At 38.0% G+C, this 72089-nt stretch overlaps 1 protein-coding gene across 1 annotated transcript; it reads left to right on the forward strand.

Moving 5' to 3' along the window:
* Positions 1 to 1969: 1969 nt before the first annotated feature.
* Positions 1970 to 21013, forward strand: FBXO15 (F-box protein 15). The gene is made up of 8 exons (XM_032182722.1): positions 1970 to 2073; positions 5089 to 5331; positions 5611 to 5820; positions 7652 to 7781; positions 10034 to 10116; positions 11041 to 11186; positions 17237 to 17361; positions 20728 to 21013. The coding sequence occupies exons 1-8, from the start codon at positions 1970 to 1972 to the stop codon at positions 21010 to 21012; spliced, it is 1326 nt and encodes a 441-aa protein (XP_032038613.1). The 3' UTR covers position 21013.
* Positions 21014 to 72089: the final 51076 nt, after the last annotated feature.

The raw sequence follows: 72089 nt of genomic DNA on the forward strand, positions 1-72089 counted from the left end.
ACAGTTTTTGCTTTCTAGAAATTCATCGAGGAGCTTTGCTGCCAGGCCTGGGGAATATTCTGAAACTGTAAATACTAAAATTAAAAGTCTATATTGGAGACCTCCCATAAAACCAAAAGCTAATATGTGCATCGAGAGGTGAGTATGTCTTCAATATAAGACTGTAAGAGCCCTTGCAGAGTACAAGCAATTTTTTCACTGTGTACAGTTATTAAGTTAATGCATTGGGCGTTTTCTTGTCAGATGTTCTGAGTTGAAAAGGAGATTTGCTTTCCTGACCTACTTTGGGATCCTGAGTTGACCTCAGGACCCAAGTCATACGCAGCCTTCAGCAACTCCTTTGCAAGTCATGGGATGTGATGATCCTTAAAAATAAAAATTCTTATTGTATTATGTAAAGAAAAGCCAGTTTGGAATTAAACTCCTGATGTTTCTCTTGATGATTCTTGGTTTTTATAGGTAGTCTTAGAATGGTGGAGTGAGATAAGGGAGAGGGAAGTGGCTGCTGCAAACATGCTGCAGAGGGAATGTTTCTCTCTCAGTTTGACATTGAAAGGGCACTTTTTAAAATAGTCGTGAGTTGTTTTCTTTTTAAAGATATTTTACATTTCTACAAAAAGCACCTAAGTATTTTGTAGGGAAGATTAATTCCTTTGTTTCACACATTTGTAGCTTTCTGTGTTAGTCATTTTTCTGTTTCCCATTGTATAGCCTGTGCCATCCCTTATGTTGTTAGGTTTGTGTGAAAGATGAGAAAAAAGTTTCCATCAAAAGAAAAATAATGTGGGTGTGAAAACTACTGCTGAGAATTTGAGATCAAGCATATTATTTTAACCAATTTGTAGCTTTTAAAGGGATCATTGCTAAATTTTCTGTGGCATAAATGCAGTAACTGCTTGGGGCTTACGCTGTTTGAATCCTTTCACGTAAATAACTATGCAAGTTTTGGCATGCTTGCCTCTCTGATAGTGCAACTGAATTACTGAGTTTTAATACAAACCCTGGAGTATCGACATTATTATCATTCTATGTTTGAAATCTATATAGTTCTGGAATAAAGTATTATAAATCAGCAAGTGTTCTAAATGATACTGTTGGAAAAAAGAGGCATGGCTGAGGCGTTGACTTTCACAGCAGTTTATATTTTCAGTGGTGATTTTGATTTTATTGTATTACCATGCTCTAAAAAGTTAGAGTATAAAATACTTTTATTCTTTTTTAAATTCTGTGCTGTTACCAGGTACTACTCAAAGGGTTTGTCAGTTAATACAAAAAATGATGGTGTCTTCTCTGAAGGCTCTGTTGCAATTCTACTTAGCCTGCAAAGAAACATCACAAGTGGGATTTTGTGGCTGGCACCTGCAGTTCATCAGGCAGCCTGGGAGACACACAGAAGCATTAATGTTTTTAAGATGTCACACAACTCTTAGTTTGAAGTTCACATCTTCCTGTTGACATAAATTAGAGCTGTGTGAGACCTCTGAACACACGTGGCTTGAAGATTTTGATGAGGTATAGCACGATCCCACTGTTTGACTGGGACATTTCAGTGCTGATGCATCCTGTGAGCTGACAGCACAGTCAGGGGGCGAGTGAGTATCTGCAGTTCTGGGAAATGCTCACGGACTGCGTGGTGAAATCATGGTACAAGCAGCAAGAGGCTGGAGTTGAATGAGGTAGTTTCATGTCAGGCTGGGTTGAAGTTTAATGAAAATGCAGACCCATAACTTTTCATGTAATGTCCTGTGCCACTTGAATAGGTTGTGATGAATTGTTTCAAGCACGTTTTAGATCAGAGAGACAAATTAGAACCCAAACGTTGTGAATTAACTCTTGAGGTTGAGGTTTGATCTGGGAACTGGTAGTTTTAATCTCTTTTTCTTTTTGCTCAGTTTCGGGGTTAAAATTCTTTGCCATTGTCATTTCTGGAATTTGCAGGCGAGTCTAACAGCATTTCTTGTTTTCCAGCATGCCATCAGAAATGCTGGTGAAGATATTTTCCTATCTGGATGCTGTATCCCTGCTGTGCGTCTCTTGCGTGAACAAGCGCTTCTATCATCTGGCCAATGACAAGTAAGGGAAGCGCGTTAGTCTTTCTTGCACAGCAGCTGAGTTTACCTGAGCTACGAGTCTTTCTAATTTAGTTCTGCTGATGCCAGAGCACTGGTGCATGTACCTACTGGCAATTACTCTGCTGAAAATGTACTGCGTAGCTCACAGTACAATGTGCTGCATGGAATTCTAGCTGTGCAAGCCCTATTAACTTTAATGGGAGTTATGAGGCGAAAACTAAATACAGTGCTTTGAAATGTTGCTATTAGCATTTATGTTGTTATAAAATTTGCATATATTTCTGTTTGTATTCATGTGCACCTGTGCTGGGTCATTGATTCAGGCAGCCCTTAGAGGTGTGTAGCCAGTAGCTTTGTAGAATTACAGCTTTCATAACTTCTGAAGTCCAACTTCTTCAGCTCTTTATCATTTTTTTTTTTCTTTCCAGAGGATTTGACATAGTCAAGTGATTGATTAATGGGTTTTATCTGTTGCTCTCTCTGTCAGATTTTGGCGACTTCTAAATGAAAACAAAAAGGGCAAAAGTAAATATTGACAACCATCTTGTAAGTGATTGTTTATGCAGAGCTCAAAAAGAGCCAGTATCACCATTGGTTTGTGAAACAATCAAGAAGACAGCTTAGTTTGTGTGAAGTAACTAGCATTCCTGGGTATCGTTTTTTTTTTTTTTTTTTTTTTTTTTTTCTTTTTTTTTCCCAGTATTCTGCTGCATCCGTGTTGTTTAAATGAGAAAATCTCTTCCTAAATAGTAAGTTGCTGCAACTGTATCTCACTTATTTGCTAAAATTGGAACAGTGAGTTAGTTAACATTGTCACCTTTAGGACTGATGAATTTCAAGGAAAGTTCATAATCCAGATTTTTTTTTAAGCTGTCAGAACATCCATTTAGGTAAAAATGGTATAGTTGATGCAAATTATATATCTTAATATGCTTTTTCAACTTCGGGGTAGTAAGGTAAGGTAAAATCGTTGTAGCTATCAAGGGGAACTGTTTCCATCTCAACACTGTCCATTTCCATTTTTTAATCTCAACAGAGATTATTGTGTAGGCAAAAATGTGATTCAAGAAGAAGATGCTTTCCCTTATCTAGGAGACTGGCTGGTTCTGTAAGATCAGGTCACGTCTTCCTGTTGGATTTCTATGGACCTTCCTGAGTCCCTGAATCTTCTGGTGAATTAACATTAACAGAAGTTTTAATTGAAGTCCCTGCACATCTCTGTGACAAATCTGCCCTTGTTTGTAGACAGAGTGTCTTTCTGAGGATAGTTCTGCTGTCCTGGAGGTACTTACTGTCAAGCCGGTTCAATGGCTCTTGATGCAACAGGACTGTGAGTCTTTCAGCATGGTGCATCTGTGATACCTAATGCTGTGCTTTGTCTTTGGGTACTTTGAGTACTTCTGCATCAGTAACAAAGTCTGGTTATGGGCATGTGGAGGCTTATTCTCAGTAGCTGATGAAATTGGAATGGTTTTCCTGGACAGGAGGTAGTGGGATGGATGCATTTAGTCCTTGAATGCGTTAATGCTGTAAGGAGGGAGAAGAAATGCATTACAAAGCACATTAACGTAAGTTTGCCTGGGGATAAGTGAGGACTGGTAAAGGTAATCTTGCTGATAAATTGCAGAGAATTTCTCTTGAGAATTTGATTTCTTTTGCTGTTAGTTTCCTTTAGCACAGTTTTGTTGACTGTGTGACTTCAGAAATAGAAATCTAATTGGAAACTGTTAAATGCACATTATTGTTTGGATTCTTTTAATGTCTTGTACTCAATACCTCTGTGCTGTCCTAGAGATCATTGTGGGTTAGGAGAGAAATGTGACCCCTCTTTTTTCCTAACAGTAAAGAGATGAAACCGTCATTCCTGTTGGATGTTTCTTTGATCATTTTATCCAGAACTCTTCAAAAGAGTGCGGAAGGGGTTGGCATGACAATGATACCTCTGTCAAACATCAGTGATTCTAACTGTCCTTCTCCACCCTCTTTTGTCTGGGTCTGTGTGAGAGACGTGAGGGGTCCAGATTGCTTTTGTTGAGTAAGAGCTATTAAAACACGGGTTTCACAAGTTCATTTTCTATGATGAGGATGCATCGTTATTTTGGGATGGAATTTTTGAAAGCAACTGCTTAAGCTTAATCAGTTTTCATTCAAGTCACAGTATGTCTGTGTTGTCTCTGAGCTTCATCCTGCACTTTACATTTTCAGGAAGACAGACAAGACTTACCTTTGCTTTTTTTCCTGTTGATAGCTTTCTTTCAAATCTGTACCTTTTTTTTTTTTTTTTTTTTTTTTTAAATCAGTGAGTCTAAGGGAGAGTCTATGAAGGAAGTAGCAGCATAAATTTAGGGAAAGTTTTTTTAAAAACACGTGATCTGGTATGCTATTGAGAAGCACAAAAGAGTGGGAAGTTCGCCAGATAAAATGATCCTACTTTCTACAGCACTAGCCAAACATTTTCTTTGTATGTAATTGTGATATTTACCAACCGTGCTGGCATATTGTAAGAATTAATTGGGTAACTTACCCCCTCCATTTTTTTTTTTTTTTTTTTTTGCTTTGGTGGAACAGAAAGTCACAAGTGGATCTCACTTGGTATGTATACTTCAGAAGAAGAAATGTGTTCAGAGTCTGTGTCCTCTGAGATAGCCTCGTAAGCTCATGAGACATGCTGACATCTAGCATCTTTTGTTTCCTGAGCTTTCAGGTTTGCACCAGGGGAGCTGACCTGATATGAGCTGTTTGAAGATCACCATAGGCAAAACTGCACAAGCTGTGCCTTTGCATTTTCTGGACTAGTACCTAGGAGGCTACACATTCTGGTCCTCTATAAATTCAGATTTAGATTAAGCCCAGTTTGCTGATAAACTAGGACTTTATATTTTTCTGACAACATTATGCTTAGTGGTATCTGCGAGCTGCGTATAAGATGTATTGCTGAAGTGACTTGATGGTTTGTCCTTATAATTAAGTAACTCTTGACATTTATGTTATTTTCCCTTGTATTATGTTTTATCAGTGGAATCTGGCTGAAAATCTATTCTGGTTGTTTTCCACCAAAACGGACAATTTGGAAAGTGAAGTCTGTGCAGACAGAAACTGGTCCCTTGAGCTGTGCTCCTATACAGGATAGAAAGCCTGGATACTGGAAGAAAGAATACATCTTGAAACAAACAGCTGCTGTCACAACTAGAGTAATGCAACTTGTTAAACCTGCAGATCTGTATACAGGTCTTCCAAATAGAATCAAAAAAGCTATAAAGTAAGCAATGGCTTGTCACCAAAGACATTTACTCAAGAACAATGTACACAACATTAATGCATTTGGAAAGCCGGGGGGACTGGGAAATAGAGCTATAAATTGTATATCATGAGGTGAAGATAGAACTACAGCTGACTAATGACCTAAATAAGTAACAGTTAATAGAAATTTAAAAACCTTGTTAGAAGCATAATTTAAGCATAGTCGTTTTGAGAATCTTTTACAATATTAATATTTTTTTCTAAACACCTCCATTCCCTCTCTATTCCTGAATATCAGAGCCTCTGGCTTGAGCTGGATGATTGTTCTGAAGGACAGAAATGGAAAGGAACATGTAATGGAGCAGGCAGACCTGTTTTTTAAGGACACATCTGTTACTATATTTTGGTATAGCGCAAGTTGGCCATGCTTAGACATCCTGTTGAGCCTAAAACTATTTGGAGTGACTCCATTGCTTCTTGACCAAAGCAAAGCTCCTAGCAAGAATGGGTGAGTTTTTAAATAAGATTATTTTTTTTTATTGGTTGATAAAGTGTCTATAGGAGCTATCTAAACTTGTTTTGACTTAACAAGTTAATTTTTTGTGAGAAAGCCTCTCTGATAGATCTGCCAAAGCCCGTGTCCTGCTTGTCCACAGTTACAGCTTTTTAGCAAGGAATAGATATAATCCAGTACTCGGTGACATTAATTCATGGGTTAATGCAGCTACTGCCAACACAAGCTACTGCCATACAAACTAGTAAACAGGTCTTGCCTTGGGAAGCTAAGTCTGAAGCAGAGATACAAATGAAGCAGAGATACACAATGCAGGATAGGTGTTAGAAACGCTAAGTATAGAAAAGGAAGGATTTGGCTGTTATTTTTATAACTTAAGTGTGTATGAGACTCTTCTGGTGTTATTTCATGAGAAAAGATGACTACATTTAAAATGTGTATCTGAAGTATCTATCTGGTTGCTGGAAAGGAATTTTCCAGGTCTGTGTCTTATGTGGGTTTTAGTATATGCAGTATCAGCTACACACTTCTTACACAGTAGATCTCAGATGAAAAGCAACCAAACCAATCAGGCAACAAACCAAAATAATAATAATAATAATAAACCATATCCCTAGCAGTAGATCTGTGAAAAGAGTTTTGTTGATCACCTGAAAAAAAAAACAAAAAAAAAAAAGAAAGAAAAAAAAAACACAAAGCCAGGTTTCCATTGGAAGAAGCAGAGTACTTGCCTAAAAAGGTGAGAAAGGTAGAAGTGTACCAGTCAAATTATCTGAAGAATGTACTTGTTTCTACCAAGATGATGATTCATACTTAGAAAGTAGTAAAAGAAACCTTTCAGTCAATTGGTGTATTTCCAGAATCATGGGTTGTTAGAGATTGTGCATATGCATGAAGATGATGATTTCCCAAATATTATTAGAATGGTATTCAGAATGTTAAAACAAAGGAACTCATGCAAAGATTTTGGGAAAGTATTTGCCACCAGCCTGATTGACTTAAAGATAGAAAGGGTTAGTGTCCCTCCCTGCTGCAAATCCTACAGTTCCAGCCAATGTAAGGAAGTTGCTGTCTGTTTCTGTCTTCCTGGCAGTGTGCAGTGAAACTACTGGGAAATCTAGGAACGTTTTTGAATCCATTAGGAGCTTAAGTCTGTGAAGAGTTGTAAAAAGAGTTTTTTCCCCATTCTGAGTATGTGACACAGACTCTGCTTGTTGTGCCTCATTAGCCAATAAGAATGCCTGCAAAAGTATGAACTTCAATAAAATGCTGTTAAGGAGCAAAATTGCTTTAATTACAATGAAAAATCTATAAATAATTTTCTCAAAGGAAAATTTCCTGTGTTAGAAGCTCATGATTTATTAGATAGGCAGTTTGATCTTTCCTTGGAATTTTGCTTCTGTGGGGGGACTTAAATTTGCCTTCCAAGTAGCTAGCTTCATACTTTGAAATATTTCATGACTCCATCTGGTACCAGCGTACTATTATAACCAAACGATAAAGATTTCTGTGGATATATTGAAAAAATGGGCAAGCATATTTGTTTATCCTCTCTTTTTTTATATATGTTTTTAAAGTAGTGTATTAAGCAATCTTGTGGTGGCATTATTTCTCTTCCTCTTAGCTGTTGAGATCCTGCCAGTAGGATCTGTTTACTTCTTGTTTAGAAGTAAAGTTTATTGCTGTGTATGCTGAGTACTTTGAAAATAGTTTTCCTCAAGTGCTGTTAGTCAGAACTTCAGATTTAAAAATGAAGTTTAACTCAACTTTTACATAAAGAAAGAGCCATAAACTTGTTGCTATTTGCTGAATGTTCTTTTCAAAGACCCCGTCGACGCTCCCTAATTGCTGAATATGATTTTTCTAACCTGACTGAAAGTAATGTAACACTTGGGGCCGATAAGCTTGTCCAGCTCTTCAGTCTGGATCCCGGACTCTTAGTAGGACTTTGGAAGGTAGAGTAACATTTTTATTTCTGTACTTTATTGTGACTTGATTATTTTTTTTTTGTCGTCCCTCCCTCCCCCCTTTCATCTTTCTTTTCTCTTTGGATTTAAAAGATCTTGTCTAAATTAAAAGCAGGAAAATACAGGTAGGGGTAGCAAATTGATGATTGATTGTATTTTAAAGAGATGTCACAGGTATATCTGTACTTTCCAAACAAAAAATCCTCTAAGTGAAAAAACAGTTATGTATCAGTATATTAGATACTGTAATGATTTTATTTCTGTGTTCAGTTGTATTTATTTTGCAGTCTTCACATGTCAAAGTTTGATATCCCAAAGACGTTCTAAATAGAATAGTTTGAGGAGGGTGATGCTTCTTACCCCCCATTCTCACTCCTAGCCTTGTCCCTTTTACTCAAAGTGATAAATTCCCACAAAGCAAGGTGGAAGCTAGTTGCTTCCTTCAGTCTACATCACCAGGTAATCGTATCCTCTGCCAGCAGAAGGAATGCTGTAAATAGTGCCCTTGGGGAGATACTCAGTTCTTGGTAGTAAGTGCCTAACTGAAGTGTCTGTGTTCAGGGGTCAGTCTGTGAGCTGTATGGTAAGATGGGCATCTTTAGAGAGCAGTCTTCATCTAGAGCAGAATTCAGCTCTGAAGGAATCTGCATCTGTGCGCTGGATACTGTCTCAAACTTTCTGTTCCTGGGTTGAATTCAGGGGTGGCAGCCCTTCCTTGCTGTCCCAGCCGTGGCAATGAGGTAGGTTTAATGATGTTATTTGCCACTGGCCAGGAACTTCTCTCAGGGAGCCTATGAAAGTTTCTGGAAACTGTTCTTATTTTCAACTGGATACTCTTGCTACCTCAAATGTACACAGTTACCAGAGGGATTGTTTAAAACCACAGAAGGAATATATGCTTCACCCTTACTTGAAGGTGTCCATTTCCTAGGAATTTTGGAATTGCTTGACCTGTGCAAGCCTATTGTTGACTGTCTCAATCTCTGAAGGGCTCCAATAACTGAACAACCATTTCCTTTGGATATTCAGATATTTAGTAGACCGGTGTCCCTGTGTTGCTGTCCCTGTCATTTTATTAGTGTGTTACCTCTTCCTGTGCTTGGAAAAAGAACTCTTTCAGCACCTGGAAATGGTTCAGACAAAAGTTCCACTAAATTGTTAACCACCGAGTGTCTCGCTCTAGTATATTTTTCCTGCTTAATTTTCTGAACAGCTGCTCTTACTCTCCATGTGGGCAGAGTAACATTAGGCACTTAACTGTAGATGGGTGTAATAATCATAAATGCCAGACATCTTGGTTTTTACACAGAGCTTAGCAGTGTAACAGAAATGGTTGATGCTGGCAGGTTTGACAACCACAGACAGGTTATGTGGGCTTTCTGTTAGTTGGATGGAGAAAGGCTGAGAGACGCTGTGAGTAATAAACCTATTTCATATCTTTTATAGCATTAATATTGCATTACAAAAGTATGGGACTAGCTAAAAATAATATATGGAGTGGGGGTAACCCAGAGAGATGGAAACAATAGTCACCTGCTTTTCAGGAGTCTGGCAACAGTAAACACTTTTACCATTGGTCTACATGTTCGCAAATGTAGGACTTACAAATGCATTTTTCTTTAAAAAAATAAGGGCTGAAATCAACATTCTGTGATCTTGAAGTAAATAGATACCTTTGGCTCTGTTTAGTTCTCACAATGAGCTTTCAAGTTTTCTTTAAGCCATGTAGCCCAATGGAAGGCACGTCTTACCCTTATCCCAGGAGTACATAATCTGGTGAAGACATCTAGGGTTTTACTTTGAAATTCAGTATTTCTATTAAATAACTCTGTATTCCTCACTGTTAGCCCTCTTTGCAAATAGTTCCTTACGTTTGCTGCTCAGGTATTTAGCAGCTGGGAGTAAGGTCTGTTTGATTATTCTTAGTTATCCCATTTGAGGTGATAAGTGGAAGCCGGAGAAGTAAGACTCATTGATTGTTGCTGATAACTTTTGCTTTGGCGTTTCCCTGCTGTTCCCCAGAATGCAGAAATGTGGTGATTTTTTACCTACATTCTGTACTTCCATGAAAAGAGTTGCAGTTATAGGAGTATTTGCCCACGTGTTAAATCATCCTGCCATTATTACAATAACTAGCAGAGTAATAAGCAGCATTTATCTATGAATTTTAATGCTCAGGAAGACCTTGTGAAAAAGAGTATTTCTGGATGAAAATACATCTACTTTAATTAACTTTTCAGGGAAAAAATGAAATTGCTTTTGTTATGGCAAGTCTTCATTATCATCAACTTCTTGAGAGAAGCACTTTGGGTTCTGCTACTGTGTAAGTTGTTTTTTTTTCCTCCTCTGTGGGTAATAAAGATAACCTTTTGAGTAAAACTTTGGGTTTTAAAATGAAAATTGGTTGCTGATAAGAGGTTTGTATTTAGGCAGTAATTGACCATTCTTCTTCAATATTAACAAGTTACGGTAACTATATACAAAGGTGTAGGACTATTTTTATACTAAAATGTTGCCATTGTTATGCTATTAGGCATTGTTATGGTATCTGTTTTCCAGTGTATTGTGTGTGTTTACACACTATAAATGGTTTGAAAATATGGGAATTATTTTTTTTTAGCTATAGAGAATGATTTGGGGGTTTTATTTACCTCTCATCCTACCCACTCAACTTTCTGCTCAGTTGTATGTGCTAGTGGTAGTTTTATGTTCCTCCTATAACTTAGTATGACTCTTTTCACGCAGAAGGTAAGACTTAATGCAGTCTCAGTAACAAAAAGGATGAGTTTTGTTGCTCAGTTGCCTCTGGGCTTTGGGCTCTTCTGATCATCTGTGTGCAGTAGTTTATTAGGCTAGGTACAGGCAAGCTTATTGAATAACTGATGTTCTAGAGAAGCCTATAGCTAGTTGGCTTTTAGATTTGTAGATAAGATGATGCATTTTTTAAAATTTGTGTAAACAAGTCCATATTTTGGAGTTTTACAGATCTGCCTTTAAAATTTGACTGTCATATTTACTGCCTTTGGCTAGACTGTGGAGCTTATTAGTAAACTATTAAAAAAGTATGGTGAACTAGAAATGTATGACTTTCAAAAGCATTGGCAAAGATGAAAATTTGTATTTTGTAATGTTTTTTTCCCCCTCCTATAATCTCTCAGTGCGGGTTATATACTGTATCTCTTTTAAGTCATTCCCTGTTTCTTAATTCCATTTTTTTTTTTTTTTTTTTTTTTTTTTTTACTTAAAGTCAATATGTCCTTCCATCTAACAAACCTATGCTGGATGATATTGACCCAGAATATGGACTGCATGACTACGACCTACATCTCGATATGCACAGTGGAAGCTGTACTTACCTGTGTGGAACATTCAAGAGCCTCTTTTGCAGAAAAGGTAGAGCTGACAGAACAGTAATGCCTGTTTTTAAAACGATCCCTGCTACTATGTTTCCCCTCTCAGATTCAGTTTCTCTCTTCTAAGGGAAGAAACTGAAACGGATTTTTAGAGTAAGCTATGTTTTGTTGTTGTTGTTGTTTCATTATTTCTTTATATCTGCATGGCGTGTGGTGAGGTGTTGTAAGCTTGCTCTGTATGAAGTCTGTCCAGTATTACATTAACATAATGTCAGGCCTGAGCTATAACATCTGCGAATTTTAAGGGTATTTTAGTTTGGTTCAGTGTTGAGGTAATAATGCAGCGGCACAGCTTTTCATGCAGGCAGGTGTTCGTACCTACTTATTTACTGTAAGGGAAAGTGAGTTTGTCTTTATACATTCCTTGGTCATGTTTTTGTAGAATTTTTCTCAAGTATACTTTAGGTACATTGACAGGTTGAATATTTCAATATGTTTGTGGGAGATTGTGTGGACTTTAAGATTTAAGGCTTTTATTTAGTTCAAGTTTAAGGCTGCCCTTTCTGACAATTTTCAGTTCTTCTTTGTTTTAATAAGATACTCTTAGCCATCCCTATTGTTCATGCACAACCCAACTTAATAATTCACTAGGGTTTTGCCAAAAATATGGATGATCTTTCTTTGACTTGACTTTAACACAGCCCTGCCTGCAGCTACATTACAGCTGTCTTACGATCAGCAGAGTCCCAGGGTACAAGTGTTGCTCTAAGAATAAAAGTCCTCCTGGGGTAGCTGTTACAATCCTGAATAAGCTTTATCAGCAAAGATCTCTTCTGCTGGTGTCTTACATTTGCAGCAGAGCTTCATGTGATGACAGAGGGCTTTCTGCTTATTTCTTCATCCTGTAGCTTATGCAGATACAGCTATGCCAACAAATTCTGCAAAGTTGGCTAGGGATGCGTTTTTCTTGGTGGCAATTAATGCAAAGTCTTTATGTGTGCTCATACGTAAATACTGTAGCTTGTTAAAGCTGAGCTTTAATGATATAATATGCCTGCTGAACAACTGAGCGCCCCAATGACAACTATGTGAATGGCAAAACTGTAGAAAACATAAATCTTGCTCGTTTATTGCATAAGATTCAGTTTTTCAGTGATTTTTTTTTTTAAATAGTAGGTCCCATCAAATCTGGTCCTATATCCCAGATAGTGAAAGTACTGATACAGAATACAGAAAATAATTACTTACTCAAGCATAAATATTTTTTCACAACTCTTAGATCTTAAACAATGAAACACTGTAAATTAATTATTGCTTCCCACTGTTCTTCTAATAACAGTACAAATGAGCCTTCCTTTTTCAGAAAATACTGCTTTTAAAGAAGACAGTAGAGGGCACTGCTACCAGGCTTGACTGCTTCACAGTGCTGTAACAAATAGAACTGTCACTGGGACCGTAGGCTGGTATGCAGCATTGTAGTCCTTTGGATTTGAAACATGCATGTTCTCAGATTCCCTGAAGCTCCAAGCTTGAAATACGGGAACACTTATAAGGATAAAACTTCAGTGAATTTCTAGCCATGAAGCAACAGAAATCTCTCCTGAGACGTTGTTATTACAGGAGTCCTCTTTATGCCCTCCGAAAAAGAATAATTTCTTCTGTAAACTGGCCAGGGGGTGTGGGTGGATTTTTGTTTGTTTCTTTCTTTGTTGGTTTTTTGTTTTTTTTTTTTTTTTGAGGTGAAAGCTACATTTTGTTCTATAAAAATGAAAATTTTAGGCTCCTAGCAGTACAGCTGCACAAGAGAGCAAGATGTGAGACACCTGCTTTTTTGGTGTCAGTTTATTTTATTTTCCCCACTTAGGAGTTACTTCTGTTAAAGATTAAGCTGATCTTTAGGCAAGTTTTTGTAGCAAATGTCCAGGACCTGAGGTTGTGATGCCATCTCACTTTGATAGTTAGAAAATCTGTTTTACGATCAGTATTTTTTTCTGGGCTGTTTTGATTTTGTGTCCTTAAACTCTGTGAAGCAGGCCTTGCATTCTGCTCTCAGAGGGCATCAGCCAGCTGAGGCCATGGTTCTGCAGGCAACAAGCTCATCTGTTGTCTTTTTTCCTCCATATACTTGTACATTAATAACCATCTTCTTGTATTTGATGGTTTGCACTTTGCTTTTAGGCTCCATCTAATGACACTCCTTGTCTCATTCTGTTGGATGACGCTGGAACGTGGAGGTTTCTCACATAGTGAGAAGTCTTGCTGTTTCTTAAAATTCTCTACCCAATCCACAGTTACTTTAAATTATGAATATGACGTGCCAATGGCAGTTTTCACAGTCTAAGACACAGATCAACTGTGAGTTATTATACTGAGGTTTTACTTATTTATTTGTTTACATTCTGAAGCTACAGACACATCTAGGTTACCAGGGAAAGCCCATTTGTTATTCCAGAGAGCTACTGATTTATTTGTTCAAGTTCAGTTTTAGTTTTGTCTGCTTTTCATTAGTGCCCATTACTGCTGTGTTCATTCTTCTTGCTCTGTTTTCAATTCTTTCTGCAAGATTCCGAGCATTAAATTAAAAAAGTTATATCACACTTCATTGAACCAAGTGGATGGACTGTGTATGACTTCAGATCTTTTTTTTTGTTCTTAATACTTGCACTGCAGTAGCTGGCTGTTTTGGCACCCTGTTTTGGCTGTTTGTTAGCATTTTATTTTATGCTTCCTTCCATTTAAACTGAATTGCTAATATGGTCTTGTTGACAGATACTGTAGGGTGAATATGCTAAAAGCTTTCAAACTGAATGTATTAGAAAACTTTTCTTGTTTTCAGGAAGCCGTGACAAGCTTTTCATATAACTCATCCAGAAATCAGGAATACTATCTAGGTTTTTAATAAACATCCTTGCAATGTATTTACCTAGTTCTTCATCTGTTTAAGTATAGCTTTGTAGCAGTATGGTACTTTAAGCTTTGGCTTCTCAGTGTTATTCCTGTTTGATGTCAGTTTTGCTGTGCTCGCAAAACAAATGTAAGGGGGTGATCTTTGTGTGTTTGGAGCGCTTGTAAGATTAGTTTGCAAAATATCCCATCCTGTGTTTGGAAAGTTTTTGCTCGACCTTGAAGATTGATTTACAAATTTAAATGACCGTTTCAGCATGGTAAGGCTTGTTGTTACCACCAGAATTAGCATCAAGCACAGCCTGACCTGTGAAAATAACAATCAAATTATAACTCACAACAAGGCTTGGTTAGCAAATCAAAATCGCATGCTTTTAGCAAAAATAAGTGCCTGTGAACTCTTGGGTTATTATTTCTTTCCCTGAGGTTCGACTACATGTTGTATGTTCTCCATGTTGGTATTCCCTTTATTTGAAAGTGCCTGTTCCCTTTAAGCTGTGTTGACTGAAGGGCCAATTTACTGCTCTACCTGTCTTACATAAACTCTGAACTGTACCAATGAAACAAATTACAGATCAGGTTGAAGGGAAACCTGTCTAATTTGCCTCATCCATGTTTAACAGAGCTTTATTTGCCCTTTAATTTCATTTTCTTTCTTATCTGACTGGGATGAGGAAGGGGACATGTAAGTAATTAGCACTTTGATTCTTGTAGTAGTACTTCTAGTAGTATGTTTTCTTTCTTATGCATACCAGGACTAGCTTTAATATATATATAAAAGTAATAAATGGTTATAAGGATTGGGTTAACTAACCCATGTGTAATTAGCTATCTGCCTGCTGTTCTGCAGTGCTTCTTTCTATTCTCGCTTGAAGTTGAGAAGTATTTGCAACAGGCAATTTCCAACGTGCATCTTAGCCAGGTGGCCCATCTAGCAGTGCAGTAGTTGGTGTTACTAATATTGTGCAATAACACTGTTGTGCTGGGCTACATTAATTTATTAGTGTGCTTTTTTTTCTTTTTTTTTTTTTTCAATCTGTCCTTATTCCATTAAAACTTTAATTTGTTTTGAGTAAGTGAGAAGAATAGCTGCATCCATTCAAATCTGAATTGCAGAAAGCTGCATAGCTCTTTGGAAAAAAATGCTTGTTGCCTGATGTCATTTAAAATCTCTTGTGTAAAAGCTCATCTTTAAGCTCAGGCTGTTAACGTTCTTTTTGTAAAGCTTGAATATTCATCTTGAATGAAATATTGTCATTGGATTTGATTTACTGAAGTTTGGAACTGAACCATATGGGTAGGCATCACCCATACTTAACACCTCTTTTTTGCACGCTGACCTGGATCCTGGAAGTGAATTCTGCTTGTTCTTTCCTCCCCTTCTGCTGGTGAGGCCACACCCAGAGTGCTGTGGCCCCTGTGTACTGGGCTCCTCAGTGCAAGAGAGTCATGGAGCTACTAGAGAGTGTCTGACACAGATAATGATGGGAATGGAGCATCTCCAGTATGGGGAAAGGCCAAGAGAGATGGGACTGTTCAGCCAGTGGGAGAAAAGGCTCCAGGGAGAGGCTTTTGGTCTTCATAAGTACCCAAAGGGGTGCAAAGAGGATATGGCCAGGTTCTTTTCAACGGTGCAGGGGGGTTGTACGAGATGACTTCCAGAGGTCCCTTCTAACCTCAACGATTCAGTGGTTTTCCTTCAACCATACCAAATACATTCTGGTCATAGTCAAGATGGTTCGACTGCATTCACACTCCTGTTCTAGACAGTGTCTGTACTGAGCAATCATCTGCTTCCGCATCCTCTCATGCGTTGAGCTGCTTTCTCCACACATTGCTCTTTGGACTCCCTACTTGACTGATGTCTTTCCAGCATCTCATGGGTGTTGCTTGGTCCCATGGTACCAATTCAGAGACGTTTCTGGCTTTTGTGGTAAACTATGGGCTCAGTCTTTTTCTGTCACTTTGCCTCTAGCAGTCTGCTTTCAGCAGCCACCAGGCAAAGGCTTTTTGCCTTTTTGATGTTGCTTCTGTCTTCAGCTTCTTGCTGCTACTGGGCTTTATTGATGGAGAACCATGGGCAAGCAACTTCTCTTTTTCTTCTCTTATTTATTTATTTATTTATTTATTTATTTATTTGTGTGTGTGTGTGTGCATGTATGAGTTCCTTCTTTCTCTTCTACCTGCCTCATGCGACTATTAGCTACTTTCTACTTTTTGGTTCTGTTCCCTGACCCCCCCCCCCCCATTTTTTTCCCCTTTCGCATCTCCAGTGCCTTCCTTCTTTATTTGAAGAGAGATAGTATCTCTTGTTCAAATAAGATTGTTGAAGTGAAATCCTGTTAAGAAACTTTATTCTGTCATGATGGGGTGCATTTTTTGTGATCAGAGATCTTGCTTGTTTTGTTATAACCCAAACTATAAACAGACCATTGGATTGCCTGTTTAATTTTCTTCCAATAGCAGGAGAAAAAAGGAAAAAAAAAAGCTAAAAAGGCAGTCTCTCTCTGGGAGGAGAGGAGGACATAGCAAAGAAATAGTTATGTTTAATAATAATAAAGTGATTTTAATAATTCTGTGAAAGAAGAGAAAGGAAGCTTTAAAAACGCATCATAATTTAAAAACTTGATCCAAATCAGGGTTTAGTGCTTGTCAGTTTAAATGACCCAGTATGCTTTCCAGGAAGGGCTGATTGTTGTCCTTGTTTCCTGTTTTGTAGGGTTATTTGAAGAACTAGACAGAGCAGAAAAATTAAAAAATAAAGGGGGGAGGGGGGAAGGAGAGGTAGGAGGAAGGTATTTCAGCATTTATTTCATGTTTTATACATTAAGTTTGACTTTTTGGGGGCAGGCAGCAATGGAGGCGCTGGTGGCATGTGACTGAAGTATTAAATACGGAATGTAGTCCTTGCATCCTTGTGTAAGGCCTTTGGTGGCCTTCAGATTTTTATACAGAAATCAGAATTATTTTAGCTGCTGCTTCTACTGAGGATCACAAAAGCAAAGCCCCAAATTGTGACTTAAGTTCTCCATAATGTGCTGGATAGCTAGCTGTTGGTGTATGTCGGAGTTCCTTACAGGTGAGCAGGTGGCAAGTAAGGAGAGAAGAAGAGAGAGAATATAAATAGCATATTTGACTGGGCTTGATTTGCAGATGTATAATGTTATATATTATTAATATTTTCAGGTGACATTGAAAATGGATATTTAAGGCTCACAGTTGTAAGCTTAAAGGATAATACGAAGCACGTGCCTCTTATTGGGACAGTTGGCTTATCCTGGGAAACAGATGCCTTTAAAGGCAATGTAAAGGTCAGTCAGAAATACTTTTTGTTTCTGGAAATGTTCATCTCAAAACAGAATGATGTTTAAGCATCCTGAATGTGCTACTTTTTAAAATGTTTTTATTTGTGGAAGGTATGTCTCCTAGAAAAAAATAAAAAGGAATTTAAGTATTGTAAAAATCATGTGAATGTTGAGAAAAATAGTTCAATTCTTTGTGTTCTGGAGGATTTGTTGCATGATAGACCAATTGTGCATATATGATGATGACTGCAGTGCTTTCAGCTTGCTGAAAATGTTGTTTGACCAGCATTGCTTGGAAGCACTGGACAAAAAATATACTGCAGATGTGCCTTTTCTTTTTTCATTGCAGGCAATACACCTTGACCCCCAAGGGAAACGCTGTGCAGTTCTGTTGTAGTGTGTGTGTGCAATGGAAGTTAGAAACTATTGAAGAATATTAAAATGGCAGTGGGCACAGGCAGAGACTGAACCTAGCTATTGCCTCATACATGGGGTTGCCTGGGTTAAAAGTTTGTGTTATAGTGGACTTCTTACTTGTTCTCCTTTATAAAATTCCTAAAGAATGATTTCTAAGAAGATTAAGAGTATTCTGTAGATCTTGCAACAGTGAAGGCACATATTTTTAAATGTACTTCAGCTGCATGGATATTTCAGAAGTACCAAAAATACTAATACAAGTAATTTAAGCACTACTGAAAAAATAATAAGATTTTGTTCAACAGTTGATTCTGGCATTACTTGAAAAGAGTAAAACAATTAAGAAAATTATCCTCCTTCTCATCCTGCATTAGGGCGAAATGAAATACTGTCTGATAATATTTTGCTCATAGGCATTAACATACTTGTTTTGTAGTTTACAGCGTCAACCAGCTGTCCTGTGCAACAAAAAATATAAAATTTATCATTAAAACTTAGTAACCTACGTGTATCTGTTGGGAGCATCAACTGCAGTTGAGCTTGAATTAGTTTCCATTCAGTTTGCCCTCTCTAATTACTCATAGCATTTTTTTCTTCACATTCCTTGTTGACAAGCTAATTCACTTGCATTTTTCCCCTCTCAGTTTGTACCAGGCGGTTTTGAGGTAGGTGTTTGTTTTCAAAGAACAGCAAATCCTTTCTCTGTGTATGTTAAGACTGTTGTATGTTGGCAAGTAGAAGGAATTCAAGCTAACAAGAAAATGCTTTTAAAAGTAATTGTTTGCCATCTTTCTTTAATGCCTATGTTTTGTGTAATTTGTGTGCCCATGTAATGCCTATGTAAAGTTAGTGGGATCTTGGCATACAGTGTGCTTCATTTCCCTGAAAAGTGTGTGATGAGAGGTAGGAACTCTTGTTGCTGTGCTGGGCAGATATCAGGAAATCAGGTGATTTACAGCTGCTTGGCAGGATTTTTTTTTTTCTTCCACAAAAATAATCGTAAGTATCATATAACAGTCTGGGAAATTAACTGTCAGAGGAAACAGAGAGCTAAGCCTGTAGTCTAGTTTAGTTCTGTCCTACGTGTTTGCAGCATAAGTTCTACTGAATATTTGCTTTTAGGAAAAAAAATAAATCATATCAATCTTTGTTAAACCCCTTGTTTTATGGTGAGCGCTTGCACATGTCAACACAGCTGTGGGTAGAATTCAATTTAGCTTTTGACATAAATCTCTATAACTCTTAAAACACGTGAAGGCCAAATAAAATCAGTGACAGGAGCAGAATATGACACTATTTTGAATTTATTTGAATTTTCTCTGGTACTTCCAGTAAAAAACACTTTGTCTGGCACTTCTGGGTATTTTATGAAAATTGAAGTACCGATACTTTGGAATGTATGGAGGAAAAAAAGATCCACCAAATGCTTAGGGCCACCCTGCTTTACTTTTCACAATTGGCCTTTGAAATGCAAGATATCAGACCACAAAATAGTAGCTGTTAGAATTATAGAATTACAGAACCATCTAAGTGGGAAAAGACCTTCAAGATAATGAGGTCCAACCATCAACCTGACCTACCCAGTCCCATCCCTAAAGGATATCCCCAGAAGACACTGTATCTTCTGAGCCTCTTGAACTCAGTAACTATTGTAAACATGGACCCACTGTGTAAGATACCCACCCAATTTTACAGAGTTAGGAACAAGGACTTTGCCCACCGGCAGTGACTAGAACACAGGCAACACCATCCCAGTAGGGCGATGGATCCTTTACAGTACAAATTTTTCCATAGAATTCACTTAAGACTACTTTGTTTCAAGTATATTTATAGGTCATATAAATTATTAAATGATCATCAGATTTGGTTTGAACTGTATATTTGCAGCATAGTCTATAATAACAAGCTTAGGAAAATTTTATAGGTCACGTCACTTCTTAAGGTTTTGCCATCTGCTTGGTATTGTTTGATTAAACTTCAGTAGTAGTGAAATAACCGTTAAAGCTACAGAAACACAGCTATATAATACTCCAAAGCAAAGCATTCCAAATTTATTTCTTGGCATAGAGTGGGTGATGTTGCATTGTTTAATTTTGGAACAAATTATACTTCTTGAAGTAATGCATATACATGTGTATATATGTATATATATATATATACAAATATATATATAATTAAGATTGTCTGATTGACTATTGATTCAGAACAGGTGAGAATAGGTAATAACTGCTATTAGCAGTGATATACAGCCTGTATGCTTTTAAGGCATATATGTGAAAACTTCACTTTGTAAGTGGCCAAGAATTGCCATCCTGATTTTAGCCTTAGAAAGCGATGTAGTTGTGTAGTGTTGAAAATGTTTATTTGCAAGTTTTTTATTTAAACAAGAAGAATTATTTGGAGGAGAAGACAATGTAATAATAATACCTTTTTGGGAGCTGATGCTTGCAGCCATTCAGAGAGTGGCCTTTCATTTATAGCTGGCGTATAAGAGTAATTGCGTTTTTTTGGCTGCTTTAGGGCTTGTCTCTTTGAATGTTTTTTGCAAACATTGCTGCATTCATAGAAGTTTAGTACCTTGGTTTAAACTCAAGTTTCTCATATTGAAAGGACTATTATTATTTGAATGGGAAGGTAACTAATTATTTTGAACCACAGATTTTAAAGGCTTAAAAAATCTGCAAGAAAAAATGATTTAGGCTGGCAGTGCAACTTTCTGTTTGGCAAGGCAGTTTTTAATGCCTGTAGGATGTACTTTTGATTTCTGTAAGAAACCTCTAAGTATCTGTTGCTTTGCAGTAGTCAGTAGAACACTGTCAATTATATTTTGAATTTTCAGCCTTCATACCAAAATTTGCTGTGTATTGAACCTTTAGTATTTCTCCCTAAAGTCAGGGACAGAACTGCTTACTGTGCCATGGCATAGGAAAATAATCTCCTCTGTTTGTGTTTTAGGACTGTTTTGTGATGGATGTTACTCTCTTGGATGAAGCCCGAAAGCCCTTCTGGTGTTTCAGTGCCCCAGTCTGCATGGAACTGTCTTCCAAGGGGCTGTCTTCCAAGGAGTCCAGCCTTTATGACTACATGGGTTGTGTCTATACCACAGATTATGCAGATGCAGAGGGTAAAGTCTGTGTTGAGTTGGTATGGCTGGAAGAAACCAAAGAGTATTTCATAGTCAGTCTGGTGCTTTACGTAAGCACTGAAAAGGTTAATAACTGGTACGGAACAAACTACTGATGTAATTGGGGTGTTAATTTCCTCGCATTAACAAAGAAAAAAATTAATTTTTTCATGTTTAAGATTTGATGTGAATGAGTAAATAGTGTTCCTGCAAGTTTTGTATCTTTCAGTTTTTCAGTAACAAATGCAATTGCATTTTTTTAATTGGCATAGATGAAATTGAAGAGAGATGTTGATATAAATTAATATATTTTTTTTCTCTGTTGAACATCACATGGTTAGTCTGTTCCTGGTACTGAACATATTGAAATTATTTTTAGTAATGATTTTATTGGCACATTTTAATATGGTTAATAAATTTCTTCTTGTGAGAGCCATACTGTGAAGAAGCTTTTGTAAGAGCATTCATGTTTCTGTCTGTGTGGTGGTTTCCCACTGATGGCTACCTAAGCTCCGCCACAACTGTTCTCTTACTCCCCTTCCTCATCAGAACAGGGTGAGAAAATATGATGAAAAAAAACTCACGGGTTGAGATAAGGTCAGGGAGATCGCTCATACATGTATGTTACCCTCATGGGCAAAACAAACTCAACATAGGGAGATAAATATAATTTATTCCCTATCACTAGCAGACTAGAGTAGTGAGTAACTAAAAGCAAACTACAAACACCTTCCTCCCATCCACCCTCTTCCACCTCCTCCCCCTGAGTGGTGTAAGGGAGGGGGGAATGGAGGCTGTGGTCAGTCCCTAATGGTTTTTCTCCGCAGATCCTTCACGGTCATTCTCTGCCCCAGCTCCATGTGGAGTTCCTTCCATGGGAAGTGATCCTGTGGGGTCTGCCCACAGGCAGCAGCTCTTCAGGAACTGCTCCCACACGGCTCCGTGCCACGGGGTCCATCCCCCAGGAGCAAACTGCTCCAGCACGGGTCCCCCACAGGTGGCAGCAGCTCCCCCCAGACCCCCTGCTCCTGCGTGGGCTCCTCTCCACGGGCTGCAGCTCCGGCCCAGGGCCTGCTCCTGTGGGGGCTCTCCATGGGCTGCAGCCTCCTCCAGGCCACATCCCTCTGCTCCACCGGGGGCTCCTCCACCCACGGGGGGGCTGCAGCGTGGAGATCTGCTCCATGGGGGACCCATGGGCTGCAGGGGGACAGCCTGCTCCACCAGGGGCCTCTCCACAGGCTGCAGGGGAACTGCTGCTGCCTGCCTGGAGCACCTCCTGCCCTCCTGCTGCACTGACCTTGGGGCATGCAGGGCTGTTGTCACTCCTCACTCTTCCAGCTGCTGTTGCACAGCAATTTTTTTTCCTCTGCTCTCTCAGAGGCCCAACCGGTGTTGCTCACTAGTTGGGCTCTGGCCAATGGTAGGTCCCTTTTGGAGCTGGCTAAAGCTGGTGCTGATCTGACATGGAGGGCAGTTGCTGGGTTCTTCACAGGGGTCATCACTGCAGCTCCTCTGCTACCAAAACCCTGCTACATAAACCCTATACAACCTACTAGTAAAACAGCGTGTATGCCGTTTCCTTCCGATTCATTAGGGTTATTGGTAAATAACATATTCTGACAGCTTTCGTTAATTATTTTTTTTTGTCAGAAAAAATAATACTTTAATATGTTCTAGTAGAGGATTTAAAAGGTAGACAGGAAGTCATGGATATGAACAATGTGCCAGTAATGCATTTGTCAATAAAATCACTTCTCTAATATTTTAGGAGATCTCCTTAAATTCCCGTTTGTTCTGTTTCTTTTTGTGTGTTCTGACCTTCTGTCTGATTTAAACCTAGCCACTTGCCTCTCTTGTTGGCCTGTGAATTAGAGTCCCAATCATCAGAACAGCTGAGCTGACAGCCGCTCTTACTGAGCATAGGTGGCACTCAGTTGCTTGGGAATCAATGCATATCTGATGTAGTTTATCTCACAGGAACTATTCATGAAAAATTGGAGTTATGTGCATGACCTTTTGGGTTCCTTGAAGTAACTTTAGGACAAAATCTTCTACTCCCTCTATTTATTAAAAAAAAAAAAAAAAAAAAAAAAAAAAGACAATATTGGGACTCTGATGCAATTACATAGCATGTTACAAACCACAACATATTTGTGTAGTTTAGAAGTGCTCTGTTAAGGAAAAAAACACTACTATGTTGTTGGTTTCTGTAACTTTATCATAATAGTGATTTCCTTCAAAATAATTCCTCCTTTTTCTCTGTAGTTTAAGCAGATTAATCAGTTCATGCAAGCAATGTTTATGTGTAAGCCCTTGTAATCTGTACCACAGAGACTATAGGGAATCTGTACTACAGCGATAGTGTTGTTTCTTAATAGAACTTTCAAAGGTAATGAAGTTAGGGCTGATTCAGTTCTACTCTGACTTCTATCACCTTGCCTAATGAAAAAGGGAAACATTTGTGATTGGTGGTTAGTTGATGTAAAACGCATGACTAGCTGCTTTCCATCTCATTTCTTATTGACTGCTGACAGTGACTGGCATTTCTTGAAGTAATGTAAATGTTTTAACAAGTGTACTGGGTGTAATGAATGCCAGAACAACACGTGCTGAAATCCTTGCTGCACAGAAAAGCAACCGGTCAAGATTTTCTTTTGACTGGAGTGAAACTTTGAGGCACCATCTTTAGCAAGGAAACCGTACTTCAGTCCTGACGTACTCTCAATCTTTGGCTTCCCTACGAAGATGTAGAATTACTCTAGTTGCATTGACTTTGTCAAATGTGCAGTTATGTTCTCTGACCTGCTGCAAAACCACTGAAGTCAACAGGTAATCAACATCCATAAGACAGTAAATTTTCTGTTACTGCTCATTCCAGCTGAATTTTGGTTATATTTCCAAATTTTTCTTACAGCAAAGTACCTCATTTTCTTTAAGAAACAAACCACCACCACCACCAATCCTTCTAATCATACGAAGATTAAAATACATTTTCATCTCTTCAGATAAACCAGAGATTGAACTAAACCTGCTGTAGCACTAAATTTTGTTTTAATTTCATCTGATGGTTGCTTATAAATTTCACAACAGAAACAAGTTCAGTAGTACCATCCACGTAACCAGAAACATGGACAGTTGCACGTGGCTTCACTCAAAACTTCCATTTCTTCAACTCCTATCTACCTTTCTTTGTATATTACCTTCCACAAAGAAAAGGGATGATACTAGTTAACTGCACTGGTTCTTTTCATAAAAGAAAATATCAATTCAAAAAAAAAAATCCATGTTTTGATAAAATCTCTTTACTAGCTAATCCTCAGCTGTCTGAGTCCCTTTTTATATATGGTGCAAGAGAAGGCAGAATAGACTGCATATCCCACTCTGATAAAACAGTCTTGCTTATAAAAGATAAGTTTTTGGACAACCAGGAGAAGTAATAGGCACCAGTTGAAATCTGATCATGAAAATACCCATCTGATTGTGATGCTATGCCATAGGTCACAGTTTGGTCACATATTCCAGGATTTACTGCAGCTGCTTTTAATGATTTTGTTAGTGTCCCATGCTGAAAACAGGATAACATCTTTGTTGTTTTGTGTCATTTATCCAAGTATTAAGACATGTTTTTTTTGAGAGAAAGTATAAGGACTTATAAGTGGGGAAAAAAAAATAGAGTTAAAGACTTTTGTTTGTGTTTCAGAGACCAACTCATCCAAGTAAAAAGAAAGTAACCAGCATCAACTTTTAAATGTGTCTGTTTAACTACTCTGCAACAGATAGAACTATAATATCGTTAAAGGGGTGATTTACCTGGTAGGGAAGCATAAAAACAGTACTTATGTTTATTTTATTGCACATGTAATAGTGCTCGTTTAAGGTAATGAGCTTAAATAGCATTGAAAAGGAATCGGTTAGTATGAAAGAGTGATTTAATGAAAGGGTTTTTATGAGATTATTCCAAGAGTGGAGGAGTTGTCTTTTTAATAGAACTACATCAAAATGTTATTCCTGCCATTTGTCATTGTTTTGTCGTATGTCTGCTGTGTACCTAAATGCTTCTGTGTTCCGCGTTCTTTAAAAAAAGCAACAACTAATCATTGAAGGAGTTACTTGTAATAGAAATTGTTTTCAGTGAACAATTCATTAATATTCTTGGGCACTCTGTATGATCTTCCACTGATACAAGCTGAAGCTGTGTTGGTTTATATTATCTGAAGAATTGTTCTGAACTGTAACACTGTCACTCTGGAGTCGTCGCTCTTTACTGCAGTCATTTTCTTTTAGTTGGGAACTAATAGGAGCTATATATTTCTGAAGTCTTTGTAATGTAGGGTAGTAATCACAGTATTCTTCTTCAAACTGGCCTTGCAGCTGTTTTGCTTTTTCTTCCTATTTTTTTGCAATTGCTTTTAGAGAACCAGCTCTGCTTTCATAGTGCATACGTGGAGCAATTGTATGTTGGATGGCCTCCAGATTTCTTTTTCTCTCTCTTCTTGTTTAGCAGTCAGATTTTGATTTATGGTCACAGAATCACAGAATGGTTTGGGGTGGAAGGGACTTTAAAACCCATCTAGTTCCAGCCCTCTGCCATGGGCAGGGACACCTCCCACCAGACCAGGTTGCCCAAGGCCCCATCCAGCCTGGCCTTGACCACCTCCAGGGATGGGGCATCCACAGCTTTTCTGGGCAGCCTGTGCCAGGGCCTCACCACCCTCTGAGTGAAGAAAGTATTCCTCACATTTAGTCTCAATCTACCCTCTTTTGGTTTAAAGCAGTTACTTTTCCTATCCCAACACTCCCTGACAAAAAGTCCCTCCCCAGCTTTCCTCTAGGCCCCCTTTAGGTACTATAAGGTCTCCCCAGAGCCTTCTCTTCTGCAGGCTGACCAGCCCCATCTCCCTCAGCCTGTCTTGGTAGGAGAGGTGCTCCATCCCCTTTGATCATCCCCATGGCCCTTCTCTGGACTCATTCTAATATCTCCTTGTCCTTCTTGTGCTGGGGCCCCAGAGCTGAACGCAGTACTGCAGGTGGGGTCTCAAGAATTTATCCATTAGATATTTAGGTATGGTCTTGATTTCATTGAAACTGTTCCCACTGTCATATGCTTGCTTTTTGAGACAAGGACTCTTTTCTTTGTATGCAGTTACATGGCTGTCTGGTGCTATAATCGAATACTTAGCAAAAAACAACAACAAAACAACAACAGAGAATAGTATAATGAGTATGAGCTGAACTGGATTAATATTTTAAATTAGGAATTTAGACACATAATCAAGCAGCTACTATATGTTATTGAGTTACACTCAGCAAGCCATGCAGTAGTTCAGATTGTATATACCAGATATTCCAACACATCCAAACACTTAGATTTAGGTGAAAACATTTAGTCCTCTGGCTGCCTGGCATATTGGTACAGCTCAGTTGACATGTAGTGACTCTCAGAGATGTGGCAACTGAATCTGAGCTTGAATATACCTGTATTAGGAACTGAACAGATTAAAGTATTTCTACAAATTATAATCAAAACAAACAGTGGGTTTTAAGCTCTTGTACGTAGTGCATTGGAAACACATCACTGTGAAAAGTTAAATTCCATCATTTCCTGTCTTTTTTATCTACCGTAAATCAAAATGGTGGCAATGAGGATAACTGGTGATTTATGTGGCGAGGACAGATTTATTGCACTGAATGACAAGACATCGCTTATTCCGTTCTTACTTTCAAACTTTGTTTAAACCACTCAGGAGTCTTTTGCATGCTGTACTTCTTTTGAAGTGCCCGTGAAAAAGGAGCAATGTCACTCTATTAACACTACTTAGGTTGTAGAAGTGTTTATTATAAAGTAGAAAACTGTAAGGCTTTTAAATGCACGACAGAAAACTGAAATGGGAAAGCTATTTGTAGGCTTAAGTTGTTTATCTCCTAAGAGCATGAGCCAGACCTCTGAACCTTTGGAATGGAGATGCACTTATGAGTCAGATATTGATCACATATTAGTGCGTGGGATTACTTTTGTTCTGCATACAGACCGCTTATAATGCAGGTTAATAATTTTTCCTATCCTGAATCAGTCAGGCACAAAGTTAGATTCAGCTGTTTTGATGAAATCTTGTAGGGAAAAAAAAAAAAAAAAAAAAAAAAAAAAAAAGCAAGGTAGGGAAGAATGTGCTATAGCTAGCTAATGTTCTGTTTATTCACCAAAATACAATAAATCAGCTAAGTCCTCAGGGACTGGAAAGTATTTAACTATTAATTACAAACCCCACTGCTGCTAAACCCCTCAAGCTCTAAGGCAAAGGCTTAACTTACAGAGGTTGATATCATCAATATTTCTTCCCTACCAAGATTAAAAACAAAACAACAAACAAACAAACAACAAAAAAGATCTTTTTAGAAACATGTTTCCAAACATCTTGATTCTCAGAAAAATCTGGAAATAGTGAGTGAAGTCAGTATGGCGTTTCATGATTATCAGTGGTTCTTTGTTCATCGTTACCTCATTTGAGTTACTGCTTTTCCTTACTTTACCTTCTTTTAAAAATGTGCAAATAGAGAAGCGTTTGCATGTACATAGTAAAAATGTTTAACAAAGAACTTAAAGGTAGGTAAGGTACTCTGAAACCAAATTATTTTATTCTAAATTTGCTGTTGGTATGATGTGGTAAATAAAAGAATGAAAATTATGGCAATTATACCATATATCCACCATGTTTAGGTCTACTTTCCTGCACGTGTATAAGGATCTTAAAAATCCTGTTAAGTTACTGAACATGATCTATGTTTTGCTTTAGGACCAACAGATTTATGTCTGAATCTTACTTCCTGCTGCATCTTAAGCAAGTGAAAATCTATGTTAACAATCCATTTTCTGTATCACCTCTCCCTTCATGTTATCTTGAAGAAACTGGTTATACACATACTTTTGAAGGCTGATTAAAGATTTGGAACACTTTGTGAAATAAGGATTCGTCTGATGTGAAATAATTGGTTCGGCTAATTGGAAATAACACGTTACCAGTCTGGGACTTCTGGAAGTGAGGCTTGAGATTAAGATGGTATAAGAAAATGTAATAAGGTATGGGAAAGGGAGGGAAGTGACATAACAGTAGTTAGTTTCCCACAGGTAAATTTATGTAAACAGACTTTGATATGTATAAAGCATGAGCTGAAGGCAGTTATTTTGGATTTTAGTTTTCACTAATTTTTTGTATCTCTGTAGGAATTTGTGGAGGGACTCCAGCCCAGTTTACTTGATATTTCTGAGGACCAAAGCTCAAGTATTGAACTCCAGTTTTATGCAGCTGGAGACTTCTACAATACTCTTTGGGATTGTAGAGAGGTGTTTACCTTTTCTTGTTACACTGTATGTGAAAAAAATTGCCTTGTTTATGTAGCTCTACTCCACTAAAACCCATCCTGCAAACAATGGGTTCTTTCTCAAAAACGTGAACGCAAAAATGTATTAATTGCTGATGAGTACATTTGTACTTGCCTCATTCACATAACCCAGCAAACAAAACTGGGAAAAACAAAAGAAAACAAACAAACAAACAAAAACAACACCGAAACAAAGAAACAAAAAAAACAATCCAAACCACAAAACAATACCACAAGGTTGATTGCTCTGGAGAGGCTTTTTTTTTCTTTCTTTCTTTCTTTTTTTTTTCTTTTTTTCCTCACATCTCCCCACAATGACTGCTCACAGACATACAATGTAATCTCAAATGTACTAGGTACCTTGCATTCAAGTTACTCATATCATAGATAAAATCATGGAATTTTAATTTACTGTCACAGAGCACACTCTGATACTCTTCTACTGTGCTTTGGTCCCTCATTTTGTACCTACAGTAATTTTGGTGCAAATTGTAATATTTCAGTGCAAAGAGGAAATTATCTACAAATACAAAGCCCAACGAGATCCATCTGCAAGTCAGGCTGCATATCCATCTTTATGTTACATAGGACATCAATTCAAGGGTTTATTAAAACTGGAGTTCGTGCTGTAGCTCGGGTCTTTGTTTATTCCTGCTAATTCAGCAGTAAGAATTTCCAGAGGAGATGTCTTATATAATCTTATATCTCCACTGAAATAAATCATCTAGCAGTGAAACTGGGCAGGGTTATATTAAGTAAGAAGAATATAATTTCATTTTTCTGATTTGTGTCGATAACTGCCTTGACTTAAAAATCTGGTATAAGCACATAACCTCAGTTTCCAAGTAATACTTGGGTATTAGCATAATAACAGTCTTGATTCTTCTTCTTCTTCTTTTTTTTTTTTCCTTCCCCCCAGAATTATTTTCCATATAAATTTTTAGACATTAGCAGACTGTCCCAAATTTGACTGCTTAATCTGACTGAAAATAATGTGTACCATTTGGCTGCTGTAACAGCTACTTGTTCTTCTGAAATTCAGTAATTTCTTCTCTTTTAGAGATAATACCAGCAATCAATTTACCCCTTTTGTCCTTCATTAATGATTTTTGCAGGGGGTTCATTACATTCATGAGAATATAATGTAGACATACTTACCCAGGTGGAGCATATGTGTCTGTCTGTATGTATGAACTTAGTTATAGCTCCATCTAATAATCATAATACATTTTCTAGCCGAGCACAATGTGCTGCCTCCATTAAATCTGCAATCTGAATCTTTTACCAAGGACTGAGTTGTTGGAAGAGGCAATGAATGTCTATTTTTAAAGGCCTATGTCACATCATTGCAACAAATTTCAGCCAGGGCACATTCTCTCTCTCTCTCTCTTTTTTTTTTTTTTTTTTTTTTCTTTTCTTTTTATTTCTTCCCTTTCTAGTCCCATGGAAGCACACACCACCTTTTACTCACCTTGTTGTGCTTTTGGCATTCCAGACAGCTGTAAAGCACCCTCATTCCTTTAATTTCCTTTTATCATTAAAAAAAAAAAAAAAAAAAAAAAGTCACACACTAACTTGTGCACAAAATCTCATCCATAGTGAATGATGGCCCATGGTAGATCACTTATTTTTCAGGTGGGTAGGATGGTCACCTGCAGTTAAACATTCATTCAGAACAGGCTAGTTCTGCTGTCATAGAGGAAAATGAACACTTCTCTCTGCTTCCCCCATCTACATCCCTCTCCAAAGCCTTTGAGTCCATGAACTTTGTTGCTCCAACATGGAACGTGGGTCTTTGTCAACGACCTGGCCGTGAGACCTGTGCCAAAAGGGAGGAAAGAGTGTGAGTGGAAGCAGAAATTGGATTTGGGTGACCTGTGGAACTCCTTGGCTTAGTTGTAATCCTTATGCAGAGGTGAATTTCATATAAAATCAGGAAACCTCTCAGAATGCAAAGTTTGCCCATGGGCTGTGTAACTTACTGACTGGTAATTTAATGGAGTTTTGGACTAGTCCTTCTGTGATTTAATTGTTACTGATGATACCAGTCTCCTGTGCTCTGGACTGATGTTGAGAATTCAGGAAATGCAATGTAAAGGTGACACAACAAATGTAGCCAAAAAAGAGTAAACTTTGAAGCTCCTCCTTGGAAACTGCAGTAGGAGATTGCAAGAAAAAGGTCACTGTATGTAATGACATGAGCAAGGGGAAAAATATTTTGTACTTCAGGCTTCAAGCTCTGCTTTTTCTTTTTTTTTCCTTATTTTTTCCCCATTGCTTTGTATTATTTACCTGCTTCTTCTCACACTTTTTACATCAGATGCTGCCTCTGTCTTCTCTTACCACAAGTAGTATCCACTGAGGGGATCAGGGGGCTGTCTCTTGTTTATTTGTGTGCTGAATTTTTGGCAGGCTTGCTGCTGGGAGGACCTTTCTTGGCTTCCTCACTGTCAGGAAGGGGTCTGGCCACATAGTGATTACAGTAAATCTTGTATGATCTCTTTCCACAGGTATGGAACTGAGTATCTTGTAACAGCGTGGGGCAATTTGTGATGTCCCCGACAAACACAGCAGTAGCTGTCTTGTACTCCAGTGGCTAAAGCAACTGAGAGACAGAAGAATCCAGCTGTAATATAAAAAGCAAAGTTTATACAGAACATGTTTCTTTGGTAGCATCTCCTTTCTACTGGCAGACTGGGACAGGTTATAGAGCAGGGTTCAGCCATCTGTAAGGAAAATTTGAACTGAAGCTGGAATTTAATATGTATGTTGTTATCTGGAAACAGAGACTTAGTGAACTTTCTAGCTAGCTATTCTGTAGAGGACATAAATCATAAACCAGCACTTTTCCCTGGCACTTTCACATCATACACTTATAGCTTTGTGATATGCAGCAAGAGAAGTCACACAGAAATGTGAGATTTGTCTCAGTCAGTTGAATTTTCAGGGTGTAAAACAGGGAGTGGGGGAAAAAGAGGGTGTTTTTGTGGAAATATTTAGCTCAACTTTTCTTATGGTTTACTGATCTAATAGAAGAAATTGCATGCTAATCATAGAGCATGGAGAGTATTAGCATGTAGAGGCTTTTAATGAGTTAGTTCAAACTGAAAAGAATTTAGTAATTTGCACTGAAATTGTTTAATCTTATTCATTGGATTTAAAAAACCTCCTGTTGATATTACAGGCAATGTTTTTCCTAGTTTGCATTTTAAGTGAATTTAAGGCTGTGGAAAGTGCTTCCTTAAGGGAGAAATGTTCTAAGTAGATCAAGAATGGTGCAGCATGGATGGCATTAAGAATTTGTCAGCAACTTCATCCTGGGAAAGTCGCCTCAGGACATATGCAAGTAGTTCAGCAGTCACGTCTTTTCAGCTTTGCTGCCTCCAGAGATACTAAAGATGATGCAGCAAGTTAGCATCATCATCATTCAGAAGCTGTCCTGCAGCAACATAAACCTGCAGTTTGGTCTCAATCTTCAGCTAACTGTGGGGAGAAATAGGCTTTGACATGCAAGCAGTTTATGTTTGTGTTACCTGATCTTCAGTTATGTGGCTGGTAATACCCTGCTGCCTTGAAATAGCTGTAAGGTAACATATCTCTTCGGTAAATAAAAGAAGGCTGTGTTTAATTTCTTTGACTGGATTTTAACTGGTGACTTGAAATGTACCTTCTACTACAAAATTTCACTTAAAGCATCAATGCATACAGCTACATCATCTTTTTGGAAATGAAATCACCACCTGATTCTCTAATAGTCCCAGTTTATTTGCAGTGAGACTGTTGACAGAAACATGTCTGTAGGAAAGGGCTTGATCCCTCCCAGCAGGACTTGTGAACTTAACAGTGGTTATACATGTGAGTATCCATTTGAAAAGTCTACAGTTCTGTCACTACATAATTTGAATTTTATATACAGGTTTTTCTCACTGCTTAATGTGAAACTTTATTCTTGTCTAGTATGCTCATTATAAAATGTCTTTCCAGCATTACATAGGAAGGTCTGTTCTTGTGTTGAAGTTCCTGCACTCATGTAATATGATGGTAAAATGTATGTCCATGTAAATAGTTCACAATCACGTTACTGTGAAAATAGTGCTTTTATGATGTCTCTCTGAAAAAAAAAAAAAAAAAATCTGAGAAGGAAAGGCTGGCAAACCACTATGGGTGTTGAAAGAATATTAACAATGGCTGTGATGCTAGGCTATCTGAGGAGAACAAATCACAGAATCATAGAATGGCTCGGGTTGGAAGGGACATTAAAGATCATCTAACTCCAACCCTCCTGCCATAGGCAGGGATGCCACCCATTAGATCAGGTTGGCCAAGGCCACATCCAGCTTGGCCTTGAACACCTCCAGGGATGGGGCATCCACAGCTTCTCTGGGCAGCCTGTGCCAGGGCCTCACCACCCTTACAGTAAAGAATTTCCTCCTAATGCCTATCCTAAATCTACCCTCTTTTAGTTCAAAACCATCCCCCTTATCCTATCATTATCTACCCAAGAAAAGTGTCAGTCCTTCTCCATTCCTTATCCACCTGATAAGGTTCATGTCCTTTCGTTCTTTCAATATCCTTTCCTGCTAACTGCTCTCCCCACATGGCTACACAGATTGTCAGTCTTTAGTTTGTAGATCAGGATTTATTTGATGATATGCACTTGTTTATTACTGTCCTAGAGTCATGCATTGAAGAGCTAGCTCCTGGGTATGCAGTTCCAGTTCATACTCATTGGTGACCTTTGGGCTTTTACAGTTTTTTTTTGTTTGTTTTTATTTTTTATATTTTAAATAATGCTTTTTCGGTAGCATCATAGCTGCCATCTAGCTATTCCAGTGTCTGGTGAATTTTGTTTCAGGCTCCTTGATTTCATTATGCCTAGGTCCATCTTGGCATTTCTATATTTTGCAGCATTAATTTCTATAATAAAGTCACTTTCTTTGGGTGGCAAAGCCAGGAAGGTTCTACTGTAAAATGCTATGGGAGATCAGAGTTGGTCTTTGCTGCTAAGGTATGCATTAAAAATGGATTGCATTTCACTTCCTCTTAGTTAATCCATATGCTCGAAACATTCTTATTCATGTAAACTGAAGCAACAGATTGCTTTGAAGTGTTTCTTGTGCCAGCAGATCTTGGATCAAAGAACTAAGGCTCAACAGCTTGTACAGATTTTAAAACGTCACTGCCCCTGCTCTGCAAACTACTGTATATTTGACTTTGATATCATAACAATTTACAGTCATTTCCACTTTTTTTCTGGTGCTCCCTTAGAACTGCTTAGTTGTAAACACAGCACAAGGTTGGATAGATTAAGAAAATGTTTTGTTTTACCAAAACAAAAAAAAAAAAAAAGAAAAAAAAAAGAAAAAAAATGCACATCACAGAACAACAACAACAAAAAACCAGCAACTCAATAGTCAAAGTTCTTGGGGAGTAATTCTAAGTAATATTTTTATTCTGGGGTTTGGAAGATCAGATGGTTTGTATTATGCCTTTGGCAGCATAACATCTGCCTGTGCTGTGGTTTTGGTATCTTAAAGCATCTGGTGTCGCAGGTTGGTGTGCTCCATGCTGCTCCTCCCTTCCTCGCCCCTGCTATGCCTGGCTGCCTGCTGGTGAAAGTGAGCTTGAGAGTAAGACTTGAATGAGTCTTGAAGACTTATGAATCTGGAAAATTGGAGTGTCTGAAATACCTTATTTAAGAACTGTTATTCTGAGCTGGTGTTTTATGCTGAACTGCCCATTCCTCGGTGGTAAAATTGTATTTGAAACTAGCTGTCATTTCCTTACTGAAGTGTGACCGTACAGTCAAAGGGAATGGGTTTCCAGCTCTCACCCTCCAAATAAACCAACACCCCCATCCACAAGCACACCATGTCCTGAGATCTCCTGTGGAAGGACGAAGCAATGGTGTGTATTTGAGGAGATTTTGGACTGTTTATCTGTTTTTAAGTGTGAAGAATTGCTGTTTCAAAAACGGCAGCGGCCTTTCCAGTATCAGGAGAATGGGCTTATCACAGTTGTAATGAGAAAATCTGGAGGAGGTAAACAAGCCTAAGTACAAAGGCAGAACGTGTTAAAGAAGGTTAGATCTGTGCTCTGCTTTACCTTATGCTGGGTGCTATTCAGTGTGGCTTTTGCTTTATTGTATCTATATACCCAAAATAGTAACAACAAAACAAAGTCATAAATCTTACTACCAGCAGTGCTGCTAAAACAGATGTATGATCCCAGGTAAAAGTGGCTATTGCATTTTTTTTTTTTTTTTCCAGTTCATTTCCAAACCCTGTTGTACCTTATTGAAATGCTAGCACTGTTGAAAAGTCATTTTGTCTGCTTAATTTTGGAGCTGATGATCTTGTTTGCCTTATACCTAAATGTTGACCTGGAATTTCTGTTACCTATTGAGAGTCAGAAGGCTGTTACTACAAATGGCAGCATCTTAGAAAAACTTACTACCATTCCTTAATGCTTATGATGAAGTAATGGGTAAAAGCTACTGAAGTGCCAAGCTTTAAAACTGGAACAAACAAACAAACAATCACCAAAACCACAATACAAAATATTCTTGCCTTGTCTGCATTTATTTAACCAGTAAAAGAAAACAAAATACCCCAGAAGGGTCTTTTGCAAGATAAAGCAGTATCCCAAGGACTGTTGGAGTCGAAGGTAAGTATTTCTGTTTTTGCAGATGTTCTGTTTCCTGTCTGTGAGAACTGACTACCTAAAAGCATTGGGAAAATTATATTGAGAGGATTCAGAAAAATACCTCCCTTCTACGTATTTCACCGCAGGTATATCCTTTATTAACTGTTTGTGTGCTGTACCTGTGTAGTGGAGAAAGATGTCTGACTTAAGGCATGTTAGCATCGTGTGATGCACTACTGTTTGCAGGATGCAATAGATGACTGAGATAGGCAGTGAGACTGCACTGAGCAAAGGCATTCAGAGATCCTTCTGCAGTTTCAAAGAACAGTATCGCTACAGCAACATGCGGTTATGTGTGCATGTAGGACTGTGCTGATACAGTTCTGCAGCTGGAAGCACAGTCTTAGCTTGGGTATTTTTCTGAGTGCTTCTGCACAGTGCACAGCAAAAATTGTGAAGGAAAAAAAAATGAAAAAAAAAAATGCAGCCCTAAGGCTGTAAACCTGTAAGGGTTCTATAAGGGAAAATCCTCCTTCTGATTTAAAAAAGATAATTACATATACAGGCTGATGTACTGCTTCTGGAACCTATGGGCAGCAACCAAAGGTAGGTGAGAGCCAGTCTGTGATCGCTGAGGTTAAATGCCACAACCGTAATATCATGCAACTGTACAATATTTCTAGTACATGATGGACAAGGATAATTCAGCTTGTGTTGAGGCCCAATAGCACAGCAAGTGGCTGTTTGCAGTAAGTAGACCCCAAGTAGTTTGCTGTCTACTTTATGGAGGTGCTTTTAATCGTGTGTTTGTGACATGATCTGCCTCAAATGCTCTTTGTCATACATGTAGGAGTATTAAAGCAGCTGGAGTGCTGAAACGGGAGATGCCTGGGCATCATTTTATAAAAGCTGATCTAATGTAAACTCCCAAGAAGATAGTCATGCATGGTTATGGAAAGCACCTGTAATGCTTAGATACGATCACCATATCAGGTGGCAACACTGTTGTAGGTGAACGCTTCCTGCCTTCCATTGCTTCTGATGCCTGTGCCTTCAAGACATTCTGGTGACCTCACATAAAACACTGAGTTACCTTAAATCTTTCCAATGGGTAACTTTGTAAAAAAAAAATATTAAAAAAAATAAAACTAATAATAATTGCTCCTCTACCCATGCAAAAGAGAAAGGCGTTGTCAAGCAGGAGCTTTTTGGTATTTTGCAAATGTGTAGCATATGTGTAGATCCACAGAATGTGGGTGGCCAGAATAGAAAAATGCTTTGAAATAGGTCAACTTCATTCAGGCTTTTGAACTGTTCAGCTGTTAGAAACTGCCTTGGTAAGATGAATTGATTTTAAGATGTCTTATTTGGATGAAAAAAAAATCCTGTCTATGATGGTGTCATCTGTGTCTAGTACAATGTATGTGATATCAACTTAAGTTTTCTTGTTGCTTGTGTTTTACATGTATGCTCTATGTGTATTGTTAGTATTTCTCCCCATTTAGAATGAGTATTTCAGCAGAGCTAGGGAATGAAGTTTTTGTATCTACAGCAAGCCACACTGGCTGCAGACATCCAGCTAAAAGTGAGCAGATTGTATAGCACGATCTAACTATAGTATTCTGTGTGAGAGAGATTTAAAATGAACTGAAATATTAGTGCAATGCCTATGTAGAAATCTTAAAGCAAATGCACTTCATCCTTCATAAACAAAAGAGACCATCCTAAAGGTATCTGAAGTTCATGCTACGAACTGTGGAAAAGGTGCAAATTGTTTTTCTAGGTTGTTTTACCAAATTAATTTACTTTCTCATCTAGGTAGATTCTCTCAGTGGTAAATGGCTTGTAGGATTAGAAGCTAATTGCACCAGTATTCACTGATACCAATTACACTTCTCTGTAGAGGTTTTGTGTGAAGCCTTTCAGAATGCAGATATATTACAACTGCAGTAATTGAAGATTGTTGTATAAATCCTCATCTTCATAATGATTTTCCATGTGTTCACAATGACTTTCATTCTTACTTTCATCTCAACATTAATACTTTAGCTGTGGGGTGTTTTATACTGCAGTTTCCAGAATGCCTATGTAACTGACATGAGAATATTCTCAAAACTAATTATAATATGTCATTTTGTTGCCCCCTTGATGGCTTAAGACTTTCTGATGTTCTGATTAATTATAACATTATAAAGTACCTCATTGTACAAAATTGCACAATAAGGTTTCAAACTGTGTATTACATATTATTTCTATCTTGAGGCCCTATTACTTATTTCACAAACAGTCCAACCTTTCCTGTTAGATGGCATTGTCTCAGTGGTGTCTTCCTGCAGATTTAGAAGTTTGTTCTCAATACTGAAATGTGTCCATGCGTTATCTTATTATATGCAATGGAATATTATTCAGACTGTTGGTTTTTTTTAGTGCTTTCAATTTATGGTAATATTACCCTGTTCACTTTTACCACTGAATCCTACAGAAGCATTGCAGAAGCATTGATTTTTTATTTTTTTTTGTTAAACTTCTTGCTCTATATCAGCAGTGGAGGTCTGCTTGAAGATAACTTTTCCCTATTTAACAAGGCAAACAAAATTGTCAACTCAAACTCCTTCAGTGCAAAGCAAAATGTTAGTCTCAAGCTGCTGTTCTAATTCTAGAAGTTATGATTTCTGAGCAGGTTCATTATTTATATGACGTGACTTTTTCCATCAGTAATTCTTAATTATGGTAATTAACAGAATAGAATAATTTGCATATAAAATAAGTAAGGTGGCACTGATACATTGTTACTTAGGGCAATGTAGATTATACTGATTAGTGCAAAAATGCTTTCTGCTTCAGCTGATCAGGGAAAATGGAGTATTGCACAAAGGGACCGATTTCATGTGTACTGAATTATCCCTCAGGTTTTAACTACAACTATGATCATGGAATGAACACTTCAACAACTGCTTGCATATGTTGTATTTGTTCTCTTGCATATGTTTTCTTTGCAGCCACTTCTGGAAGCATTTGGAGGCTTTTAGCTGGACTGGAAGTTCACTGGGGCCCAAGTCTGGGAAAAATGGCATGCGTTTATCACGAGCCTACAAAATAAAGAAAAATGCTGTGGTAATACTTGTACTGTGCTCTTCTCCCTTCCCTATTTCACTCTCTTTCTTCAGCCTTCTATACATTACACAGATTCCCTCATCTCTCAGATAAATCAGCTTGACTTATTTTTCTTGGTTGCTTTCCTGGTTTCTTGGATGCAAATCTGTAGGGATTTTTATCAGGACCATTGCAATTTCATCTAAGAAATGTGAGAACTAAAGGAATACTGTCTCAGTAGTCCTTCTTTTCAGTTTGCTGTCAAGTTTTCTGTCCCTGGTTTGGTGGTTCTCCCATCCTTCTTCCCTGGCTTTCTTCTTGCTTTTATAGGTGACTTATTTTATTTTATTTTATTTTATTTTATTTTATTTTATTTTATTTTATTTTATTTTATTTTATTTTATTTTATTTTATTTTATTTTATTTTATTTTATTTATTTTTTCTTACCTTCCTTTACTTACCTTACTTTTTTCACTGAACATTTGAAGTCATTTTTTCCTCCACAATCTCACCTTTTCTTCAGATATTTTTTTCCCTATATTTCTTACTCTAAATTCAAATGTTTATAAATAACTGGACAAATTTTGACCAAACTGGCACATTATCCCAGTTTTATATGGCTGTCCTAGGCTCTTCTTGAGTAAAGAAATATATATATATACACTTTTTTTTTTTCTCCTTCTAAGCCTTGTGTTTGTTTAATGGCCTGTTTGTTTTTGTGAACTGTCAGATTAAGGTGGGTATTTAAGGTCTTATGTAAGATATCTTTGATACATCTACTTCTAAATAAAATTATGTTGTAGATGAGACCAGAGTTTCATCTATCCTTTTATCTGTCTGTTTATATCAGATGCCTATGCAAAATCTTTGTATGAGGCAAATCGATGACATTTCTTGCCAAGCAATCTTCTAAGCTCCCCTGATTTATCATAGGTATATTGTGAGACACAGGTGGATGTCTTCATAGACAGCAGTCCAAACTGGACATATTTTTTCCCTCCCTCATGAGCTTGTCTACTCTATTTTTGACTGCAAACTGTTGGTTTTCTTGATGTCTTGGGGCAAGAAGCTCCACAGCTGAATTGCACAATATGTGGTGTCTCCTTTTTTTTTTTTTTTTTTTTTTTTTTTTTTTTTTTTTTTTTTCCACTTACCATCTGCTACTTTCATGCTACTTTCATTTAATTGCTAGTAATTGCTGAATTGGAGATAGTGTGTCCATTCTATTTGCAATTTTATAGATATCTCTCAGAAGCTAGCCAATATTTGACTTTTTTTTTTTTTTGAGTGCCAAAAAAATGGCAGGAAATTTTCATAGAAAACACAAAAAATTGAGTGATCAACTGATTCACAGCTCATTACTACATATGTAACATCCTTTTCATATGTGGCTCACTTTATGTTAAGTATATACTGAATCAGTAATGTGTCTTTGTGGCAAAGATGGTTGAACCATGTAATGGGTTTTATTGGCAAGACTGTGACCAGCAGGTTGAGAGAAGTGATTAATCCCCTCTACTCAGCACTTGTGAGACTGCATCTGCAGAGCTGTGTCCTGTTGATTTCTCCAATATGAAACAGGCATTGACATATTAAAGCAAGCCCAGCGACCAGCCATTAGGCTGGTGGGATGCTGGAACATGATATGACAAGGAAGGTCTAAGGGAACTGGACAAGTTTAGCTGGAAAAGAGAAGGTTGAGGGGAGACTTTATTTGCTGTCTTTAGCTGTGTAATAGGGGGGTACTGGAAAGAAAGATCCAGGACCTTTTCTTAGTGCTCAACACTTGTGAGGGTAAACAACAAAGTAAAACACAGGAAATCTCAATTCAGTGTTGTATTGGGTTTACATGGCCAGGTTTTGGTAGCAAGGGGTGCTGCAGGGCTGGCCTCTGTGAGCAGAGCCTAGTAGCTGCCCCATGTCAGATCTGAGCCAGCTCCAGCCAGCTCCAAAAGGGACCTGGTGCTGGCCAGAGCTAAGACAGTAACTGACACTGGTTGGGCCTCTGGGAGAGCAGATTGAAGAAAGGGAAAAATCTGCTGTGCAATAGCATCCAGGAGGTAGGAGTGAGAAAATGTGAGAAAACCAGCCCTGCAGCCCCCAAGGTCAGCACAGCAGGAGGGCAGGAGGTGCTCCAGGCAGGCAGCAGCAGTTCCCCTGCAGCCTGTGGAGAGGCCCCTGGTGGAGCAGGCTGTCCCCCTGCAGCCTATGGGTCCCCCATGGAGCAGATCTCCATGCTGCAGCCCATGGAGGAGCCCCCGGTGGAGCAGGTGGATGTGGCCTGGAGGGGCTGCGGCCCATGGAGAGCCCCCACAGGAGCAGGCCCTGGGCCAGAGCTGCAGCCCGTGGAGAGGAGCCCCCGCAGGAGCAGTTTGGGAAGGACAGGGGAGCAGGGGCAGAGAGTGACTGTGAAGGAGTGAGTGGCGGAGACAAAGCGTCAGGCACTGACCTCAGCCCCCATTCCCAGTTCCCTGCACCACTCGGGGGGAGGAGGTGAAAGAGGGTGGATGGGGGGAAGGTGTTTGTAATTTGCTTTTAGTTTCTCACTGTTCTCATCTGCTAGTTGTAGGGAATAAATTATATTAATCTCCCTATGCTGAGCTTGGTTTGCTCATTAGGATAATTGTTGAGTGATCTCCCAGTCCTTATCTCAGCCCTTAAGCCCCTTCCATCATATTTTCTCCCCCTTTTCTGTTGGGGAGGGAAAGTGAGAGGGCAGTTGTGGTGGAACTTAGCTGCCTAGCTGAATAACACCACCGCATGTGTAAGACAAGTTTTATTTTTTTTCCACAATGAAGATTGCCAAACATTGGAACAGGATGCCAAGAGTGGTTGTGAAATTGCAGTTCTTCAAAATACTCCAAACCGAACTGGACAAGGCCTTGACCAGCCTGATTTGACTGTGCTGTGAGCATGGAGTTATTTTGAATGACCTCTGGAGGTTCATTCCAATATGAATTACTGAATTATTGTATGCATTCATATCTGTTGTTCTACTGCCTGCAAATATAATATAGCATGAGTTCCTTCCTAATAACACTTCCAATTACTCTCCTGATTCAAGATAATATTCCTAGCAAACTTTGTTTTACAACTTTTTATACTTTCTTTTTTTTTTTTTTTTTCCTGAGATTGTGTGTGAATACATGGTACTACTGCAAGGTATTTTCCTTCCACTGTGGTATTCCAATAAGTGGAAGAACAAATGGCTAGTTTTCTGTCTCTTAACACTTAATGATTATTTATTATTAGCTTAATTTAATCCATGTGTGCTGTTTGTTTATCTTTGTTTGACCCATAGTTGTTTGTGTTCTTTACAAATTCTTCTGAAGGGGCTTCATTGGGGAACCACTCTGAAATCTGAGAGTACTGTATCAGATGGATCTTCTTTGTCCACCTGCTTCCTGATCCTTTCACTGAACTTAAAAATCTATGAGGTGTGACTCCCCTTTAACAAAAGCTATCATGATTTTATTTGGTGCATCATGTTGATTAATGTGTCTACTCATGCAGTTCTGAAGAACTGTGGGTGTCAGGTTTATTTGTCTCTAGTTCCTAAATCTCACTTGAAAGGACTCTTTACAATGTGGTGGTGTGTTTCCAATGCCCTTTACTTGTGGTAAAGAGGCAATTTGATAGGGACTGAGAGTTTCAGGACTATATACTACAATTACTACTTCTCACATGTTAGATTCCTTGGTAGCAAAGGGGTGGGTGGGCAGTATGATGTGAGTGAAAAAAGGGAATTAGTGCTTGCATTCTCCTGCTTGCCCAGGGAAGATTAAGAAAACTTCCTGTTCGCATAAATAGAAAATTGGCTTTTTCTTTTATTTGGTTAATTCATGATATTGACTCAGTGAGTTGCTGGGCTAATAATGCAATACAAAAACACCTCCTGAAGTTTTAGGTAACCTTTTTGAGTATGTGTTCACTTCTGGTATTTCTCAGCTACAGACTGAATTAAAGCTATGAATGTTAAAGCCGCCCCTCTTTCCTAAGGTTCCCTTCTTTATTCCTCACTCCTTTCCCTAATTAAAACAGTGGAATAGAAGATTGCTGCCTTTCCTAATTTTGTGTTCAATAGAAGACACAAACACTATGTGCCCTCAAGACACCACAGAGTTTTACGCAGAAAAATAGAAAAAAATTTCATTTTTAAATGGGTAAAAATATCAGACCCATTTTTTTTTTTTTTTTTTTTACAGAATTCCTGTTTTATATATTTTTTTTGTTCAAACAGTATACTGTAGTTGCTATTTAAGTATATATTATTTTGCTTGTAGTATTTCATACTTTATAATGGAAACATGGCAAAGTGATTATTTCCTGGTGATTGGCAAGACCCACATTTTTAAGCATTAAGAAATTGCAAAACATATATGTTATATAGAGATATATATAAATTTATTTAATTTATAGGAATGCAATATTACACATCCTAGAAGTTAAACAGTTAACAAGAACTTGCAAAAATTTGACCTGCTGCAATGTGCCATTACTCAACTGTGAATAGAAGGTTGGACTTAGACCTGGAAGTAGGTCAAAGTTTGTTTTGTAGCACACAATATTTGTCTGGCTAATCTGTTTTAATATTACAAAATGGGAGAGGTGGTGGTAAATTGGAAGGCACCTACAGAAAAGCTGACAAAACAGCTGTTAATTTAAAACATGAATGGAAAGAATATATAGGATGGTTTGTGTTCTGTAGGTGTGCTAGTGAATTTACACTTTCTATCAAATCCTCACAGATGGAAATAACCTGCATTTTTTTTCAAAAGCTATGTGTTTGGTTTTTTTTTTTTTTTTTTCTTTTAAAAGAACGTTATTAAAAAATATCTTGACTATTTTGAAAATGCAAGAGCATTCACTTCCAAAAGTGTTTGCTGAGAAAGAAACTGCTGTGGCTCAGCATGTAGCTAGGATTGCCTACTGGAGCTAAATGCAAAACAATCAATTAATGGACTTGTGTATCCTCAATCATTACCTCCTAGAGCCCTCATAAAATACTCACTGTTATGGCAGTGTTTCTGCTGGGTTTAAAGTCCCTGAACGCCATTCAGATGGAGAAGAACCATGTGAGTGAAAGGGATTTGTGTGCAGATAGATAGCTCTGAGGTTGGTGTTGTTTCCTTCAGACGAAGAGGAAGATTACAGAAATGCCATTTATAAAGTAGTAGGTCAACTCTGTCAACAGGTCTCACCAATAAAACCTGGCTTTGCAAGTACAGAGCTTGGTTGCAGAACCATGCGTTGGGATTAATTCTACCCTGTATTCCTGATCATAGAGCCCATTTGTATTTTGTGCTGTTTTCTGGAGACCTGCATAAACTACATTGCTACATCTTGATTATTATTATTTTTTTTTTCATTTCCTGTTCTTTTTTTTATCAACTTGTATGAATTTGAGTTAATCTAGGATGTTTTGCATTTTTTAATAGTGTAAGGCACAAATCCTTTATACAGTATTTAGAATTTCTGACCTTACAATTAGTGTCTGCATCACAGTATTGTATTATGCAGTATCTATGCGCCCCTGTTAATGTAACATATTTAACAGGTATTAAAATAAAAGATAGCAAACTCTTTGAGCTAACTTATTCCTCTGTCTTTTAAGAAACGTGCCAAAATGTTTAAGGCATAGGTCTAATGTTTCAAAGTGGCAGCAAAAGGCAGCCTTTGTATTAATGCACAGCATTTATTCCAGATAAAGTCATAATTTCTAGTAATAAGAAACTGATAATAATTAGATGTGAATTTAAAGACAGAAGGGCAGTCATCATGAGGAGAATTATTTGACCGCAACTTGAGTCTTTTTCAGCAGACTGCCTTTGAGAAACCTTTTTTTGTTTCTCCCCCCCCCCTCAACAGTGGCTAAAAGAAGGAGCTCTGGGGAGAACAAAAGGCTAGAGAGAGTCTGTAATGATTAATTTACAGAATATTCTCCTACCCGCTAACCATGTTGGCTCTAGGACTTCTAATGCTGAAATTGGTTTCTATTCATTTATTAGATCATCTTATCAGAGAAGAGTCTGTGGAGGATCTACTGTCATTGTGCCCTCTGCTGCAGATTTGTTTGTGTCTCTTAACTGCAGTGCAACCTGAGAGTAGTTGCTCAAGCAGCCCTTCCCACCACCTCTGCTTTCAGGGCTCCTGACACCAAACAGATTTCGTCTGATATTTAAAGCCTCTCTGTAAGTCCTCTGTTGTCAGTACATATGAAATGAGGGGATGAAAAGAGATAACAAACATTCTGAAAAGCATCTTTCCAGCGAATGAACAGTGAAGCAATAAATTACGTGGTAAATGCAGCACAGTATAGTATCCTGCTCGTGCTGTGTAATTCTTGATTGTAGTAGGTGATGGTGTGCATGCTCAAATAGGGCAAGGCTGAAATACCAGCTGTACCTCATTGTGCATTTTCAGGGAGAATAAACACTGTGTTGATTTACTGAACTTAATTCTGTTTCTGAAGGAAAAAGAATTACAAAAATGCTGTAATTTAGGAAGGTGAACAGGTACATGAATTTCTTCAATTGGTACTGAGGTCTACCATTTTTCCTAAGTAATAAGTGCCATTAATACATTCAGTGCTGCAGAGTTTTTTGCTCTTTGCCTCATGAGGATGCTTATAAACTTTAAAATGATGGTAGTAAACTAATGATCTGCAATATTTGCATGCCTGTGTCTAAGTGTGCAGGTTGTCTGTTGAAGTTAATGATGCTGCTCATTTTCTGCAGTTACACGTGCACTCTTTAGGTGGTGGCCGAAATCTTTTTTCTGAGTGGAACCAGAGAGGTGGTGTGGGGTAAGAGAGACTGCTGCCATCTGGTGTATGTGCAGCAACGGATGCAGACTTGGTGTCATTAGGGTTAAACAGTGGAATGGAAATCTTTCTTGCAAAAAGTTGAAGTACAAAGAGGGAGAACCTTAAAAGCACTTAGCATCTTTTGAAAGCAGCTATAGATCACCTCACTTACAAGTTAGCAATAATTATCAAGTTTCTTTCCTGTCTTCTCTAAGTGTAGGATTTTCTGAGTCATAAAAACAGGCTATAGGAGATGAACAAAGGAAGCACGAGAAACATAGGTATATTGTTTTAAAGAGTGTGGTGTTTTTATACTTAATTAAACTCAGGATCTCATGTCACTGTTCTGCTAGAAGCTATATAGGAACAACTAATATGTGCTTCAATTCAGTGTGGTTTCTCTTAAATGGTTCTCTGTGAGCTCAACCCATCCATGCATTTGATGGTCAAAGACTAAACAAACCCTCATTTGCTCAGGTTCGTTACAAGAAAAGGCACCAATGAACTTTCTAGGTGACCAAAAAAAATCCCTCAATAATTTAACTTTTCAGATTAGGCTTTGCTGATTTTATTAATTATCAACAACACATGTAAGTTTACCTGAAGTAGTTTGAATTCAAATAGTTCATAGAGAACCACTCATCATAGTGAGTTTTGGCCAATCTTTGTTTAGGTCCATCTGTGTTCTGAAAACTCTTCTGAAACCTTGAGAGGAGTGAATGTTTATTAGATTTTGTTTCTTTGTTTTAAAACAAACACCCTAAACAGCTAGGCTGCATATGTACTTACTGATATGGGGAAGAAATGGCAATATAAGGGGTATTTCTTGAAACTGTTGCTGTTGTTTTCAGAAATCTTTTGTGAATAAAGCTTTTCTCTTTAGAACATGACTTAAATGTTCAAATAAATGTTTTACTTTGGACAGATCTGATATTTACCTGATTTTTGTTCTTATTCTGATCACAGAGGATCACAGGGGCCTGCCTTTTTTTTTTTTTTTTTTTTATAATTAATCAGCTTTAAATATGAATTAAGAGGATTATGAATATGCATGTATTTGTACCTGGATATGATCTTCAATGGAGCTTAAATTGCTAACTTGTGCCTGTTATTCTTACTGCCTCCTAAAGAAAAATAATTTGGTAATCCTAGAAACAGCAAGTAATTAACGAAGCACAAACATTGGTGATGGTGGCAATTATATATTTATTCATAATGAAACATTCATGACCTCTTAAGCAAGTTTTTCAGCTGATTTTCTGACAGTTTCCAAGTTTGATGATGATTTTTTGATATCAGTATGCGTACACAGGGATGCAGTTATAGTGAGTTCAGCAATGTTGGTTCACATAAGTTGCTGAATTTTCTTGCTACCTCATACAGATGTTTGAGAACCTACAACATGAGCTCAATTTAAACTCTCCATTTATATATTCCCCCAAGGGTTGAAAGAAAACAATAAGGAAACTTCTCAAAGGAATCAAACACAGAACAAGCACATTGAGTGTGATTGCGTTACTATTTCTAGAATAGCTGGACACGGCAGAGCAACCTTTTCCACTGAGCACAACGTTGGCTGAAACACAGGTTAGGGAACTGAACAGGCAACTGGCAACCAATGAAATAAGGTAGGATACTAAGCTTCAGAGAGGACTGAGATGATTATGGATCAATTGTGCAGAGAATTTGAGGAAACTTTAAACCAGCATTTATTACCGTGTCTGTTTATACAAACCTTAATGCAGTGGATAAACTGTTGACTACTCTTGCAAAATTGCATTAGAGATTGTGTTTGTCTAAGTTGCCTTTGCGTTACTGCAGGGATCAACATAAAGATGTTGTGTCTTCTGTGGTGTTAATTCTAAATCTGACAGTGTATGTCAGATGCAGGGGAGTCATACAGAGTGGTGCAAACCTTAACTGGTAACTCAGGCCAGTGCAAACTGTGTGTAGCTAGAGCAGCACTGTGAATATTTATTCTCTGAGCTACCCTGGTAGATTCTGCTTCTCTGAGAGACTGGGAACAAAGGTAAATGCTAGTAGTGTTGTAATTGTTTTTGGCTTTTTCATCAGCCCTGGTTTTAAACCAGCCGTGACCTGAGCTTTGTATTAGAAATGCCTCATCTAATTGCAGAAAGGCTCATTTTATACCTTATAATTTAATTAGTGTGTGATTGTAAACTCATTTAAAGTAGGAGTTTATTTCTTCACAAAATGTATGAGAAACCAGAACCCCTTCCTGGAACCACATGGAGGATTAATTTACTAAGTAGCATAATCTTGCTGATCCTCTTTGGCACAAGATCCTCTACTACCAATAGCAGTACCGGGTTTCCCATGAGACTATGCATCATGTAACAGGCTGGAAAGGTGTTCTTTTCTTTTGTTTTTCTTTTTGTTTGTTTTTGTTTTTAAGCAACTGTAGAGTAATTATTGGTTATTTGTAGCATTGTGCAGTGACAGCTTTGTTTGGATACACGATATTTGTGGGGTGTTTTGCTTTCAAGTAGCAGGGTTTTTCGGTCAAAATGCTAACATACCAGAGTACACCCATAGTCCTGTTTGCAGGGCTTTCAGACTGTTGTGAACCTGCAACTAACTCTTGTGCAAATAGCTATTACAAAATGTGTAAATAGCACAGTGCAAATAATTGACAACTAGAACACCTGAAAAGGACAGGAAGGACATCCTCCAAATACTCTTTGTATTAGGCACTTTTCTCATAGGGGACAGCAGGGCATTTTTCATCTTTTTAATATGCATAGATCTAGTTTAGGTTTGGGGCTTTTGCTGCTTGGCTGGACTATAAAGGTCTACAATTGTCTCATCAATAGCAGTACACAGTTTCATGTTGGTGATCACAGCAAAAGATGGCTGAGGAAGTTTGTTTCTGAAGAGTAATTTAGTCCTGCTGTGCAGAGTTCCCTGTGATACACCAATGATTAATATGTTCATCTCCTGTTCTCTGGCAGTCCTCACAGCCAGCCAAGTTTTCCTTCCATTATAATGCTCCTGCCCCCCCGACTTTAACCTTTATGTTGTGAAAAAACATGGGTGAGCATAGAGAATAGTGAAATTTTAGGAAACCGTTACTCAGTGCTGCAATATTTAAACTGATTTCAACTGTCAAGTTGGGTGTTTTTTTTTTTTTTTTTTTTTTTTTTTTTTTTTTTTTTTCCCTGTCAAATTCTGATTGTTGTCTTCTTGTCACTGAAAAGTGATTGTCACAGTTCCTTTTAAGCTGTTACATTTCTAAAATGCTTCTCAGGCTTTTTTGTAACATTGATCATTTTCTAGGAGCATCTGAACACTTGCTAGGTAACAATAGCTGGTGATTTGGACAAAATACATTTGTGTCTGTATATGAAGTAGTCTATTATTTTCAGTGGACATTAAATAATCTTATGTGCCTGGTTTGTATTGTGCGTTTTTTTTACTTCATGTACATCCATGAAGTCCAATAGGACTCTTTTTCCTGTAAGCAAATATTCCATGAGAGTTCCTTTATATTTAGACACAGTACTTGTTTTTCCGCTACCTCACAAATTGTTTTCCTTTTATGCTTGCATAGAATGGATATCAAGTATTATCAGCACAAAATGGTATAAGCAATAGTGGAAAAATGGACAAACACAATAGTAAAGATAAATGTGGTCCCAATTTTCTTTCTACCAACATGTCATGCTCATAAAAAAAAATGTAATACATCTATAATACCTTCTACTAAATAGAAGGAATAATGTTTTTCTTGTGATGTATGCGTAATGGAACGTGTCTTGAGGTTTCTGATGATGCAACAAATTTGTGTTTATAGTTTGTCATCTATAATTAAGGGTTCCAAGTAGAGGTGGGTGTTTATTACTCTCACAATTATTCTTAAATTCGCCAAAGATTAATTTAAATTATTCATCTCCAAACTCCAAATTACTCTTAAAAGACTCCAAGTTACTCTTAAAATTACTGCACAGCACTGGAGAGATCAGTTACAGCCTCTTGTTGGAGAATTAAAAGCTGACATTTTTTTTTTTCTTACAGAAGGTAGGATAAAATTGTTGCAGTCATGTGGACCATGAGATAGAAAAGCTTAGTATTACTTCTGTTGTTTTAAGTAAGGGAAGGGTGTAAACAAGCTGTCAAAAAACAGACTGTAAACACTGAGCCTGCTCTCCCTCTGTATACAGTATGAAGGGTGATTTATTTATTTTTTTTTAATTTTGTTTTTATTTTATTTTATTTATATCATTTTTTACTGGTTTAGGCTTTTAAGTGCTAAAATCATGTAAGTTCAGAATCACAGAACAGTTGTGGTAGGAAAGGACCTCTGGAAGTCATCTTGTCCAACCCTATGCACAAGGAGGGCCACCTACAGCAGGTTCTTCAAGACTGTGTCCAGATGGCTTTTGAAGATCTTCAGGGAAGAGACAGATACCTCCACAACCTCTCTGGGTAACCTGTTCATCAACTCAGTCAGTTTCCTATAAAACACTGTTTCCTGATGTTCAGAGGAAGCCTCCTGTATTCCAGTTTGTGCTTATTGCTTCATGTGCAGTCCCTGGGCACCACTGAAAAGATTTTGGCCTCATTCCTCTTTGTAACCTCCCTTCAGGTATTTTTCTTAAGGTCCACCCTTCCAGAGCCTCCCCTCCACCAGGCTGAACAGTCCCAGCTGTTTCTCAGCCTTTCCTCATAGCAGGGATGCTCCAGTCTCTTCATCATCTTCATGGTCCTTTGTCAGACTCTCTCCAGTAGCTCCATGTCTCATGTACTGGGGAGCCCAACATTGGACATGGCACTCCTGGTGTGGCCTCACCAGTGCTGAGGCAAGGATCATCTCCCTCCACCTGCCGGTGGGTGACACACTTCAAAGACCTTTGTATTCCGCTGCTGTACTACAGAAGGCCCCAGTTAGTGTTCTCATAGTCTCTCATCTTAAGCTACATAAAGCATGAGTCTTTGTATCACAAATAATTCTGATGAATTGAGCTCTCTGAGGACTTTTGAGTTCTGGTTTCATATCAAAGCTGTATAAACTCAGTTCTACCTTGGTGTTTGTGGTCAGGAAGGCTCAAGAAATTCAGACACGCAAGTCTCTATGATTGCACTTAGTGAGCCCAAGCCGTGCTCTCCAGCTTCCCAGGGAGAATCACAGAGAGAATATCAGAGAGATTTTGCGGCAAGATTTATTGAGCAAATAACTTAAAGGGAAAACAAACTGCTTTGGAGTAAGGCCATGGATTAGTTTTGTTTGCATTCAGAGCTCCAAAATGCTGACAGATTTTCCTCCATGCTCTGCGAGTTCTGCCCAACTAATGATGCTGATAGTTTGCATGGTCCTTGGGAAAGTTGAGGGAGCAAGAATAACCAAAGTGCCTACAAATGAGCTGAGCAAAGTCAGGGATTGGAGGACATCATGTTTCTTATGATAGAAATTGAATTCAGAGTTGCTTTTAAAGTCTCACTAGAGCACTCCTGCACAGAACTGCTTTTTCAAGTTCAATATGAAATATTTTTGCAGGAACCTTGTTCTAAAAAAGCGTTAGATGAAAACACTCATTATATTAACATTGATATGTAACAATCCTTGTCTAAAATATGTATATGAGACTGTGAATGTGAAATTCAATATATGAAATATGAATTGGGAGAGAACCAGGTGTCAGCATTTTGCAGTGATAAAAATTGTGTTTATATATAATTTACAGGCTCTTGGGGGCTGTTAGGACTCTCACAGCAGCACTGACTGTCACCACTGGGAGTGAAGAATTTCCACTTAATAAGAATTTTATTTTTTTCCTGGATACTCTTGAATAATTTTATGTACTAGTTACTCTCAGTGGCTGTGACAAGAGCAACTGTTTTATGCCTGTGTCCTATTTGTTTCTCTGCACATGGTGCCATTCTGAGCCTTCTGCAACCTGTTTGGGCTTCCCTTTTTTACCAGTTGTTATTAGACTGAAAGGCTGGAAAAGAGTAGTGCCTTTGCTATGGCAGGTGCAGAATACAAACTAGCTAGGGGCTGCTTCTTGAAGAGGCAGCTATATGAAGGGACAGGATGGTCCTAGTTTGTGTTTTAGCCTTCCTGCAAGCAGAATTATGGTTAGGGATTGCCATGTTGGGTCAAAACGGGCCTTTTCTATTACAGGGTCTTCTTCTATCTGGGGACAGCACTGGTCATTTTTGGAGGAAGAATCTACATTAAGGAGCTGTGTAAATCTTTAAGCAGTCACAGGCTGGCTGGACTCTGCTGAAGATGGCAAGCTCAGTGGCTGCCTTTGCAGAGCTGGACCCTACTCCAGCAGCTGCCCTGCCACAGCATGGGCCTGCAGCGGAGCCCTGGAGGTTGGCCTGGGCTGAGGCAAGGGATGTGGTGTCCAGCCTGTAGAGGAGCCATCTGCATAGCAGCAGAGAAGGTGGAAAATAGATTGACATGTCTTTGCAGAGAACATGCAGAGACAAAAGCTTCACCCTGCCATCCAAACAAGAGGAGGAGTAGGCAGAGTCTGCACCTGTTCAGTCACCTAATGGAGTGCTAGAATAGGGAAGACCAGAAGCTCATGATTTCTATCAGCATGAAGATGGCTTTTTCTCCAGCCACAGATAGGCAGCTGTGTTGGTGGCACACAAGAAAGGTAAAAGTAATGTCTGGAGAGGCAACATTGCTGAATCAACATGAACCATGCAGCAGCAGCAGCAGAGAAGGACAAGTGACTCCCTGCTGTATGCGATAGAGACAGACAGATTGTCAGTGTGAGCTGCTCTCCAGGGAGGCTTGCTGGGGGCTTGCTACCCACTGGGGACTTAGGTCTGGGATGTTACAGGCAGACTGGCAGGCTTTTCTAGTCCAGCTACATGTTGCTCATTCACATTGCATCAATTATACTGTCAGGAGAGACCTGGAACGCACAAAGTGTGGTTATGCAGCTTTGAGGTGAGTGAGACTCAAGGTTGTGAGAGCCCAGAGCTTGAAGAGGAAGGGATGGATCCTGTACATCAACAACTGGCTATTGGTGGTGCTGTTGTAGGTAGAAAGCTGGCTTGTACACCAACAGGACCCTCTGAAGATCAAGAATCACCAGGGAGGGGTTTTTCCTGACTAAGTGGGGTGAGAGCCCTTAGGCTGGACAACCTGATGAGGAGAGCTTAAATAAGGAGCAACACAGGAAGTATGGATAAGTCAGATGAGGATGCAGATTGATAATGCAGATTGAAGAATGATTAAAAAAAAGGGCAAAAGACACCTGCATGAAGCATATGCATGCATATGCAAATAATGTATACAGCCTGGAAATGAACAGGAAGAACATGAACTCTGCTTGTGGTCACAGAGGTGCATTAACAGCAGATCTCAGGGAGTGGATATCCCCCTTTAATCATCACTCGTTAGACCACATCTAAACTACTGCATGTGCTTTTGCATAACCCCTATCCTCCTCCCCCGCCCCCCCCCCCCCGCCCCCCCCAGTATAAGAAAGACATTGATAATCTGGATTGAATTCAGCAGAGGATTGCCAGGTTGGCTGGTGGCTGGAGCACTTGCCCCATGGGGAGAGGAGAAAGGATCACGTCATCTAGGAGAAAGGATGGTCTTTCCACAGCTATGCATGATGGGAGGAGAAAGGCAACTTGAAAAAGATGAGTTAAGAGGTTCAGTCTGTGTATAAAGAACAAATTTTTCCCTGTGAAGAGAGCCTGGCAGTGGGATAGTCTGCCCTCATTGTAGCACATTTTACATTGTGCTTATCAAGTCTTCGGTGTCATCTCTGGGACTTTGAGGGGTAATGGTTCAAATAGTTTGTTGTTACTTACTCATATGAAGAATTGTCAGTGATTGTAACACTGGTCTTTCTGAGGCCACGATGTTTCAATTCACAAATCCATTTCATGTACTGTCCTCAGTTAATGACTTAGAAGTATTCCTGTGTTATATATTAGAAGGAAGACTATAGGTGTTCAGATACCAGAAGTCAGTGGAAGCTGGTTGAGCACAGAGCTCTTTGCAATTACAATCTGGCTGACAAAGCTGATCTTTCTCATGTGTTAACCATAACTGTAGAATATAGGAACTATCTCAAATAGCTGAATCTGTGTTTGCAGAGATTTTGTCTTTCAAAATAAAAGGTTTGATCTTTTTAGTGAGTGGCACATATTCCTGTTCTGGAAGCAGTGCCTTGATTACTTACTTCATAAACTTAGCATGTTGTAAATTATTTAAACAATTACATTTCAATATTAGAGATGTGACAGTTCTAACTAAAACAAAGCATCAATGCACAATACACACAAGTGTTTTTTTTTTGTGTGTGTGTGTGTGTTGTTGTTTTTCAAACCAGTGCCTAAAGCTCTCATTTAAAAGCTTAATAGCATTTCAGTACAAATTGTATAACCTCCATAGAGCATTCAAAATAAGAGATTAAAGGCCTCACATTATAGACTGTTGCAGCTGTATCCAGTCTTTCCACAGTATCTTTGGCTTTTCTCAAGAATAAATTAAAATTCATACCCTCCTTTCAGAAGAATGGAGACTGCAGAGACAGCTTCTACCTAACATTGCAAATGATAAAATTTGATGTTGGTCTGCACATATTGATGAAGCTATCTGGGATGTTTTGGGTTACATCAGCCAGTGAGCCAGAGGTTGTAATAAAGGTTCATCTGCTTCTGTGAAAGAAAGCTAGTGCAACAGAACTCTGATTCAATTCATCTACAGAAGAGGGTACCTCATTTCACTAGTGCTCTTATAACGTGTTCTAATATATCTCTCTACAGTATAGCATCAGTTGCAGACCTGTGCCTTGAAGTGAACGCTAGTTTGAACCAGTCATGGTGTGTGCTTCGTTTATTGTTACTTTTCTTTGATCACATAATTCTTGTACAGATTTATTTGCAAATTACCTGCTTGAAAATAGAGTGAAGTGTGTGATATTCTGGAAAAATCCAAAGCAGACTTATGGAATATTTCAGCCATCTTTTTATATAGGTTGCACTTGACATGTTTTTCATGATTTGTCAGAAGAATTCATTCTGTCTTTTTCTGCTTTTCTTGTTTGTCTTTAAGTTGTGTTTTATGCATGGTAACTGCTGCTGTACTCTTTCTAGAATTATGTATAGATGAATATTATTCTTAAAGGGAGTCATACAGTTGTTCATTTATTTATTTTACAAATCTGTTTGGGGTTTAGAGAGTGTTTATATTTTTATTTTCAATATGAAGGCTGGCATATCTATGCAAAATTAAATGAGTACGGTACCAATTTACATATATATTGTACAGAGACATTTTTTCCCCCTGTGCATGGTTCAAATAACTTTGGTCGTATCCTGTTCCTAGCTTTAACTTCTAGCACGGTTTTAGTGTTGTGACTGGAAACTGCTAATGGTGAATTAAACAGCCCAGAGGCAGTGGTCATTGTCAAGCACAAACAAGTACTGACTGCTGTGGGACACATAATAGTTATTTTTCATTTGTTGTGTGGGTTCTATGCAGTGATGATTACCAAGGATGATAGAGATTGTTGTGTTGGAATTAAAAGTTGACTGTAAGTAGACAAGTACTTGGAGTTGCAGCTGTTCTTTTAGCTTCATATTTGTGGATCTCTATTTTAGCCCTGGTATGGAAACAGTCATGCTTTCATTGATTTTAGCTTCATATTTGTGGATCTCTATTTTAGCCCTGGTATGGAAACAGTCATGCTTTCATTGATTGTGTTGAATTACAGACTGTATGTGTTTTGTTAACAGGGAGAAACAATTCACTGGCTCACAGCTTGGTCATCAAAGTGTAAAAAAGCTTTGAAGCTTCTTTGACGTGTCTTTCTAGAGTATCTCAGTTTGCTCAGGTGTTAGCTTCAAAATACCTCATTAAATACTGTGGAAAACCCTAACAGCTGCATGGTCTTAAGACAAGTGGGTCACTAGACCTGACAGCCTGAGTAGGAGAGCAGGGCTCCTGCAAGAGGTATCTGGAAGAACCCAGGGAGGTAGAAGAACATTTATTTAGGTCAGACAAGAAGCTATGTGGAAGGTTTTTGTAGGTTCATTTCCATAGTCATTTATGTGAAGCCAGGTGAAGAGCTGTGCTTCTTGATAACCTACATGTGTTACAGATACGGGTGAGGAAAACCTGCTGTCCTGGGAATCCTTGCAGAAGGTTAGGTATGGTGGTCTAATCTCTAGGCTTGCAAATGGCTAGTGTTTTGAAGGAAAAGTTTAGGGAAAACAGCACTTAGGGACCAGATAATGATATTCAGCTCTTTACTGTGCTGTACGCAGGTGTTCCTACGTGTATACCCTGACGCATAAGAAATACCACACGCAATAAGGTCACTGATTTACTAGTGAGATGGTCTCCATATTAAGCTAGAACATATCACAAGGTAAATAAAAACTGGATTCTGGAGGAAGCTAAAGGACCGAAGTGCCAGTGAACACGGTGGGCCAAAGGCTGAACAGCTGCTTCAGGCATTTTCTCCCACCTTGTACAGAATACTTTGGAGATGAAAGAGTTTTGTCAGATCTTCAGCAATTCTCGCTTCAACGTTTCAGGCTTTTATCTGGTTAAGGTAATAAAAAGACTTTGGAGGGGGAACAAAAAGAGCTGATTATATAAGCAGAATGTTAGAAGACTGAATAGAAAGTGAACCTAAGCTGTGTATCGTGAAAGTGCTTTAGAAACGTCATCCCCAAATTAGAAACTCTATGAGCATGGTTTGACACCCAGTGTTTGGATGTGTATTCCATTCATATTTAAATGTGCAATCACCTTAGTCTTTTATGTATAAAAGCTTGCTTATTTATTTATTTATTTATTTATTTCTAGCTAAAGCTTGATACAAATGTAGCTCAAATATTAGGCTTATGGACATATGAATACCTTGACTTTATTAGGTGTGCTGAAAGGTTAAGCAGGTGCTTGAGTAGTTCCTGCAATTGTGGCCAAATGTAAATGAACTTTTAGTCTATATTCAACTATTACTATTATTATTATTTTATTTTTTATTATTATTATTTTTTAATCTCCATATCTAGGCAGAGGAAGTTAGCTTCTAAGAAGGTAATGGTTTGTCTGAATAAGAAAGAGAGGAAAATTAAATCTTTCCTCCTGAAGCATACAAAGGTCTCTAGATAAGCAGCTTTGAATGTTAAAATGAAGTATTTCTTATGTGGAAACAGACTGATGGCTTTGGAGTAGCTCATCTAACACTTTTTCCACATTTGCAAGTGGAATTCTGAGTCTGAGCATTGTGTGGACTTTCATCTGCTCCTAAAATCTGCCTTGACAAGGTAAACCTATTATCATATTTTAAATCAATCTAGAATATTTATGGATGAGTAAGAACAATTGAGTTAGTTGCATCGATCTGAGAATGATTCATCTAGCTATTGATTTTAATATGTTATTGGCAAGTAAGGGACCTGTCATCAGGAAATCATATAGCTGTTGGTCAGCTGTGTTTGTCAATACTGAGTGAGTCAGTTCTTCCTTTCTAATGGAAACTAAATCCCTAGCTAGCAGAGGCTGAATGATTATTTCCATTGCTATCTCTAGGTTTCAATTAACTCTGATAGAACACTTCCCGTTGGTCTGATTCATGCCATGCAGCTGTATAGCAGGAAGCACAGTAACCAGTGTCAGGAGTGTCACTTAGTTGGCAAGCTGTGAAACTTCTTTCTGAATGAAAAGGTCAGCTTTCATTTCTGACCAGCTGTGTACTGTGTGGCTGCTCCATCCACATGGCCCTCATCCAGTGAAGCGTGATGCTTTCGGATGTGGAAGGAGACTGAAGGCATGCATCAAGGCTGCCAGCAGGCTGCCTTGTTCTGGGCAGATGCTTGAGGGATACTCCCTCTGGACCTGGGCTAGAGGGTGTTGCAGCTTTTTTTCTGACCTATGTGTTGGGTTTTCTTTTCATGAAGATGAAAGGGTCTGAGGTCTGAATTCTGCCCCAACAGGTAGCTGGAATATTGCCAGGGTAAGCAGCCATGTCCAGGAACTAGGAAGCACTCCACAAGTCTTCTGTGTGCTCAAAAGTTATCCATACGCATGGGTTTTGCTGTACTGCAGTATGAACTTAAAGATCTGTCCTTACTAACACTCACACAAGTAAGTAATTTTGCTACCACACATAGTTATTCCATTTCAGTGGGGCTAACCATGTTTATTATGGCCACTGTCTTGATTCTCCTTTTCCTTTCTTTAATCTTTATTGATTAAAAATATTTGATTATTGCTATTAGAGGAGAGAAAGGAAAAACAAAGAAGTTAAAATATTCAAGCTGTTTGTGTGAAATAGCTGTTGGGCAAATCTCTATTGCCTTTTTTGCTCTCAGTGTGTTGCCATGTGCTGAGAAACCGGCGTAGCTTGTGCTGTCTGGGATTGCCCATGAGAGAAGTGCTGTGGGAGCAGGGGACAAATGCAGATTGGCTTTGAACCCCGTTGTGTTCTCACTGCAGCATTTGTGCTGATGTGGCCATAACCTAGTTGCCTTAAAGTAATTTGGCAGCAGAATAATCCCCTTAAATTTATTTGTAATTGATGTTACTGCAAATGGGGCAAGAACTGGGGTCAGAGAGCACCTCCTTTTATGATTGACCAGCTGGTGAGTATCATGTGTATGTAACAGGAAAAATGCTTTCAGTTTACACTGAGAGAGATTCTTAGAAACATCAACTGCAGGAACTAAAACTGTATTTTGCATATTTAATCATATAGGTTAGGCTGAAACCTTGATGCAGCCATGTGAGTCTAATTGAGATGAGTGTAATGATGTTTGACTGAGAATGAGCATAGGTGGGGCTGCCTGTTTGTGTGCTCCCAAGGGCTCTTCCACTGCTCATACTGTGTTGATAAATCAGGGTTTTGAAAAAATACAGTGCGTTACTATAGGCCTCTTGCTCTTCTTTTGAATATGTGAAGGCTGCTGCATTACAGAAGTGCTAGAGACTAAAAATAAAAATCCTCTATTGCAGGTATGATACTAAACCTGTCCTTCAAGTCTGAATGATTCTGTGATCAATTATGATTTTAACAATTGCCTTTGCTTGTTTCAAATTGCTACAGAACTGTCATACAATACGGACAGTTAAAAAGATTATTAGTCCAATTGCCTATTTTGAAGGAAGCTGTCTTTTAGGAAATGATAGTGTTTGGTAGAAAAGGCAGTTTTTGTTCCATAAAAGCTTTGTAAAATGCAGGAGTCTTTTCTGAAGGACAAGGTTGTATTGTTATTCCCAGTTTTAGAAACTTGAGATAGATGTTTGGTAGAAATGAAACACTGAGACTTTTTGTTATGATAAGCAAAATTTTTAAAGTGCAAGATCTTCATATTTGGAGAATATATGCAAGTATTGAATGGCTGAAAGTTTTAAGTTCAGTTCAAGCAATAAGTTTCAACTAAAGTGCAGTTGAATTAGTAATGGTGGGTATGCAATAGCAATTCAAAGCAGGTTTTGATTGTTTCATGTAAATATTTAATCCTAACTTTGCTGTCCTCCAACCATGATGACAATGTGAGGAGCTGAGCAGAAATTACTGTACTTAACATAAAACTGATCATTAATGTAGGATGGGTGAAGTGCAAATTGCCATTTCAGCAGTTTCTCCCTGGACTTGCTTATACTCCTCCATTTCTACTACTATTACTTAGTTAAATATGTTTCTCTTTGCAATGCTGGATTTTCTGCTGGCTTGAAACAGCTCACTGGTAAGGGATACAGAACTCACAAAGAGATTTATTTTATTTTATTTTATTTTATTTTATTTTATTTTATTTTATTTTATTTTATTTTATTTTATTTTATTTTATTTTATTTTTTTTCCCCCTCTGGCAGAGGGGTAAAAAGAACAATTTTCTACTTCTGAAAATAAAACATAGTTATTATTGCAGAGAATACCTATATATCTAGGGCAATTGGATTTGACCTTATTGATTTATGGAGCTAGTAAGAATGAAATTCTCCATGGAGAGCATTTCAGAAATTGCATGTATGTTGGTGGATAAGCACGTAGAGGTTACTTGCCTCTAGGGGAACCCTGTCTGCCTGTGTATATGTTGGGAAGTAGTGCAGCTCATTTTAAGTGGATCTGAAAAGCAAAACAATGGGTGCAGAGGACCCAGTACCCATCCTGTTTGTGTAGGGAGATTGCATGAGAATCTGATTCTGTGAATTCAGCATCCACAGGCAGTTGTTGCACATCTGGTTTGACTTCACCTGAAAGGTATCCAGCTCATGTGCTCTAAGATCACTTTGGGAATCAAACCAAAGCGCAGGATGTTGGGGTGATTGTGCAGCCCTTTTAAAATGTGAATTTATTGGCTGGGCTCAGTGGTAGCATTGCCTCAGTGTAGTGCAGTGTTTTGTGGGGTATCTCTGAGAGAGAGATGGAGAGTATGCCAATAATTCCACAAAGTCTTCATCTTTTCAGTGCTTTTCATGTGATTCTGCATGAGCTTATCCTTCTCATCCTCCTTATTTTCATACTTTTATCTGAGCGTCTTTTAAAAACTGAGTTAGTGCCTATGGAATACTCAAGTGTTTCCAGAGTTAATTCAGGCTTTTTTATGGTAATTAGGATAGGATTAAAGACCTTAAGTTTGAGTGGTCTGGAAAGTTTTGTTTTCACCAGAAACTCATAACAGTTTTAAGTTCATGTTTTCACATTGCAGCATTTTTGGGTGAGTCATTGTTTCTAACTGAAGCCAAGTGCTGACTTCAGTGTGGAAAAAATACAAGTTACATTAGCAGTTACTCGGTGGGAGGAATGAATGACAAACTGAAATCTTCACAGAAAAAATGAAAATTCTGTCTAATGGATGCTTGGTTGTTTGGGTTATAATTTCTGGAAGAAAAAAAAAAATGGTGGGAATGAGAGGATATCCAGAAGGATAACTTTCTACTATTTGTGTATTTTTTTTTGTAAGTCCCTAGCCCCTTCTGCAAAAGGAAGAAAGATTGCATGTTACTGCACTGGATGTCCTAGGGCTGGTCTGACAGGTGGTTAGAAGTCATTTAATCAGCAAGTTGCTTTTGAAGCACAAGAATCTGGCTGATTAATAGCTAGAACCATCTTCAGTGACATGTAGCTTCAGTGAGGTGTAACAGGGAGAAACATTTCATAACTGGGTGATGTTTCAGATTTGTATTTCTTGGTTTTATGACTGCTATCCCATCCAGCAGGCAATTATTTAAATTCATGTTCTGTTCTTTAAGACCTGCTTGCAGACAAATCTTTGTGCAAGTGTTTGCTTTTAATCTGTCTACCTGAAGCTGCCTGGAGGAAGTTGGCAGATGCTAATAGACAGACTTTTCTTTCTGCATGCTACCTAGAATAGGAGGAGAGCTAGCTTAGATGTGGTGTTTCCAAATAAAACAGTTCATAGAATTCAAGAGCACTCAGAGCAGAGATGAATGATGAAAAACTTAAAGGAAACACAGGGGGCAATGGTAACTGTGGAACTGGAAATTAATCTGCTACTATTACTTATTTTAACTCTTCTTAATAAACTTAATCTTCTCAATAAACTGCTGTCAGTACCAGACATAACACTTCTGTAATGATGTTGCAGAAGGCTGAAGATGGTCTCACTCTACAAAAGGAAGGCACAAATTAACTGGAAGTCTTGACTATTGAAAGGAAAAAGCATACAAGTTAAAATAAATAAATAAATAAATAAAATTTTCATAGTGTGTTTGTTACATAAAGCGTTTTAGTGACAGCAGAGAATTAGAACATCTTCAAATTGATTTTTCAATAATGGCATGGAAACATCTCCAGTTTATGCTTTGCTGCTTTGCTTTGCCATTTGTTATGGAATATGTGAAACCAATTTATCAGATTATTTTGATTGTAGATGTAGTTCAGTTAGCTTATCTTTTTTAGAAGATAGCAAAGGACGTTTTTGGCTAGGATGTGGTTGAATAGAGTAGCCAAGAAAAGTTGCATGCCTGACTAATTTTTTTTAGTCAGGTAATAGGGAGTTGTTTCTTTTGTACCTGTCAGGAAAGATGTGGAAAAACAACTAGAGTATGAAGTCTGATTATGGGCACTTGAATGAATGGTACTGCTTAATGAATTAGCTTCTTAGCTAAGTTGACGCACAGTGTTTAGAATTGTCTGCTGCCCCAAGTGTGAAGTAAAGTCATCCAGCTTACACCCCTTATATTTTAAATGAATTCATTTTAGAGTGGATAACTCAATTTCATTTAAAGTGGATAACTTTAGAAGAAAAAACAAGAAGATTTTAAGGAGCAAGTTTGTCTCCTGATATATTTTTTTGTCGGACTTTTGGTCCATTTTATATTTACTCTGATATTTCTACGTTCCTCACTGATTACATTTTTAAAAGTTTATGTAAATAGGAGAGGATGATTGAAGTAGGAATGAGAAAAGTTGTAAAGCACCTAAAAAATGAATAATTACTATTGTACTAGAAGTTCTAAATACAAAACATACAGAAATGATATTTCATTTCTATCTGTGTTTCTATAAAAGAGACACAATAGTCTTTCCAAACAGTACCTCCACATCTGACAGATGAAAATGTGTCCAATTAGCTTTTATATATATATATATATATATATATATATATAAAAAAAAAGCTTATATATATATATATATATATATATATATATATATATATATATATATATAAGCTTTTTTTTTTTTTTTTCTTTTTTTCTTTTCCCTTTTTACAAGATGCTGTCATCACATTGTGTGACAGAATTGGATGCCTGGCAGATACAGAGGCAACCATGCAGTTAGTCAGGTTCATTTTTCCTGTCCTCAATTATGCCTTCAGCAGCGTTTGACAGTTGACAATGTCTACGTGTTATTTAGAATAGCTTTGAGAACAAGAAATTATAAAAGTTACAACTAGAACTGAGAAAATAGTTTCTTCAGTCCTGCACTTTAGGGATGATGGTGCAGTAGTTGATTTATGGTCGTCACCAACCCACATAATGTATGAAAGCTCTCTGTGCAATTCTACTCCTCTCTAATTAGGAGTCACCAGCTGGGTAACCTGTCTTTGAAGTTTGTTTGTTGTCCAGACCACTTCACTTGTGCAGTGAAACCAAGTTCTGTAGTGCCAAAAATAGTAATATTTCTGCATAATTTTGGAGACAATCTTGCCAGCACTTTCAGAAACTTACAAGAATTTTCAAGAATGGTTTGTTTGTTTGTTTGTTTCTTAATTATCTACAGGATATTTTCGGAAAGGTATTCTTGATTTTCCTGTCCGTCCCCTCCCCATTTTTTTTTTTTTGATTTTTTTTTTTTTCTTCAGGGGCAAGGAGGAGGAATCAATTGTATGGGTCTATTTAGAATGACATTTAGGGAGAGGAGAGAAAAAGTTGCTCTAGCAAACAGCGGAAAACTTTTCTCTCTTTGCTTTATCTCCTGGGCTATACTGGTTGACTAGACAGTCCCTTGCATAATGTTGGTGTTTGGGCAGGGATTTCTCAGAGGTGGGAGAGATAAAGGTACGACAGAAAAGATCAAATAGAATATGAAACCATTGTATGTATCATTTTGTTAACTGTAAGCTGAACAAGAAGTTTGGGCTGTCTTTTGACACCAATCATTCTTTAAGGATTGTTGGCCTGTTGTCACTTATGAGATAAAGTGCTGCATTATTCTTCCCAATTTGCAACATGAAGGGGTGAAGTTAAAATCATAATTCATGATTTTAAAGATTTCACCATAAGTTATAGATTTTCTTAATGTTAGGGGGCTAAGGTTTTTGGTGTTCAGTTCTGCATCTTCCTTGCATATGTAGAGGATAAAAGCGAAGCAACTGCTGAACTCCCCTGAACATTTTCTTCTGAGGTTTTGTAGTTCATTGATATTAAGACACTAGCAAGTCTATCTTGGGTAATCATATAATAAATATAAACAATAAAGTATAAAGCATTTTGTAGGTGGCAGCACTGGAAATAGGCTTTGCAAATGGTTGCTTGGAATTTGCTGGATAACCATTGCATGGCATTATGCTTTAGAGATGGTAGTAACTTTCCATTTTCTTTATCAGTGGGATTGTCCTTTGTTGGGGTGAGTTGAAGGCATCCATATTCTTTGACTAGATCTGACCTGTCTGCAATATTGAGTTCAGCCTACTGATTAAATTGGTCTGACTGTGCAGTTCATGGTCTTCAATACAGCTATGCCAGAAGATGTCAGTACTATGCTGTTTCACCACCATCGTTTGGTTCAGTTAACAGTTACGAAAAGCAGAGGTAAGAATTACCAGTGGTATAGTTCTGTCTGCTACATGTGACCAGAGAAGGTGTAAATGAACACCAAACCACTATTTAACCAAAATACCTAATCGAGTACGGTAACTTATAATTATTATTACTTTTTTTTTTTTTTTCTTAGCATCCTTTTCTAATTGAGTTACAAAGTCAGAATAATCACTGCAATTACTTGATGATTCTGAGTGTGAGGATATGTGGGCACACTTGGTAATCCTGTCTCGTTATCTTTGTTTTTGTCCTTAAATCATAACTTAATCCCTGTTAAAGGGAAAGTTTTGAAGTGGAAAAGACAAAATCATGTTTGAAGCATTGCATGCTAAAGAAGTGACACACAGAATATTATGCATCTAAATTGGTTTCTTCTAATATAAAAATGCATACGGGTAGAAAACTTTATATTAGCCACAAGTATTGAATCAAATCAGTGAATCTGATGAAGCTGTGCTTGGACCTTTCTCATCAGCACTTCTGTGAACTTCCTCTCCCAGCTTTCAGCGTGTGGTTGAGGTGTCATTTGAAAATGGCTCCTCTATGAGGAAAGATGCTCATATACCCTTGTACTTGATGATATGTAGCCTGTTAATAATTAGGTTTACGTACATTTAACATATTTTGCTACCAAAAAATGACAAATAAGGGTTTAGATGTCCGTTCTTTTGCAGCTGATTCCTATGAAAGTAGGACGAGTTTTGCTTATGGCTGTAGTAGGTGGCATTGCATGACATCTGGCTGAGGATATGTTTCACTTTTTTTTGTTTTCTAAACTGATGAGGTAGGAAAGAGCAAGTGGAAAATGTGAGAACAATAAGCAAGGTTCTGTAATAAAATGAAGAGTATCCTTGAAAGCAACTGTAATGTATGTGAGAAATGTGTAAGAATTAACACTTGCCTTCCTTTTAAGGTAAAAATATTGGGAAGAGCAGCTGATTACTTTATAGATCTTAAAAAAAAAAAAAAAAAAAAAAAAAAAAAGACACTGAAGACTTGTGCCCTGCGATAAAAGTAAAGGCTTCTTAGGAAAGCTGGGCGTGCTCTATAATTGTAGAATTTTTTGCCTGATTGTAGAATCCCTCACTTGTTTAAGAGAATAAACATTCATGAACTGTAGAGAAACTTGAAGGTGCAGCATTTTGTGCATGTGTGTTTTGAAACAGGGATTGAAAGTCAGTCGAAGAACATCTCTGTTCTCTGCCCTGTTACTGAGTAATGAACTGTTTGCTGAATAGCAGTGGTGAGAGCAGATGGCCACCAGCAGCTCATTCTCCATGAAAATGATGACAGTTTCACAGAAATAAGTATTGGTTTGATTTTTCCTTCTGCACTAGGGAATCATATGTTCTGTATTGTTTATTATTTCTTTGGCTAATGGAAGCTGGTAATGGAAGTACCAAAACATAAATTCCTGAGTTTGTCAGGAGCTTGACAAGATATTCTGTTGGATGAGCCTTCCCAAGATTAAAGACCTCTGAGTGTGGATGGCAGTGCTGTGTTCAGTGCTCTGGCAGTAGATTTTTTTTGTTATTCTCTTATCTGTGGAGAAACATTGCAGACTTAAATGATGAACTCTCTTAATCCTGACTGGACAAGGAATGTCAGTCTTACTAAGACTGTCTGGCTCTTGAGGAGTCTTTGCCTACTATGAAATGGTCAGATTGGTTTGTAATATTACTGGTTCTGTAGCTGTATGTGAAAAAGGGATAAGGCATTCAAATTGGCTTTTTTTATTCTTAAGTAAGAACAATACAATCCTTTCCTTCACCACTGCTCCAAATACTGAACCAGAAATATCCTGGGCCTCTTTTTCTCTGCAGCTGGACTTTCTCTGACTTGAAATCTAGCGCTTTCTAGAGTTCAGAAGTTTACCTTTGTTCTGTAATTCTTCATGACAGGATCTGCCTTAAGCCGAGGGTCTTGCCTTTTGTCTGGTTTGTTCCTCTGGAAGCTCAGCAGTAGGTTGCAGCAGATAGCAGTTATGTTTCTTCTACAAAAGCTCAGTCTCACATCATACCTGTTGTATTTGGACAGATTTATGTTGTTCTGTCAAAAATAATCAGAAAAATGCATGGCAATACCGTTATTATTGTTTCTGTCTCATAGGAAAAGCTTGCTTTCTATCAGCTGTAGAGGAAGTTGAACCTGTCCTCATCTCCTTTAGGTGAGTCAATAATAAATCATTGCACAGAAGTGAGGAACAGCTTTTTCTTCCTCGCTGGGACCTTTTTCATGTTCCTGTGAATGTGGGCGAAGAGCAAGATAAGTGTCACCTGATTTTTGGTGAGCCATTGGATATATAACAAGGGCCAGGGTATAAGGTGTGGGAGGGTGAGAATCAGGACAGTAACATCTTGGGAGCAGGGACTAGAAGTCTGGCTTCCCATTTAAAGGTCACTTGATCATAAGGCTACAGAACTGGTCTCCTGCTTGTTACTTTCTGGATAGTGGCATTTCTTCCACAGAGGGCTGGTAAGTTTTTGTCTCTCCCATTATAGTGCTGTCAGACTATTTCTTTAATAAGTTGAAGGAGTGGAAGCAATCTGTGAAGCTACCCCAAAGATTCTTGGGGATAAGAGGGATTTCTGTGGCTGCTAGGTATGCATTAGCTTTCTAATGAGACAAGTACCTTGAAATGTGTAGGTTTTCACAAGAGGTTAATTGACATACTGTGCAGAAGAGGATGACATTGTCAAAAATACATATCAAGTGGTAAAGATATTTTCTTCCTGAAAGTGTAGAGGAAGTGTGAACCAATAGTATGTTAAATAGGATAAACATTATTTGCATGCAAAAGCAAACTCAAGGTTTTTTTTTTTTACTGCTCCGCTGAATCAGTGGATTAATGTTTAATTCTGATGAATAAACCCATTAATATATGCATATTTCTTACTGTCTTAGATAAATGAGCTTTTCAGACAATTTTGTTATTCCCTCAGGGGATGGTTTCTACATGCCTGAGTGTTGCTGTAATTAGGTGATGACATAGTATCCCAGTAGCTATTTTTAAGATATGGTACCTCTGTCACTAGACTGTAAGTTTGACTTCTTTGTTTTTAATTTGTGAAAAGGACCTCTTTTGTCTGAAGGAATCGGATGGAACAATTCTGGTCTTTGGGAATATGTAGTATTTAATATACCAGTAAGGGAAGAGCAGAACTTAGAGTAACTGCCTATTGCAGCAAAGAACTAAGTACTTCCTAAATTTAGTCGATCTCCTCAATTTGCTTGCCTATCAAAATAATTCAGTTCTTAATTTACCAAAAAGAGACACCACCATACTCTCTAGCTGGCTTTCAAGCAAAAGTTATTGTTTAGAGAAATATCGTGTAAATTTAGGTACACTTGGGAAGCTGAACTTCTCTGTTTAAAATGGTTTGGTAGATGAAAGTACCTGAAACTTAGAGAATGGCACAGTTGATGGTGCTGTCTGTTCTCCATGCTCTTATGTGATAGCTCTTGATGGGAAGTTACTACCAATGCATGGCTCACACCCCATGACATTCCAAACACCTCCAAAGATTGTTTCTTCTATTTAAAAAATAAAACAAAACAGCAGCACTTCATTTAAAATGCAGTCCATATCTCCAACAAATATTTTTCAGTTCTTGAGTTTTAGATAAGGCTTCTATTCAGACTACTGTATTTTAAAAATGGACAAATATCACTTAATTAAAACTACAATGATCATCAGAACTGTATGATCACTGTCCTCAGCAAACTGACACTGTTACTGGTAGTAGCTAATTAAACAGAAGGCAATCACTTCACTGTCAGGATCTTCAGCAGCATTTTTTGTTAAACTCAGATCGTGATGTTATAGTCCTCGGTATACGTCCCTGTTCATTAAATTATGTGTAATCTTTTGGGATTTCCTAATACACTCTTGTGTGCTTTACATACTATTACTTTTATACACAATCCTGTTGAAGGATTGTTATGAATAATAAATGCTAAAATTATATATTTACCTCAAAGATCTTGGATTTATTCTTCATCTTGGTAGAAGTAATAAGTAATATTGGTCAGGCATAAAGAGCAGAGATTTTGGTAAACAGATGGAGACAGAAGTCTAGCAATTAGATATTAAGGGTTGGAATAAACAGACTCAAGTTCTTGCTCAATTTCAGTCAGAGGAGTGATTTTTCTGCCTCTGGCAAAGAGTAGCTGTTTGAACTTGTGTTTCCCATGAGCCAGGCCTGGATTTAAATATTCTTACAAGTTTACAAAATCTCTTGAGTGCTAGGATAGAACAGAACCTGAGTTTAAGGACTGCCACAAGACCAAATGGCTTTTTATCTGTTTCCATAATATGATATATATGCGATGATATAAGCGTACTATTAAATAACCATTGCTTTAAGTAAAATGTATGACTTGACAGGAATATTGGTATGACTTTTGACTTAGTCTTATATGAAAATTGTAAGCTGAGAAGTTTAAAAGCAGAGAAATAGTCTTGATGCCTTGAGAATAAGCTCTTTTACTATTTTTTTACAGCTTCACTTATTTTTGTTTTAATTCAATTTCCAGTAAGTGAAACAGCTGTTTTTCAGTCTTACTTTGACAGAAAACAAATAGTGACTCCAGCAAATGAGGTGTATAAATGTGTGAATTGGACACAAAATGTCAACACACAGTTGGCCTTTTTTTTTAATTTGTAGTTTTCTTTGCCAAAGGAGTGACATTCAGCATTGGCTTCAGTGTTATATCATAGCATGCCCCTGTAGTCATGTCCCAGTGAGATAGGGTTCTAGAATGAAAGATGCAGATTTTTTTTATTATTTTTTTCTTTGAACAGTTTCATGATGTTTTCTATTCTGAGGCTGTGAAATACTGTAAACTAAGCCAAATTAAGTTAATGGCTTGTAGAAGGCTTTCTTACAGGGTGTTTTCAGCAGGGGGGAATATACAGAAAGAAAGGATGCCTCAGTGGCCACAGTGCTGGTGTCAGTTTTGGGGACAGAGGATCATTCAGCTCCCATCGCTGAGGTTTCTCAAGGAATTGTTCTTTCCTCACTACCTCTGCCGTTTGAAGGGCATTGAAAATAGAAATCTGAAAGGGCTACAAAGAGCTCAGATGGTTAGCTACTGAAAGTCATGCTAATGCTTCTAGAATCAGTTTTCCCATTGATAGTCCCAGTATTCTGGTGGAGTTCAGAATGGGGTGGTGCAAATGGCCTGAGGTTTAACAGCATGCATTTGGGGCATAAGGCATTCACTGGCTTTTGTACAAGGGAATGGTGCCACCTGCCACTGCCCAGATAGAAAAGTAACTTGAAATCAGGCCAAAGAAGGAGAGGTCATACAGTCCTGGACAAATCTGGCAGTTCCAAGGCACGTAGCCCTGAATGATAAGCTGGATCATCTATGCTGTCAGTCTTTCAGAATCAATCGTAGGTGCTAAAATGAAGTGCACCCCTGAGCAGTGCTAAACTCTGACAGAGCTGTAAATGTTGTATTTTGTTCACTCTTCTATCAGGCTGCAATGACTTTTCTCAAAGTTCACTTCAAAAAACTAGGTTGTTTTTTGAAAGTAGATCTGTGATTAAGTAAAAAAAAAAAAAAAAAAAAAAACAACAAAAGGATAAAAAGGATATAAAGGTCGTTAGGGTTGTGGTTTTTTTTTTTTTTTTTTCCTTTTTATGTTTGTGCATGTGCATGCACAAAATTGCTTTCACTGTCTCTCAGCTGCAAGGCTGATGTGCCTCCTACAAGAAACTGCTCTTATAGCAGCTGGCACGTGGCACCCCCTTTTTTGGCTTAGATACCTGCAATCCCACTTGACTTACTCACTGAATACTTGTGGTCTGTGTGCTATTTTATTTCCTGGCAAACAAGGGAGCTATGCTTCATATTAACCATGCCAACGGATAGAGGGAAGGATAGTGGAAGAATGTAAAATTTACTTTAGAGAACAGGTTGTGCAGTGTCCCTGACCTTGGGATTTCCTGAGTGCTGACTGTGTCTGTCATGCATTCTGTGACTCTTAGAATCTATGTTGCTGAACACATTTGCCATTTAGTTGTTACTTTACTAAATACAAATCTGTTAATTTTAAATTCAATTTAATTATTCTTTAATTTGCTCAACTCTATTTGCTATTTTGGTCTAAATTGCTATTCTTTAATTCAGCTCAACTAGAAATTGTCTCTATGGCTTTCTCATGTAGAATACACACACACATATGAAAAAATATTGGCCAGCCTATTAAGTGAGATTTTTCAGTTGTGTTTTTGTTGTACAGTAATAAATGTTATGAAGGCAGCAAGAGGGGTTATTTTCCCACTGTTATCCCTCACTGTGCAATAGGGTATGCTGTCATGACCCATTCCCTACCACGTGTACAGATTTCATAGAGTGACTTTCCTAGCATTGCTCTCTTTTGTCCAGCATGTAAAACAGATACTCAGCTGTTTAGGAAACAGTATCCTATTTGTATTTCAAGAAGCATGCTTTATTTATTTATTTATTTAAGCTCAAAAATCTATCTATCTTTTTTTTGCCTTGTATCAGATCTCACTCAATTAGAGTGTTTTAGCTTATTTGAGTGTAAAACTATCTGGGTTTGTGCCTAAGTTTATGCATTATCTACTTTTATGTATTTTCAATCCCTGTTGGTGCATAGATCGAGACTTCTTTATACCTTGCGCTTGGATTTGATTAAATTTTATGTACTGATTTATAGCAGTGATGGTCTCTATTCTTTTTAACTTTCCATAATATTTTGTTAAAAAAAACGAATTTATTTTTTTTTCAGTGTTAGTCTGCCTGTTGAAAGGAAAAGAACAATGTAACTGAAATTAACTGAATTCAGGAAAACATTTCAGTTGTTACTTTTGGTTTATTCTGTCTGCTCAGGGAACAGAAGTCTGACAACAGATCTTTGAATAGCTGCCTGACACTTGATAAATGCTTCCAATCCATCTATTTCTATTACATAAAGCAGAAAACTTTATCAGAGATCCAGAATGATAAGATTTCTTACAAATCATGTTCTTCCCTCTAGTCACACAGTCACACTTCTTGATGTTGACTACAGTAATATAGTTTTGAAAATGCTTTTTTTCGGTGTCATGTTCACTGACTTTCTTCTTAGCGTTTCCTCTTCTAAGTATAGTTTTCATATTTCTTGACGAAGTATCTAAATATACTCACAAGCTTTTTAAAGTTGAGTTAAATCATTTAGAGAGTGCAAGTTAAGTGTTCTGAAAGGTGGCCATTCAAAGGCATGTGGGAGACTTTGTAAACCACTGTGTTTGTAAACCACTTCTTTGTAAACCACTTCTATGGGGAAAGGATCTGCATCTAATTTACTGGAAAGAACTGAGAAGATTTGAACTTGGTTATGTTCTGGACAAGTGAGGACAAATTAGGCCATCATGGCAGAACTAAATACATGTCTTACTTCACTGAATTTCATAGCTGTCTGTGGCTATTAAGATACAGGGGTTCTCTCCCAGAGTCAGAGGGAATGCTGCTACTCTGTGGCACACTGTCTTGGTTTGGTCTGAGAAACACGGATGCTTGTATCTCCCTGCAGTTGGAATGAATTGGAAAAGATAAATACCACTTAATATAGCTTCTTTGTGCAGATTTCTTGGCTAAGATTTGGAAGATACTTGGCCCATCTCATGCTGAAATGCTCCAGAATAAGCACTGTGCTGTCTATAGAACAGGATGATAGCTGGACAGATTCTTTTCTGACTCGCTCAAACCCATTCAAGCAGCAGGGTTCACATACTGCTGAGTGAACACGGAGTGAATCTGGCAGCTCTTGGAGAAAGTTAGTGGATTCAATATGCAAGAAAAGTGTGTGTTGTTAAGTATTTGCTGTGTTGGTGACTGTTTCAGTGGCTTTAATTTTATGAAAGGGAGTGTCTCTGTGTGTGCATATGCATGTGGTGTAGAGATGCATAGTTTTGTGTATATAGTTGGGTATGTTGGGTTATAGTTGTATACGTAGGTTATAATTTGTGTGTGGCTTACTGAGGATGCTTGGGATGAATGATGATCTGCTAATGTTCTGGTAAGTTTATTATTTATCCAGCAGAGCAGCTATTGTCTGTTTTGTCAACAAATGACAGTGCTTGGTTTGTGATTCCTTTTTTATCTTCTCATGGCTTGTCAAATTACTTCCAATGGGATACTGATGTTTCAAATCTACAATACCTGCAGAATGCACTGCAAATACATAAAATTAATCTCTCCTTATGCAGTTGTTTTTCCTTGACTGCAAAACCTTGGTGCTTTCTTGGTGGGAGTCATGCATGTCTGTCTGCTGTTTTTTTATTATTATTATTTTTTATTTTTATTTTATTTCTTACTGAAAAGCTTCAATGCGCATCACACTGGCTCAGAGAACTTGTTGCATTGAATGACCTAAGATGCTGTACTTGTGATACCCGGCAAACTAGATGAGCACAGCATGGACTGCAGAACAAAAACATATGCTGAATTTTGCTGTGAAGACATTTTTTTTTTTCTTCATGTAGCTTAGGGAATCTTGAGTAACTGAATAGGAATAATTAAGCAAAGGTAAATCTCCTGAGTATTCAATGATTTGGGGTCTTGTTCCAAAGCTTCTTGAGGTAGTAGAACATTTTCTTGTTTTTTTTTTTTTTTTTTTTTTTTAATAGCTTCTAAAACATTCAGAAGTCTAGCGATTAATTCAATGAGCTGAATTACCCTAAGATCACTGGTATTTCATCTATCTTATTTGAAATTTGACAACTTTTAACAGATAAGAGCTTTGTGTGTGTTGCTTGTACTCTGCTTCTTTTCCTTGGGCATTGCTAATGCATACTGGAGATAACTGAATGAATGATTGAATGAGCAAAGAGGTAAAGAAATTGTTCATTGTTCTTAGCTACTGCAGTATGCCCCTATGCATGCTTAGCTACTTCTCATCTTCCTAAATCCCTGGGAAATGTGTTGCTCAATGCAGTGTCCCAGCATTAGCTGGGAGAGGACAGCCACCAGTGGCAGTGACCAAACTTGCATGTGTTGTGTGATCCTTACCAATAGT

The sequence above is a fragment of the Aythya fuligula genome, chromosome 2 (genome assembly GCF_009819795.1).
Source record: "Aythya fuligula isolate bAytFul2 chromosome 2, bAytFul2.pri, whole genome shotgun sequence".
Lineage (NCBI taxonomy): Eukaryota > Metazoa > Chordata > Aves > Anseriformes > Anatidae > Aythya > Aythya fuligula.

Coding starts and splice junctions, on each gene's coding strand:
- FBXO15 (XM_032182722.1), top strand. CDS start 1,970: ATGCCATCAGAAATGCTGGTGAAGATATTTTCCTATCTGGATGCTGTA. Junction 11,187..17,236: donor GAGCCTCTTTTGCAGAAAAG/GTAGAGCTGACA, acceptor TAATATTTTCAG/GTGACATTGAAAATGGATAT. Junction 17,362..20,727: donor CCTTTAAAGGCAATGTAAAG/GTCAGTCAGAAA, acceptor TTTGTGTTTTAG/GACTGTTTTGTGATGGATGT.